At 46.1% G+C, this 72,089-nt stretch overlaps 1 long non-coding RNA gene across 1 annotated transcript; it reads right to left on the bottom strand.

Moving 5' to 3' along the window:
* Window positions 1–23,233: 23,233 nt before the first annotated feature.
* LOC144824983 (uncharacterized) lies at window positions 23,234–60,672 on the bottom strand. Its single transcript, XR_013609223.1, has 3 exons — window positions 60,644–60,672; window positions 25,285–25,317; window positions 23,234–23,266 (listed from the first exon to the last, which is right to left on the bottom strand). It is a non-coding gene; the product is annotated as an uncharacterized LOC144824983 (long non-coding RNA).
* Window positions 60,673–72,089: the final 11,417 nt, after the last annotated feature.

Genomic DNA, 72,089 nt, shown 5'->3' on the forward strand with positions numbered 1-72,089 from the left:
AATGGAACCCGAGGGTTCAGAACATGATCCCTGATTTCATGGTGATCTTGCCACTCGAGTATGACGAAAATGCTCGTATACCTTACACTTGCCATTTTCGGTCTAATGCTACCAAAATCGTCATGATACGACGATCTTTATGAAACGGGTTCAGAATTTCAGTACCTCAGACCCTCCTTTTGCCCTTACATAGGCAATAACCTAAACCCATGTCAGTCTGAGTCCAGGTCTATACTCATCAGGTCATCAAGATGTTGCTGTAGCATCATCCTATTACTTAGCACGTCTCTCGATACAGGTCTCCTTACAAACGATGTAGCACAGAGGCCACATATAGCAGGAGCACACTGTACGCACAGACAGAACAGGAAAAGAATGGTTAAGATCATCACAATGACCATCAGAATCTTCCATCCCCACGTGGATAACAGTTCCCAGAACCATCCCATCAACGACCAACCTCCTTTATCCACATGTATAGATTCGGAGATTTTATGTAGTTTGGAAATGGCCTGGTACACTGTCGGAGCATTATCTGGAATGAAAACACAGCAACTTGATTGGATCACTTTACATACCCCACCTCGATCTGCAAGTATGACGTCTAATGCAACTCTGTTCTGGAGTGTCATAAGACGATCCAACTGGAGCTCAGCAGTCAAGTTACTAAGGGCACCGGTAGTTTCAATTACGGTGGACTCAACCACCCTCGTCAATTGCCGTATGTTCCTGCTGTTAACCATGGGTCCCCAAAACGGCAGAAAACCTTTCAAGAAATCTCCTAATTCTTGTCCTACAGTATCTTCCTCAGTGAAGACACCTCTAACTACCCTTGTCTTGTGGTAATCTGCCAAAGCTGTGTAGGTGGGAGGCAACAGGAACGAGACAAAACATGTGCCTGAGAAATCAGGGGGCAACCATGTGTATGCTCTATCATAACAGATGAAATAGGTACCCTTAGCTGCTAGGAACGATGGGGAAGTCTGGGACGCATAAACATACGTCTCAGTGCAGATACTCTTCCCTAACTGAGCTCTTGGATTCTTGCCATTACCTTGCAGACATAGATGACCCTGATGGGGTACAATCCAGATCGTAGAGGATCTTTTTGCTCGCTGGTTCTCGCTCAGACTCGCTCCATATCCAGTCAGGTTCCATCCAATATATGCTAGTGTCTCATCTTCCGGGATAGTCTCATAGGAACTAGCTCCCTTAATCACATCGACTATTCCCTTAACAAGAGCACTATTCTTTGGATTATCCTTCACAGAACGTAGGGGGTGGACTTCACGAGCATAGATAAACATCGTTCTGTATGCCCACACAGAACCATTGTAACTGAATGGCAGGACCAGATAAGGAATACCTTTCTCAGTAGTATGAGGCATAAGGCCACACACCCAACAGTTAGTCGTGTTCACCGCTAATTGGTGTTGGTGCAGGAGCTGAACGAAAGAGTTATTAACAAACTCCAATCTTCTAACGGTCTCATGTTCAGGCAGAGGATGAAAAGAATGCGAAGAAACAGTAGAAGAAAGTATGGGCTGTGTAGTGGGTGCAAACGTCACTTGAAAAGAGAATATAACATATCCCATTAAAAACATCATTAAGCTAAGCAACATAAAACACACAATATTACAAAACATTTTCTGCTCATAATTTGACACATTTTGGCTCTAAAATTCATTTCTTCAACAGGTCTCTCCACCTCGAAAAACTCCATCCTCTAGCCTTGCTGCTCGCGGAGGTAGGGTGTTCCGTGCTAAGGAATGCGTCTGTCAGTCCAGGGAACGCCCTAGGACCAACCAGAACCGTCGACCTTGTGTGTTCGGCTTGCACTCCAAAGACTTGACGCCGCGACCCTACAGCTGAACCCGGATGGCGGTTCGAAAAACTAAAATCGGTCAAAACAGTTTCTCAGATGGGAAAGCTGAACTTTAAAAAAAGTAGAAATAATTTTTTATTTGTCCATGATTCTCGGTCTCAAATTATAACGGCTTTTTCCAGGTAACGTCTGGTCTTGAAATAGGAGTTCAGGCTCGGTAGTGTCCAATCGAACTGACGGTGGCACAGCCTCTTGCAGAAGATCGCCGCTTTCACGCTCAGAACTTGTCCAAATTAAACGTGCATTGCTAAAAGGCAGAAAACGAGGCATAGTTGCAGTCGCAGAATCAGGAATGCCCTCCTGGACCCACTGCTCGTACGGCAGAGGTAAGGGAACCCTCTTGCAGTGTACGCCGTGGATCCAGTTCTTTTTTCCTTGCACTCGTACTGCAGTTCTCGTGGACAAAAGCACCAGGTAGGGGCCGATCCAGCGGGGCTGATCATTCTTTGTCCGCTGGAAGTTCTTTATTAGTATCCACGATCCAGGATCGATTGCGTGCCCTGGATCTTCAGAGGCCTGAGGCAGTGTATCATGAACCTGTTGGTGTAAGACACGCAATTTAGCCGTCAAATCATACAAGTAATCAAGCAGTATAGGGTGTTCAATCTCACTGAATTTCGTCGGCCTCGGCACTCCCCATATGTTTGCCGGGCGACCAAAAATGATTTCGTATGGACTAAGTCCCACTCGTGAATGCACAGTCATCCTAGTCGACAAGAGTGCTAATGGCAGAGCATCAGGCCATTTAAGACCAGAGCTCGCCTGTATCTTGGCCAACTTCAATTTGAGGGTGCCATTATAGCATTCCACTAGACCAGCCGATTGGGGGTGATTTGCAGCGTGAAACTTTTGGCGGATTCCTAACCCTTCACACACTCTCTTCATCACTTGACCCACAAATTCAATCCCATTATCACTCCAGACCATTCTCGGCAAACCAAACCTAAGGAAGAATTCTTTGACAAGGGCTTTAGCTGTGGACAAGGCAGTATTATCTTTTAGGGGATATGATTCTACCCATCTTGAGAAGGTACAAACAACCACTAGTACGTACTTCAGGTTGTTGCATCTCTCCATGTGAATGAAATCTACCTGCAAAACCTCAAACGGATACGTCGGAGGAGCAAAATGACCAGCTGGAGTTGGAGTTCCCTTACCAGGATTGTATTTCAAACAAATCACACAAATCTTGACCACATTCTCTGCACACTTAGGAATTGCAGCATTTTACCATACTGCAGTCAACAACTTACAGATCCCTTTCACACTGATATGGGCCATTCCATGCGCCATTGTAACCACTGCAAGCACGTACGCATCGGTTAACAACCATCGCTGATGTTCTGACAACTCAACCCAACAACCATTTGCGTCTAATTTACCCATATTCTCTCTCCACACCCTCAATTCTTTCTCTGTAGCTTCAGCTTGAATAGACTTCACACTCTCTATTGTATCTTCACACATTCCAACATCACCAATCCATCTTGCAGGGCCCGCAACATACATTCGACTCATCACATCTCTTGCCGTTTCTTTCGCAACTTCATCAGCAAACGCATTACCGCGACCAACGTCGTCAGTAACCTTCTTATGTGCACTGCATTTCACAATCGCAACTTGCAACGTCAAGGTAAGTGACTCAAGAAGCTCATTCACCAACTGACCATGCTGTATCTTAGTTCCATGAGACGTGAGGAACCCACGTTCCTTCCACAATCGTCCAAAACTGTGAGCCACACCAAATGCATACTGACTGTCAGTATATATGGTCACTTTCTTTCCTTTTGATAATACACACGCTCTCGTAAGTGCAATCAACTCTGCTGCTTGAGCTGAATTATGTGGGATACGTTCAGCTTCAACAATCATATGCAAAGTCGTAACAGCATATGCCGCAGTCGTATCACCATTTGGAAGCTTGAAGCATGAACCATCCACCCATAAGGTACCATCACACTTCACAAGAGGAGTGTCCCTAAGATCTACTCTCCCTTTCGTTTCCTCTTCTGTCCTGAGAAAACAATCATGTTGTTCAGAAACATCTGTTTTTGCTACAATCGGCAACAACGTAGCTGGATTCAGCGTGTTGCATCTCTTTATGTGCACATGACTCGCTAAAAGTGTCAGCTCATAACCTGACAATCGAGCACTAGTTAAGTGCTGTGTCTTGGTTCTGTTTAGCAAAGTATCCACTGCATGTGGAACCATTACAATCAACGTATTATTCATCACCAAACCAGCAGACTGTCGAATAGAAACAGCTGCTGCCGCTGTAGCTCTCAGACAACTCGGCAACGCTCTAGCTACCGGATCCAAAGTCGACGAGAAATACGCACATGGACGCTGCTTGTCCCCAAAAGATTGTGTCAACACTGACAATGCACATCCTTCTCTCTCATGGACATACAGTGTAAAGGGCTTACTGTAGTCGGGGGTACCCAACACAGGAGCCGAACACAATGCATCGCGCAATTCCGAAAAACTTTTCTGACACTCTTCGGACCACGGAAGGGGATTTGGTGTATCTTTACAAGTCAATGCCACCAAAGGTTTGGCTAGTAGGGAAAAATTCGGTATCCATTGTCTGCAATATGACGTGATTCCCAAGAAAGCACGCACTTCTCTTTGTGTAATTGGCACACTCAATGTTGCAATCGCCTGAATTCGTTCTGGGGTCAATTTTCTTCCCTCCTTCGATAAGAGATGACCTAAGTAGGTCACTTCTTGTCGACAGTACTGTAACTTTGAAAGGGACACCTTATGATGTAAATCAGACAAATGACGCAACAACAACAAGGTGGCTTCTTTACAAATCGCCTCAGTATCTGCAGCTACTAACAAATCGTCGACGTACTGAATAAGAGCAGCACCATCGGGTAAAACAATCGTATCAAGCTGTGTTTTCAAAGCCTGACTATATATTGATGGACTCTCACAATAGCCTTGGGGAGCGCGCTAGAACCGGAAGCTTCGACCTCCTAAAGAGAAGCCGAAAATATCCCTACTCTCTTCGGCAATCGGGATGCTGAAAAAAGCATTCTTCAAATCAATCACCGAAAACCACGTGGCTGAAGCTGGAAACATGGTCAGTAAGGCAGTGATATCTGGAACGACAGGAAATTGCGGAACTACAATCGTATTCACCTCGCGAAGATCGATCACAAACCGGTAAACAGGTGGCTGAGAAGAGTCAGTACGTTTTAAGACAGGCAGCACAGGGCTATTGCAAACATTACCTCTCGTTTCTTCAATTACATCTTTCTCAATCAGGTCATGAATGATCACTAGCAACGCCCTTTCACCTTCACTGGAGATCTTGTATTGGGGAATACGTGGCATTTTAACATTCGCTTTCAATGTCACAACATATGGCGGTATCTCCAAAAGACCTACGTCATTAGGACCGTAGCCCAAAGAATATCAGGAAGAGACGACAATTCTGTCGGAAGTTTATCCTTTGATAAATACATCGAGGAGACCACTTTCTTACCCAGTGTAAGTTGTACTCCCGAGGGAGAACAATACAATGTCGCGTACAATCTTTTCAACAGATCCAATCCCAATAAGTTCTCACCACAACCTGTCGTCAGAATAAGGGGTGCTTCGAATTCACAAGGTCCAACAGAAAGAGACATAGGACTAGAGATCGGGTTCCTAACCGGGGTGCCAGAAAAACCTTCTGAAACATTCATCTCGCCAGACAAAGGTGCGCCAGGGAGTTTGGAGTGCATAATAGAACTCTTTGTAGCACCAGAATCCAACAGAAAAGGCTCTGACACACCTGATGTAATCACCTCAACATAAGTTCCACTCTGATCTACTGGAACTGAAACAACTCCCTCTCTTTGTCTATGGCTGTCCTAGCAATCATCACCTTCCATATTTTCACCTTCTGCGTAGTAGTCATTAGCATATTACTGAGTCGTCCTACCATACGCGTTATTCTGCTGATCAAAACTATTCATTGAATTTTGTGGAGGAAAGGGACGTGCGTTCTGGGAGAGTCCTCCACGTCCTCTACCTCTAAGAGCTTGTGGAACACCCCGACCTCTTGTGCTAGAAACACCATTCATACGCTGTAGCAAAACAGGGCAGCTACTTTTAAAATGGCCCTCTTCTTTGCAATATGCACATTGATTAGGGCCTACAGGGAAACGTTGTTGAGAAGGCTCAAACCTTTGCGAGTTTCACTGAAACTGCTGAGGTTGCTGATAATCACGCTGGGTACTACGGGGAGGATACGCTTGCTGTAAAAGAACCTTCGTCTTTAACTCTTTAGTCTTCTTTTCTGCCCTATCCTTCTCATCCTTATCCCTATTTTCATAGTATTGTGCAGTAGCCAATATCTGTGCTGATGAGGAAACAGCCCACGAACTCTCGGAATCCTTCAACTTGGTACATAACTCGGGAAGCAAATTATGCACGAACTTATCAACAAACAACCGTTGACCACCTTCAGTACTCATTTCTTGACCACTGTGGTCGATAAACGTTTCTTCAAACCTAGTGAAGAAATCGGACACAGTTTCAACTTTCTTCTGCTTACACGCAGACAATTTGTCCCAGTTTTCTCGCATAGCAGGCATTAAAGTCTTCATGTAAGTAACAATCCTACCAGGAAGTTCTGCAACTAAAGGCTCAGGTTTAGCACCACAAACTTGTCGTCCATCTGCAGCACTAATATTAACCCAGGTATCACCTAACTCTTGCGCATGATCCGTGTGACGAATCAATCCCCATAAAGGCTGTGGGACCACATTTCCAAACAACATGTCTATATCAGCTAAATTCATAACGCATGAGTCTGCAGTCTGTGATAATTCCTTATAATACCCTGCAGGATTTTTACGGGGGTCAGGTAAGGTCTGTTTAAGAGCCAAAACTTCAGCTCGTTTCCATGGAACATGTACCCAAACACGCTGAAAATGAGGCTGAACAGGTGGATTAGCAGTTAGATCCCCTTCCTTCCAAACTGGGGGAACTTCTCTCATTGGATATTGTCGCGCCTTTCTCCTAACAGAGGGATCAGGTTCAAACAACGACCGAGAGACAGCCTCACTCCTAAATGACAACAATGTCGTAACTGCTCTCTCAACATCGGAACCCACAATCGTGCCTTTCGCGAATTCGAACCGTACACGACACAACTCAGGTGGATTGGGTTCCAAATCATTATCCTCCAATTCTTCACAAAGAAAAATACACATTTTATCAAAAACATATCTCTGCTTCGGTGCTTCCAATTGGCGGAAGACATCCATAACAGACTCTAACTCATATCTTGCAGGGTCGGTAACCCATTTATGCGCCAAATGGTCCAATACTTCCTTCTCTCTAGAATCAGGCAGTTGGCTACGCAACTGTTTATGCTCTGAAACGGGGGTCGTGTTTAATGACCCAAAGAAAGGAGACAAAAGACTAGTAACAGTATCCGTCATTCTCTGTCGTACAGAAGGAGAAGTTGACAGAACAGGAGATAAAGCGGATTGAGAGGAAGCTAATGTAGGAGCAGTAGCAGGGGAGGCAGCAAGAACAGGTGAAAAAGTTGTAGGGGTTTAAAGACGGAACAGGTAGCAAAGTCGGCAGCCTTGAGAAGGCTGCACCAGAGGAGTAGGAGCCAGCTGAAGAGGAGCTGGCGGCTGTGCAATAGCAAGAGGCAAAGCAACCAGAGGTTGCGCCGCTAAAGGTTGCGGAGGTGCTGTAGCACTCTGCGCGTAAGGGGGTGGCGAGCTCAACAAATGTGACATTAAAGGATCTTTCTCAAGTTCCTTTGCTGCATCTTGCTGAAGAGGTGGCAAAACTGGATAGCATTTATCGATCGCCATTTTACGTTGCCTGTGCAACTGCTCACTCGCTTGTTCTTCTTCATTGTCTTTATACTGCATAGCAGCTTGCATTATCGAGATACCCTTTTCCCTTTTATTTTTCTTTGCTAATTTAATTTCTTTCTGTTTGGCTTCCTTTCGCCATAGGCGGAAAGAGTCAAATATCGCCGGCCGGGCTTTCTTCTTAAAAAGTCTAACCTCTAGGTTATCTAAAATTTCCGTGTCATAACTACCATGTCGGGGCCATTGTAGGACACCGTCCTTTTTTGTGTAACTAATCCATACTCCGTTATATGCGATGGGGCCTACGCCATGCTTCACATACAGTTCATAGGTTGGAGTTCCAATCGGAGGAACCGGACACGAGTCCTCCAATCGGGAATCCCTATTATAACCACAACAAAACAAATTTCCAAGTCTGCTAAGGCCAGGCATCTTCGCTCACTAGTCTAGCTTCAAACTTCAAGGAAATATCGAATACGATAGTCTCGTGACTACACGAGTCCCTCAGCTTTGGGACTTGCAAGTTCCAAATCAAAGGTCCCAAGGGGATACCCAAAAACTAAGGACTGGGAGACGCTCCACTCATACTTAACTGAGGTATCGATGTCGGCACCAGAAGACCCGTCTATCGTCTCGCTTTACAAATCATCAAAGGCTCCAAGGCAGGGCGACAGTCAGGGCAGCAGTCCTTCGTAGCCGTCGGAAACCGGGGAACCTCGCAGCAAAGACTTTTGGACCACGACGACATACAGGGGTCGATGAAGTGGTTGGCCTTCCACCAGAATTTCCACACGAAGCTCCTCACGAACCTCTGGCTTGGACCGGTACCGCTGAAGTCGACCAACGTTGGGCGCCAAATGAAGAACTGGGTTATTTAAGACCCAGCGGCGCCAGGGGAAACGCCCTAGTCTCCGGGTCCACCTGTCTTAGAGTACAGAGACACGGGTGATTCTTGGTGACGTCAAAGATCAATTTTATTAGCTGCAGCCTGTAACAGAGATCCTAGAAGTACAACACGGTGTATGTTCTCAGGAGACTGCTCAAATTTACAAGGCTAGTCATCCCTTTTATACCAAAATTTATGCTTCAGGCAAACATTCCTTATTTACAATTGACTATTCACATGTTTTCACGAAAAGAAAAAAGCAGGATCATGATGACAAGTCCATTTTTCAGTTTGTCCAGCCCACAATTAACTATTGGTCAAACCTAACATTCTTCATCAGATCGGTCGATCGAACCCACCATAAAAACGGGCACATCCCCATCGTAAACGGCCCATAAAGAAAGGAGCAGAGACAGGTGTGAGCAAGATAAGACATAGCTGTGCGCAATAAAAGGTTTGATGGTGTTTTGTGTCTTGATCAATAATCTTAGCAGCTACTGGGAAAGGAACTGGTTTAACAAGTTTTGGCTTCAGGCAAGAGGGTCGCTCATTCAGGTCATTCAGAAGTCAGCTAAAGTGCACGTGTGCTTGGAGACTCGTTCGGCCACTGTCATCGGCCTATGTGAGGGCAACCACAAAATGGCTGCCGTATACAAAATGGAACCCGAGGGTTCAGAACGGGATCCCTGATTTCATGGTGATCTTGCCACTCGAGTATGACGAAAATGCTCGTATACCTTACACTTGCCATTTTCGGTCTAATGCTACCAAAATCGTCATGATACGACGATTTTTATGAAACGGGTTCAGAATTTCAGTACCTCATCACTGCCAGTGCATGTCACCTGCACAAGTACATGCTCTACCTTTCACATACACTGCACCCTGCCCAAGGGGGTACCTTGGGCCTTCCATAGGGGTGACCAATGTGCACAGAAAGGGAAGGGTTAGGCCTGGTCAGTGGGGACACTGACCAGGAGGACATGGCAGTTCACAGACTGCACACAGGCACTGCGGTGGCAGGCCTGAGATACCATTTTAGGGCTACTCATGTGGGTGACACAATCAGTGCTGCAGGCCCACTAGTAGCATTTGTCATCACCAGCCCTGGCACACCCAGTGCACTTTACTACGGACTTCATGGTGATACAAATATGCCAATCATGTATATCCAATCACAATAACAATTTACACAGAGAGCATATGCACTTTAGCACTGATCAGCAGTGGTAAAGTGCGCAGAGTCCTATTGCCAACAGCCACGGGTCAGGAAAAATAAGGGAGGAAGAAGCAAAAAGTTTGGGGATTACCCTGCAAAAAGGGCCAGTTCCAACAATGGTTCTTCGATAAGTAACTGTGCCTGTACCACTCTTGCATCACGCATAGGTAACTAGCACCAGGACACCCCTGGGTAATTGCGCGCTTGATAAATATCTATAACATAACATAACATAAGGTCAGAAAACCTCTCAAATGTATGTAGTGCATTCTGCTGGATGGGTACTGCATGCTCCACAGCCACAAGGAAAAATGAAACGGATGCAGCTAAGGGAGTACTATTGGGCAATGTCTTAGAAAAAAAGTGTTCTACAAAAAGAATATATTCTTGGAGGAAGCATTTCTACTCAATTTGATCTTATCCTGGTCACACAGCTTATCCAATGACATCAACACAACATTCATGTACAAAACCAATGCCGTAATGAATACAGATTTATTTACCAAGACATCAAAGTCCATACAATATAAATCACCAAATATGAACTTAGAATGAAAGGCTACAAACACCATGTGGTATTATTCAGGTTGTTAGAGAGGACAAAATGTTGATGTTTCATTCTCAAATGGCACATTAAGACCACAAGAGCGTCCTCATTACCAAGTGTTGCAAAGGAATGAAGCCTGTAAGTACTTGCTGACAAATCAGGTACACCTTTGCATAAAGGACTCCACAGACGCCCTATGCATCATGATTCAAAGTTAAAATGTGATCATTTATATTGTATGGGCTTAGATGCTTTGGACCTTTATGGTTAGGAGGATTATTGCTCTTCCTTATATCCCCAAACGTAATGAATGTGAATATAGAGATCATAAGGTGGAGGTAGTGTTGGTTTGTTAATGTACTGCTGTATCATAAATGTTATTTTTACTGTAATTATAAGCTGATTGAATACTCGCAGATAAGTGGAGGACTCTGCATTCACTAACATTAAGGGAATATAGACCAAGATTACTCAAAGAGGGAGGCAAAAGTGGCAGAATATTGGCCTGGTACGAACAAATAATGCTTCTTTCCCAAGACTCTGACACTATTCTCAGTTGCAAAATAGCATTGACATAGAGGAATTCCTAAGCTAAGTGCCACTTTCAAGATTAGAGATTGTTCTGTTAAACATACTGGGAGCAGATATTACACAGAAAGAACTACTGAAATCCCGTAAAGAGCTCCCACAGTTTCAGTCACTAGGAATGCACGGCTAATGGAAGTGGTGGGGCAATGTTGGCACTAGATATAGAGAAAACCTTTGACACAGTCAATTGGAATAACATGTTTGGAGTATCGCAGTGTATGGGATTTGGACTCAAGTTTATGGGTTGGTTGTGTCTCTTACATACTATGCTCACAGCCCTGGTGAGACTGAGTAACATGGTTCTACCTACTTGCCCCTTTGAAAGGGCCTCTCCTGTTTGAAGTCACAAAGGAGCCATTTGCAATAGCTCTGCACAAGGTTCTGGAGTTCTTTGGGATCTGAGTGACAGACATGCTCCATATAGTATCATTGTATGCAAAGTATACTTTGATATATGTCAATGCCCATTAAAGCTTGTTGCCAATACTATTTGCCGTCCTGTAGGACTGTGGAAATCACACAGCGTTGCAAATAAATATAGTCAATCGGTGGTGTTTCCTTTGGGTTCTCTTCCACAGCCCACGTCCTCCAATGATTGTATTTAATAAGCAGTAGACTGTATAAAATAAACAAAAACAAGGCATGGCTGCTGCTTTTGTCACCTTTTCCCAGTCTTGCCTATTTGTTATATTACTACTCTTTCCACAGCATCTCTGCCTGGTGCAGTTTGATGTAAGGATCACTGGACCTTGCATGGCAACCCCCCATTTTTGTGTATAGTCACACAAATTCCTACTACCACTGAGGCTAAGCTGGGGAGTAATTATTGTAATTATCAATTGCTTGTCTCTCTCTTTCTCTCTCTCACATGCCCCCACCCATCATACCACCAAGCGCTAGAAGACATAACACAATAAGTGTAGTTCAGTGGTAATCCCACATGACAAGACAACACCTCCAATATAGGCATAAAACAAAAACAAAACTCTCCGAACCGTGCACCCCATACAATATGGCTTGCTTTCAATGTGGGTAAGCACTTCAGAGCAGCACATAGGTGGTAGTACGCATCATACATTTACGACCAAATCAAGCAATACTATAGTATATGTTGTTTAAAATTACTTACTTCTGGATTAGATTTGTCCTTCGCAATGGTTTTCTAAAAAGGGAAAAGAAAGTCAGAAATTATAGTCATACAATGAAAACATATATTTCAAATGCTATACTTTAATACCCAATTCAACTTATCTCCTAAATTCTGACAGATTTTTGTGTTGATATGAGTATTAATACCGAATAGCAATCCACATCCAATGAAGACTACAGATACAAAAGTATGATTATAAAGTAATCATGTTTAGAGAGCAACAGGCACAGACATATTGAAAGTATTGATCCGAGTAAAAGGAGTGGAAGGTGTGTTTAACCTTGTACGAAACTTGTGGCAAAATAGGAGAGATAGTCATTATAGTTTGAGGTGGAAAAGATGTGACGTTGCGGAAACTGAAGTGACAAATATTGAGAAAACAACAGAATATTGCCAAGGCAACAGGACTAAGACATTTGAATTTATGCTATACTTTTTGTTTTTCAATGTTTATTCCAAGATTTTCAAATAGAGCAATCGCATTACAAAATGTCAGGTAGTATGGCGTTCAATACAGTATAATTTCCAGATCCTAAACAGACATGTGCACCTCCCAATGCCCACCTCCCCTCAACTGGGTTTACAGCAGATTTCCCTACCCAATACTGGTTACTCAGGGACAGAGTGCCGATGGGCCTGCTGAAGGTGAAATCTTGTATCTGAGTCGGTATCCAAGCCCACCTCTTTGACCAGAGCCATCAACTTGTGCAACATTTCCGTCCTCTCGAAACAGGCCTCCTGCACCTTATCATCCGTCTGAACCTCAAGCATCCGCCGTTCCTCTGGCAGAGCCCACTCATTCACGTCTCTACTTCACTGGTCATATGTATGCCCCCAGCAGACAGCCATAGGATGGCTATTCTTTGATTGGCCAGCACAAGACCCAGCAATGCAAATTTGTCTTGCACTTTGATCACAGTCAGACTTGGTAATAGTTGTAACAAACAGTGGCAGACCATAAGATCTATATGTACATCACTCACCTCTCTGAGTCAATGTGTAACCATGCTCCAATATACCGTCCTCCCCATACACCCTAGGCATATACAAGAAGTTTGCCTCAGCAGCTCCAGACCTAGGGCAAGATCCGTACCAAGTTATATATCTACCCACAACCTTTTCGGCAAAACATAAGCTCAATGTAAGAAGTGTGCCAGTCTGAAGCCTGCATTGAAGAAGACTCCCCTCACTAATGCACAAAAATTCATCCAGTCCTTGTCTGCCAAGGGTTCCTCCAAGTCAACATCCCAGCACAGTCTTGTGACCATCAGCATATCTGGCGTATCCCACTTTAAAACTTCATATAGCCTGTAGACCAGCCCTGTGCAGACCTCATATCCATCAACACCTCTAGCACTACTGAAGCTACTGGGGTCTATGGAAAAGCAGTTCAGATGTCACTAGAAGTCTTCGTAATTTTGGCAAACCTTTAAAAAAAAAACTCGGGACACTCCAAACGGCTTCGGTTCCTCCGTGAATGCAATGCACCTCTCCCCAAGGTACATGTCCCCCAAAGTTTTACAACCTTCCGCATTCCATGCCGCCAGCAGAATAACCTATTTGACCTGCAGAAATGGCTTCAACCACCACAGCGGCAACTGTGTAGAAAACAGGTAACGGCACAGTACCAGTCTAATCACCAACTCCCATGTCCAAGCTGTCTGCCTCAAAATACATGGGTATTATTTATGTAACCAAGCCCTTTCTATGAGACAGAGAAGCAGCTAATCCACACCCTTTGTGCCCACCAATAACCTCCTTTCTCTGTTAGAGATATCTGCTCATCATTGTGCGGCATGCTGTAACTGTGTTGCCACATAGTACAATTCACTGTCCAGTAAGCCCAACCCTCCTTCCTCCATGTCCAGCTTGAGGACCGGATACCCAACCAGCTACACCTACCAGCCCAGACCAGGTCAATCAAGAGATTTTCTACCTTTTTAAATGTCAAGTGGCCTATGGGGCACTGCATGTTCTGCAGAACATATAGGCAATGAAGCAGGGAGACCATCCTGGCGACTGCTAACCTACTGATAATGGTAATTTCCTGTTAATTGCCATAGAGGCCTCTAGGCCTGCCAGTACTTTCCCTATGTTATATACATATAGATGTTTGATCTCATGCTTCACCTTTCTACCAAGATACTGGAATTTGTCCAACTCCCAGCTCAAACCCAAGTCTGGAAGGGGGTCTGAGATATCCCTGTCCCATCATATGATCGGGAATATTAAGGACTCTGCTACACCCACCCTAAGGTAATACCTGGGAGTAATAGTAGATGAGAGACTGAATTTTGGGGACCAAGTTATCTCCTCAACTGCTTATGTCCTTAAAACAGTGAAAAAGATACTTCAGTTTCTACCAGCTGACAGCGGGCAGACGGTGGTTAAAGCACTACTCTTGTCGAGGCTGGATTATTGCAACGGTCTCTATTTAAACATTCAGGAACGCTTTATGAACAGACTTCAAAAGCTACAAAATGTGGCGGCAAGGCTACTCACAGGAACGCCTAAGTTTGCCCCAATCTCTAAAGGAATTAAAAAACTACATTGGCTCCTGGTGAGGAACTGAGTGCGTTTTAAAACCCTGTGCATTGTTTTTAAAGCACTCCAAGGAGTAGGACCTGACTACCTACAAAAACTGTTTAATTGGTACACACCGAAAATAAATTTATGTTCGCTTGGAGCTAAGCTTATCAGTGTCCCAGCTACAAAAAAGGCGACGTGAGGTGATCGAGAAACGTTTTTGGAGCAGCCAAAGAATTGAACGAGCTCCCAGTTCATTTCAGAAATGCAACAGACTTGTTGGCCTTCAGGAAGGGTCTGAAAACATGGTTGTTAGAACTGGGGGTCTCTAGTTGGCAGGGGTAGGTACCACTGTCCAAATAGGGACCCTTGCTTCTAGTCAGGGTAAGGAGGAAACCCTCTAAGATAACCCCTGCTCACCCTCTAGGTAGCTTGGCACGAGCAGTCAGGGCTAACCAAAGGCAATGTGTAAAGTATTTGTACCAACACTCACAGTAACACAGTGAAAACACCACAAACTGACTCCACAACAGTTTAGAAAAATAAAGGTATTTAATCTAAACTACACAAGACCAAAACGATAAAAATCCAACATACACAGTTCAAGAATATGGTTGCGAAAGAGTTCTTAATGTTAGCGATAACTTTATCCACAGTTGCGTCACATTTTAGCCACAGTACCTTTGTTAGCGATAAAAAGTTCCAAGCACAGAAGCTGTAGCGGTGAAAACCAAGCAATGCGTTGCTCCTGAGACCCTGGGGAGGCGTTAGCGACAGCCCCACTGCAGCAGCGGGCGTGTTGCGACAAATACGGTCTGTATGGGTATGAAGGCCACTTGTATGGATTCCGGTGCGTAGGTTCTGTAGGAAGTTTTCTCCCGCAAAGGCACGATGCGACGATTCTCGGGTGTTGCGATGATCTCCGGGGCGACGATGCACGGTCAAGCGGCGATCTTTCTCTCGCAGCTCCTTGCTGCTGTGCCTCTGCGACGATTCTCGCAGCAACGTGATGCGATGGTTTCACCCAGCAGCAGCAGGCTCTGCGACGACGTTTGCAGCGGCGGAAATCTTCCGGCTAACGAAGGATGCAGCGTCTTTGGGCAGCGCGGTAGGCGCTGCGACGATCTCGATCTTCGTAGCGGCGGGAATTTTCACGCTAGGCCGGGTTTGCGATACATTTTCTGTAGCAAAGTCTTTAAAAGCATGATTTCCAGCTCCCCTCCACAGGTCAACTTCCAGAGGCGCCACACATGGGCCAAGCACTGCAGGAAGGACAGAGCTCTCTCAGCAGAGCGCAAGGAAGCTGGGGGTGAAGTCCTTTTGTTCCTGGGACTTCAAAAACAGGGAGCCAGCTCTTTTCAGGCCCTTGGAGATTCCTTCAAGACAGGGGACACAGCACAACAGCAACGTCCTTCCCCTCTCCTTGGCAGCAAAGCAACAGCAGGTCAGTCCAGCAGAGCAACAGCAGGACAGTCTTCCTTCTTCAGATTCAGCTTTCTCCTTGGCAGAGGTTCCTTCTTGATTCCAGGATGAACTAATTTTCTGTTGTCAGGGGTCCTGTTCTTATACCCTTAAAAGTCTTTGTTCTCTTTGTGCAAGTGGGCCCTGAGCCCGGTCTGAACCAGTTCTGGGTGTTCCTTGAGCACTTTGTTTTCCTGGCTTCTCCTTTCCCTTCAGAGTGAGGGGCAGGGTCGTCAGCCACCCAGCAGGAGGTGGAGCCAGCATTGTGGAAGGCAGGCACAGTCCTATTCAGGCCCAGGTGCTATCTCCTCCCACCACTCAAGTTGCAAACGCAGTCATTCAGCCTAGGGCTGACTCAACCAGCCTCCTGGGGATTCCCCAGCCCCTGTCACTCTCAAACCAGACAGTCAATACACAAACAGGCCAAGGCACACAGAAAGGGCAGACAAGAGGACAGCAACTTTCTAAAAGTGCTGTTCTCAAACACAGGATTTAACAAGCATTTACAATGCAAAGGTTTTGCCTTTGCCAAAGTTAGAGCTATTAGCATTGTAAATGACAAATTGTTTATTTATGTGTTGGTTTTGAAAACAGATAAATAAATGGCATTGTCATTTGCAATGTCAATAGCTTAATCTAATAGTCCCTCATACAGAAGATGAAACAAAAATACTCCTGTGGCTGATCCAAGATGTGAATGACACACCCAGAGCACAGCGAGGGGGCAGGGAAGCAAGCACAGCCAGGGGGCAGGGAAGCAAGCACAGCCAGGGGGCAGGGAAGCAAGCACAGCCAGGGGGCAGGGGAACCAGGGGGCGGGGTAAAGGTTTATTGGTCACCTTTCTATTATTTATTACTATATTGTAGAGCGGAGCTTGCATTAATGAGGTGCAACCTATGCTCAGACATTGTTAACAAGTGTAAAAACTTCAAAATAATAAATTAATACTATTATAAGTACGTTTTGCACTTCTCTGCCTCAGGACAGCAGTGCCCAGTAAATGGCGTAGCGCAAGATGACGGCCCCCTCTTACAGAATGTGATGAGAGACCCCTCTGCCCCACAGGGGCTGCAGGGGCCCTTTGTTACGCCCCTGAACACAGAAACAATATTACTAGGCTTGCAAGATTGCGCCTTTGCCATTCCAACGACTGTGACAACGACAGCTAAGTGTATCTCACTAAATCGTTATCATGCTCTATATTTTTGTAATCGTGTACAATATTACATGTGTAAAGCATGACTGTGATGCCATCCACGCGACCATGTAACTAATCCCCATTCCTCTGCCCCCTGGCCGGAGGAAGCAAATGTTTTAAGAATTTATGCTTGACATGTTTGTAATTCGTACGTTCAGAGCAGGTTCTCCTTAAACCTGTCAAGTGGGAACAAATTTAGAGCTCCTTCCTCAGACAGGCTCAAGCTAGGCCACTCGAATTATGCTGCAATAAAGGCCAAAATATGCAGCCGGCTTGTCAAAAGTATATAGCAAGATCAGATGAGGCAAAATGCAGCACAATGTGCCACAGTATTATTTTGTCATTCCAACACCTATTAATGTTGTTTGGACAAAGTTGCACCTCATTAGCACCAGATTAACACGTTAAAACTGAAAGGTTAACAGTAACCCTTCGCTAGTGGTCTGCTTTTGAGAGGAGCCAGGATTAGAAAATCGTTTAATTCACTTTTGATTTGTTTGTGCTAGAAACACCTTTTTGGGGGTAAAATCTGATAATTGTTCAGCAGAAGGAGGATTCAGTGGAAAATGCCACAAGTCCATAATGATGCAAAAAAAAAGCTGCTGCCTAATTCCAGTGCCCCTGGACGATAGGCGTCGCAAAGTGTGCGCTGTGTCAGGGTTTCATCTACAAGAGTGGAAAGAGAAAATCTACATTGTGTACATTTTATTAAAAGAATTTTAAAAAAAAGGAATTTGCTAAGTGGAAGACAGAGTGGAAAGGAAAGAGGACAAACATTTGTATATCTTTTTGCTAACACTATAGCACAGGAGGCAAAGACACAACACTCCAGCAGCTGTGTGGTCGTAGAACAGGCCACGAGAACCATGCACTTCTAACCAGAGGAATAAAACGTGCAACCTGGTGAACATAGGATGGCCTTGACTTTTAATTGGAGGCTTTAAAACCTTTTGCTAAGCTGAATCTTTGATGGGTCTGGGTTTCCAGAAGGTCCAATCTTCCTCTTATGAAACCGACTCTGTATCACCAGAGGAAGCGAATGGGGCTCAGGAGTAGGACTTGGATTGCAGAAGAAAGGAACTGGACAAGGGGACAATGTTTGTATATCCTCTGAGGTGGTGACCCTGCATGCTTTGTACAAGCACTCGACCCTGGCTCTGAAGCTTCCAGCATTAGTGTTGGGTGCCATATAATTTCAAGGCCCATGCCAGCCAATGGTTCGACTCTGGAGTGGTTCACCTTCATTTTACGCCTTTTACAATACACAGCAGAGTAGACCGTGGTGAGGCTCAACAGAACAACGCCTTGTGTCACACGCTCCATCACTCCACTGTAGGTAGTTTACAAGGTACACAATGTATGTAATCACGTGCCTGCCACCCCTCGATTTTTTACAGGATCCTGAATCGTCATTCACCCACTGTCTTGCACAAAAGTCCATCTCTATTAGATGGATTTGCACTTTGTGGACAGCAATGCAGGCACCCAATGTGTTTTTACTCCGACCTGTTGTCGGTTTTGCATGTATGTCCTGCCTTCCGTCCTATTGGAAAGAGCTCTGATATCCCTCGGGATCTTGATCGCGCTATATAAAACTTTATAAATAAATAAATGTCAGCAGCAACGTGGCTCTGCTCAGCCCCTAGAAGGGCAGCGAGAAATATTGGGAGGCCTAGTCACGCCTGCAGTCACAACCGAGGCTTGACAGGTTTCACCGCTGGCGAGCCGTGCATGCACCCAGGATCACCGTGCAATATTCACTTACACAGAAACAGGCAGAGCAGGGAGGAGGGTACATGAAAGAGGCCATTGGGGGCGAGAAGGCAGGGCATGTTCATGGTTCCTGTCAACATACACCTTAGGTCTGCCATCTCCGTACTATACATGGACAATAGAATGCGCAGTTAGCAGGGTCTCGGGGGACAGTCTTGCCCATGTAAAGTCCACATTCAAATTCTGGTCTGTGTGTGAAATCTGCCACAGCAAAATCCCAAAACCCGAATATTACACGTCACAACATGGAATTCCGAAGGGAGGCCGATGCCGGCGCTTAGAGGCGCTTTTCTTTCCAGCTCAGGGCAGGGGCAGCTTGAGTCCGTTGTTAGCGCGAGGGCACCTTCCTTCAGTAAATAGGAGATGGTGCACCCCTCCACCCCACTGTGCACTCTCGAGCCAGAAGGAACAGGGGTCAAAGGGTACTAGAAAAGGCCAGGGGGCGGGCACAGCGCCTAGAACTATGAGATGAGACGCACGCATAGCAATGAGGGCTGTGACAGGCGCTCCCCAGCCTCCGCCTAGTACACAAAGATATGTACACACACATTTCACACTTGTCGTGCTCTAAGCGCTAGCTGTTTAATAATGTAAACGGTGTTTACCTCACTCAATGCCAGGAACACCAGCCCGCCGGTTCTGGTATCACAGAATGAACGCCTGGCAAAGCCTGCGGCCCACACGCTTGTAAAGCTAAACAGGCGAGATTGCACCGGTGCGCACAAGCTATGTGTAAACCCGGCCCCTGCCGCCCGGGGGCATCCCAGTGGGCCGACTTTGAAGCTGGGGAACCGGATCGAGTCTAGCGGGAGGCGGAAGCATCCTGTGATTCTGGGCAAACCACTTCATCTCCCCCTGCCTAGAAATGAATGTGACCGTCTGCAACACAACCGGTGCTCATGTAAAGCGCCCGGATAGCTTCGGGGTGAGTTCGCGCTATAGGGGTAGTGGGGCGGAACGGCACAGACGACATGAGACGCGGGAGGTGGGCGGGGGGGGGGCTCACGGACAGCGGGAGGGGGGAGGGAACGGCAGCACTCACCTCGACTTCCTCCTGCGGCGGTCGGCCGCGTAATGGGAAAAAGAAACAAATAAAAAAAAAAACGAAACTCCGCCCACCGCCGCGATGACGACATCGCAGAGGCGGAGAGGGAAAAAATAGCGGGAACGCCCCCGAATCTGGTCCGGCCTTTGACGGACAGATCCGGCTCCCAATGGCTAGCCTCCATTTTTGGAGCTAGCCAATGGGAGGAGGGGGCGAGGAGGGGGCGGATACCCGACCCAACAGAGAAACATAAGGATTTTGCTAGCGCATGCGTACTTCGTACGCATTGCCAGCAAAACCTAAAAACAACCTTTCCTAAAAGCTGTGTTATTATATTCTGAGTTCAGGGATACTATACTTTTATGTCCTATCTTGTTCCTATGGGGAGATATGCAGGTAGCCACTGTAGCCAGCATCCCCCATGATAGCCTATGGAGCAAGATAGTCTTGCAGCAGTGAAAAACGAAAATGGCTGTAATTCACTGCCAGAGCATGTCACCTGCGCAAGTACATGCTCTACCTTTCACATACACTGCACCCTGCCCAAGGGGGTACCTTGGGCCTTCCATAAGGGTGACCAATGTGCACATAAAGGGAAGGGTTAGGACTGGTCAGTGGGGACACTGACCAGGAGGATATGGCAGTTCACAGACTGCACACAGGCACTGCGGTGGCAGGCCTGAGACACCATTTTAGGGCTATTCATGTGGGTGACACAATCATTGCTGCAGGCCCACTAGTAGCATTTGTCATCACCAGCCCTGGCACACCCAGTGCACTTTACTACGGACTTCATGGTGATACAAATATGCCAATCATGTATATCCAATCACAATAACAATTTACACAGAGAGCATATGCACTTTAGCACTGATCAGCAGTGGTAAAGTGTGCAGAGTCCTATTGCCAACAGCCACGGGTCAGGAAAAATAAGGGAGGAAGAAGCAAAAAGTTTGGGGATAACCCTGAAAAAGGGCCAGTTCCAACAATGGTTCTTTGATAAGTAACTGTGCCTGTGCCACTCTTGCATCACGGATAGGTAACTATCACCAGGACACCCCTGGGTAATTGTGCGCTTGATAAATATCTATAACGTAACATGAGGTCAGAAAACCTCTCAAACGTATGTAGTGCATCCTGCTGGATGGGCACTGCATGCTCCACAGCCACAAGGAAAAATGAAACGGAGGCAGCTAAGGGAGTACTATTGGGCAATGTCTTAGAAAAAAAGTGTTCTACAAAAAGAATATATTCTTGGAGGAATCATTTCTACTCAATTTGATCTTATCCTGGTCACACAGCTTATCCAATGACTTCAACACAACATTCATGTACAACACCAATGACGTAATGAATATAGATATATTTACCAAGACATCAAAGTCCATACAATATAAATCACCACATATGAACTTAGAATGAAGGTATACAAACATATTATTCAGGTTGTTAGAGAGGACAAAATGTTGATGTTTCATTCTCAAATGGCACATTAAGACCACAAGAGCGTCCTCAGAACCAAGTGTTGCAAAAGAATGAAGCCTGTAAGTACTTGCTGACAAATCAGGTACACTTTTGCGTAAAGGACTCCACAGACGCCCTATGCATCATGATTCAAAGTTAAAATGTGATCATTTATATTGTATGGGCTTAGATGCTTTGGACCTTTATGGTTAGGAGGATTATTGCTCTTCCTTATATCCCCAAACGTAATAAATGTGAATATAGAGATCATAAGGTGGAGGTAGTGCTGGTTTGTTAATGTACTGCTGTATCATAAATGTTATTTTTACTGTAATCATAAGCTGATTGAATACTCGCTGATAAGTGGAGGACTCTGCATTCACTCACATTAAGGGAATATAGACCAAGATTACTCAAAGAGGGAGGCAAAAGTGGCAGAATATTGGCCTGGTACGAACAAAGAATGCTTCTTTCCCAAGACTCTGACACTATTCCCAGTTGCATAATAGCATTGACATAGAGGAATTCCTAAGCTAAGTGCAACTTTCAAGATTAGAGATTGTTCTGTTAAACATACTGGTAGCAGATATTACACAGAAAGAACTACTTAAATCCCGTAAAGAGCTCCCACAGTCTAAGTCACTAGGAATGGACGGCTTATGGAAGTGGTGGGGCAATGGTGGCACTAGATATAGAGAAAACCTTTGACACAGTCAATTGGAATAACATGTTTGGAGTATCGCAGTGTATGGGATTTGGACTCAGGTTTATGGGTTGGTTGGGTCTCTTACATACTATGCTCACAGCCCTGGTGAGACTGAGTAACATGGTTCTACCTACTTGCCCCTTTGAAAGGGCCTCTCCTCTTTGAAGTCACAAAGGAGCCGTTTGCAATACCTCTGCACAAGGTTCTGGAGTTCTTTGGGATCTGAGTGACAGACATGCTCCATATAGTATCATTATATGCAAAGTATACTTTGATATATGTCAATGCCCATTAGAGCTCGTTGCCAATACTATTTGCCGTTATTTAGGACTGTGGAAATCACACAGGGTTGCAAATAAATATAGTCAAAATGGTGGTGTTTCCTTTGGGTTCTTTTCCACAGCCCACGTCCTCCAAGGATTGTATTTAATAAGCAGTACACTGTATAAAATAAACAAAAACAATGCATGGCTGCTGCTTTTGTCACCTTTTCCCAGTCTTGCCTATTTGTTATACTACTACTCTTTCCAAAGCATCTCTGCCTGGTGCATTTTGATGTAAGGATCACTGGACCTTGTATGGCAACCCCCCATTTTTGTGTATAGTCACACAAATTCATACTACCACTGAGGCTAAGCTGGAGAGTAAGTATGTAATTATCAATTGCTTGTCTCTCTCTTTCTCTCTCTCACATGCCCCCACCCATCATACCACCAAGCGCTAGATGACATAACACAATAATTGTAGTTCAGTGGTCATCCCACATGACATGACAACACTTCCAATATAGGCATAAAACAAAAACAAAACTCTCCGAACCGTGCACCCCATACAATATGGCTTGCTTTCAATGTGGGTAAGCACTTCAGTGCAGCACATAGGTGGTAGTACGCATCATACATTTACGACCAAATCATGCAATACAATAGTATATGTTGTTTAAAATTACTTACTTCTGGATTAGATGTGTCCTTCACAATGGTTTTCTAAAAAGAGAAAAGAAAGTCAGAAATGATAGTCATACAATGAAAACATATATTTCAAATGCTATATTTTAATACCCAATTCAACTTATCTCCTAAATTCTGACAGATTTTTGTGTTGATATGAGTATTAATACCGAATAGCAATCCACATCCAATGAGTACTACAGATACAAAAGTATGATTATAAAGTAATCATGTTTAGAGAGCAGCAGGCACAGACATATTGAAAGTATTGATCAGAGTAAAAGGAGTGGAAGGTGTGTTTAACATTGTATGAAACTTGTGGCAAAATAGGAGAGATAATCATAATAGTTTGAGGGGGGAAAGATGTGACGTTGCAGAAACTGTGGTGACAAATATTGAGAAAACAACAGAATATTGCCAATGCAACAGGACTAAGACATTTGAATTTATGCTATACTTTTTGTTTTTCAATGTATATTCCAAGATTTTCAAATAGAGCAATCGCATTACAAAATGTCAGGTAGTATGACATTCAATACAGTACATTTTCCAGATCCTAAACAGACATGTGCACCTCCCAATGCCCCCCTCCCCTCAACTGGGTTTACAGCAGATTTCCCTACCCAATACTGGTTACTCAGGGACAGAGTGCCGATGGGCCTGCTAAAGGTGAGAACTTGTATCTGAGTCGGTATCCAAGCCCACCTCTTTGACCGGAGCCATCAACTTGTGCAACATTTCCGTCCTCTCAAAACAGGCCTCCTGCACCTTATCATCCATCTGGACCTCAAGCATCCGCCGTTCCTCTGCCAGAACCCACTCATCCACGTCTCTACTTCATTGGTAATATGTATGCCCCCAGCAGACATCCATAGGATGGCTATTCTTTGATTGGCCAGCACAAGACACAGCAATGCAAATTTGTCATGCACTTTGATCATAGTCAGACTTGGTAATAGTTGTAACAAACAGTGGCAGACCGTAAGATCTATATGTACATCACTCACCTCTCGGAGTCTATGTGTAACCATGCTCCAATATACCGTCATCCCCATACACCCCAGGCATATACAAGAAGTTTGCCTCAGCAGCTCCACACCTGGGGCAAGATCCGGACCTAGTTATATATCTACCCACAACCTTTTCGGAAAAACATAAGCTCAATGTAAGAAGTGTGCCAGTCTGAAGCCTGCATCGCAGGAGACTCCCCTCACTAACGCACACGCCTTCATCCAGTCACTGGCTGCCGAGGGATCATAGAGAGTCTCCATCCTAGCACAGTCTTGTGACCATCAGCTTATCCGGCGTATCCCAATTCAATGCATCATTTAGTCTGTAGACCAGCACAGAGCAGATCTCACATTCAACAACATCTCCAGCATTACTGAAGCTACTGGGGTCTATGGAAAATCAGTACAGATGTCATTGGGCGTCTTGGTCATTTTGGCAAATTGTAAAAAAAATTCCACAAGGCGAGATCTTTTCTTTGGGTTCTCTTCCACAGCCCACGTCCTCCAAGTATTGTATTTAATAAGCAGTATACTGTATAAAATAAACAAAAACAATGCATGGCTGCTGCTTTTGTCACATTTTCTCCGTCTTGCCTATTTTTATACTACTACTCTTTCCACAGCATCTCTGCCTGGTGCAGTTTGATGTAAGGATCACTGGACCTTGTATGGCAACCCCACATTTTTGTGTATAGTCACACAAATTCCTACTACCACTGAGGCTAAGCTGGAGACTAATTATAGTAATTATCAATTGCTTGTCTCTCTCTTTCTCTCTCTCACATGCCCCCACCCATCATACCACCAAGGGCTAGATCACATAACACAATAAGTGTAGTTCAGTGGTCATCCCACATGACAAGACAACACTTCCAATACAGGCATAAAATAAAAACAAAACTCTCCGAACCGTGCACCCCATACAATATGGCTTGCTTTCAATGTGGGTAAGCACTTCAGCGCCGCACATAGGTGGTGGTACGCATCATACATTTACGACCAAATCATGCAATACAATAGTATATGTTGTTTAAAATTACTTACTTCTGGATTAGGTTTGTCCTTCACAATGGTTTTCTAAAAAGAGAAAAGAAAGTCAGAAAGTATAGTCATACAATGAAAACATATATTTCAAATGCTATACTTTAATACCCACTTCAACTTATCTCCTAAATTCTGACCGATTTTTGTGTTGATATGAGTATTAATACCGAATAGCAATCCACATCCAATGAATACTACAGATACAAAAGTATGATTATAAAGTAATCATGTTTAGAGAGCAGCAGGCACAGACATATTGAAAGTATTGATCAGAGTAAAAGGAGTGGAAGGTGTGTTTAACCTTGTACGAAACTTGTGGCAAAATAAGAGAGATAGTCATTATAGTTTGAGGTGGAAAAGATGTGACGTTGCGGAAACTGAAGTGACAAATATTGAGAAAACAACAGAATATTGCCAATGCAACAGGACTAAGAGATTTGAATTTATGCTATACTTTTTGTTTTTCAATGTTTATTCCAAGATTTTCAAATAGAGCAATCGCATTACAAAATGTCAGGTAGTATGGCGTTCAATACAGTACAATTTCCAGATCCTAAACAGACATGTGCACCTCCCAATGCCCACCTCCCCTCAACTGGGTTTACAGCAGATTTCCCTACCCAATACTGGTTACTCAGGGACAGAGTGCCGATGGGCCTGCTGAAGGTGAGATCTTGTATCTGAGTCGGTATCCAAGCCCACCTCTTTGACCAGAGCCATCAACTTGTGCAACATTTCCGTCCTCTCCAAACAGGCCTCCTGCACCTTATCATCCGTCTGAACCTCAAGCATCCGCCGTTCCTCTGGCAGAGCCCACTCATTCACGACTCTACTTCACTGGTCATATGTATGCCCCCAGCAGACAGCCATAGGATGGCTATTCTTTGATTGGCCAGCACAAGACCCAGCAATGCAAATTTGTCTTGCACTTTGATCACAGTCAGACTTGGTAATAGTTGTAACAAACAGTGTCAGAACATAAGATCTATATGTACATCACTCACCTCTCGGAGTCAATGTGTAACCATGCTCCAATATACCGTCATCCCCATACACCCCAGGCATATACAAGAAATTTGCCTCAGCAGCTCCAGAACTGGGGCAAGATCCGTACCAAGTTATATATCTACCCACAACCTTTTCGGCAAAACATAAGCTCAATGTAAGAAGTGTGCCAGTTCGAAGCCTGCATTGAAGAAGACTCCCCTCACTAATGCACAAAAATTCATCCAGTCCTTGTCTGCCAAGGGTACCTCCAAGTCAACATCCCAGCACAGTCTTGTGACCATCAGCATATCTGGCGTATCCCACTTTAAAACTTCATATAGCCTGTAGACCAGCCCTGTGCAGACCTCATATCCATCAACACCTCTAGCACTACTGAAGCTACTGGGGTCTATGGAAAAGCAGTTCAGATGTCACTAGACGTCTTGGTAATTTTGGCAAACCTTTAAAAAAAAACTCGGGACACTCCAAACGGCTTCGGTTCCTCCGTGAATGCAATGCACCTCTCCCCATGGTACATGTCCCCCAAAGTTTTACAACCTTCCGCAATCCATGCCGCCAGCAGAATAACCTATTTGACCTGCAGAAATGGCTTCAACCACCACAGCGGCAACTGTGTAGAAAACAGGTAACAGCACAGTACCAGTCTAATCACCAACTCCCATGTCCAAGCTGTCTGCCTCAAAATACATGGGTAATATTTATGTAACCAAGCCCTTTCTATGAGACAGAGAAGCAGCTAATCCACACCCTTTGTGCCCACCAATAACCTCCTTTCTCTGTTAGAGATATCTGCTCATCATTGTGAGGCATGGTGTAACTGTGAAGCCAAATAGTACAATTCACTATCCAGTAAGCCCAACCCTCCTTCCTCCATGTCCAGCTTGAGGACCGCATACCCAACCAGCTACACCTACCAGCCCAGACCAGGTCAATCAAGAGATTTTCTACCTTTTTAAATGTCAAGTGGCCTATGGGGCACTGCATGTTCTGCAGAACATATAGGCAATGAAGCAGGGAGACCATCCTGGCGACTGCTAACCTACTGATAATGGTAATTTCCTGTTAATTGCCATAGAGGCCTCTAGGCCTGCCAGTACTTTCCCTATGTTATATACATATATGTTGGACTTGGCCCGTCTGGCATGTTCACCCCTGAACTTTTTGCCTTGAATTATAGTGATTTCTGGTCTTTGCGCACTTTGACACTGTGGCGCAGTGTAAAGTGTGTGCGCACTGTGAGTGCATGGAGTGAGATAGGCCTGCCCTCCCATAGGAATGCATGGGGAATGTATGTGTCCCTGGTAGTTCCTGATGCGTGGGGAGTGCAGGCTCGTGTTTGGTATGTGTGAACTTGTGAGAATGAATGCTGCGAGATGGTGTATGCGGCATGTATGTGTCTAGTGGGGAAGTGCTACTTCTAGACCTTGATGTATGTGTGCAGTGAGGGTGCTGGAGCGTGATTGGCTGGAGCTGGCTGGCATGCCAGGCTCCAGGAAGTCTGGATGGGTCTGCCCGGTGCTGAGTGGGAGATTAGTATGCTGATGGCTGGGGAGGAGTGTACCTGTGTCCTGAATGAGGCTGGGTTTTCCCCAGACAATGCTGGCTCCGTCCCCCTGTGGTGTGACTGATGACCCTAGTCCTGCCAGTGAATGAAAAGGGTGATTGGGCCCATCAAGAGTGCTCACCAACCAGCTGCGACTGGTTTCTCCCCTCACCCTGTGCTAGAACAAAGGAATGTGGTGTATAAAAAGTGGGGCTGTGTCCCCACAGAGGTTGTTCTCTTCCAGGATCCTGATAGGAGGGGGCTGCTGCTGGTGGGGCCCAGGAGGGACCGCCATGGGGGCTGTCTCCTGCCCTGTGCGCTGGCCCCTGGGCCCTGCATGCCCCTCCTGATGCCCAGGACCTTCTGCTGTGCCGTTGTCCTTGCCCAAGGGCTGTGGCCGTCCCTAGCACCCCGTGAGCGCTTTAATTTGCCTGCCTGGGCAGAGCGCTGTCGGTTTCCCTCGGAGGGAAGCGCTCCTGCCCTTTTTGTTCCCCAGAGTGCTTCGTTGCACTTTATTTTTTATATAAGGGTGCCACCCCTTTTTATGTGTCTATTAGCGAGTGCCCACCTCGCTTTTATGTTTTATCTTAATCTCGAGGGTGCCCACCCCTCTTTAATGCCCCCGAGATTCACCGCCGCGGCCCTCGCGCCGCAAAACAGGAAGTCAGGCACTACGGTGCCTGACGCGGGGCGGGACTTCCGGTTTGCCGGAGGAAGTCCCGCCCGCTGCCGCGCTGTGATTGGCCAGCGCCGCCAGAAAGAGGAGTTTGGTCCGGAGCCTTGCAGCTCCCCCTTGAGTCCCGGTCCCGAGATGGGGGACCGGGTGAAGACGAGAGAAGGAGCGGGCGGGGCTCCCATGAGGTGAGGGAGCGCCCCGCTCTCTGCCAGAAGATGTCCGCCGAGGCCCCCGTGAGCGAGGGAGAGCCCCGGCAGACTGCTGCCAGAAGACTGTGTCCCCCGCCGCCTCCGGAGAGCAGCCGGTGAGTAGAGCTGCCCCGGGGGGCGGGGGGGTGGTGAGAGTGCGCGAGGGATTCCCTCGCAACGCTGAGCGGCCCCGCTTGGCAGAGGGCCGCTCCCACGGCCCACAGTAGTTGTTCTTTGAGCCTAGAGGGCTCGGTGGGGGCATAGCGTTTTCTTCGGGTCCGTGAGCCCCGCAATGTGAGAGGTGCCTTCAGGGCGGCACCGGATAGTAGAGGGCCGCCCCAACGTTTCCCCAGGGCACGGTATCAAGTTAAAGGGCCCGAGGAGCCCGTGCTGAGCCCCGTGGCTCCAACGATGGGGACATTGATTTCTCTCAGGAGCCAGAGGGCCCCCCCATCCTGCGCATTCTTGTTCCTTTCAGAGCCTAGGGGGCTCCAACAATGGGCAAGTGATGATCTAGAGCCTAGAGGGCTCCCACAGTTGATGCAGTTTTGTTCCTGAGGGGCCAGTGAGGGCCCCTGGCGCAGATTTGTTTTCCAGCTGCCCAGCAAGTAGTGGGCAGCTGCACCGTTTAGGTTTTCCTTCCTAGGGACATATGTTCTATGGACTTATGAGTGAGACGCACTCCTTCATCCCTGGCCTTTTCCCAGCTGCGCAGCACTTAGTGCCAGCTGGACTTTGTGAGTTCTGCGCTAAAGGTGATTTATGCGCTAACTGAGGTTTAGATGCTGTTATGATCTATGTCCTATTGCTTTTGGGTGTTGGGAAATGTACAATGTGTAGTATGTTTTGCGCACCCTGTGTTCTGCACCTCTGAATGTGTTGATGCATCATGCGCCTTGTTCCTTACACCGCTGAACGTGTGTTGATGCGTCATGTGTTTCTCTTACACCTCTGAATGGGTAGATTATTCATCATGTGTTCTCCTGCGCTGCACCTCTGAATGTGTTGATAATGCGTCAGGTGCCTCCTTCCTTACACCTCTGAATGTATGCATTGCATCATGTGTTATGTTCTTACACCCCTACAGGTATTGTGATAGTTAGGTGGTTGTTTTCTTTCTAGTACAGGTGGTGCTAGTGAGGTCCTGGTTACCAGTAGTTACTGGTTGTGTGCTCTATTTTTATATTGTGCTACAGTGATTTTCTGTTATGGTCTAAGTGATATTCCAAGGGCTTGATACTGAGCTCGCCCCCTGACCAGAGTCCCAGGACCAGTGGACTCTATTGTGCCTTCCCTGACAAATTGCTGGGACTTGTCTGATCTCCCTGGGCCCCTGGGGCCTCGCTGAAGTGTGTCTCGCTCACTCCCCTCGACAGCTCGTGCCGGCCGCCCGTCCAAGCCTCGAGCTGCGCCGCTCTCCCCTGAGCCGCGCCGCTTCGCTGGGCCGCCCGATCCTGCCTCCCCCTCCTCTTCTGAGCCGCACACATTGGTCGCCCCAGAGAAACGCTTGTAGCTCGCCGGTCGCCCGCTAAAGCCTACTAAGGAGATCACTCGCATTATCCTGCGCAACCAGGACGGAAGGTACTGTCCGATAGGCTCTATGTTCTAAGTTCTAGGCCTACAAGTATTGTATTGCTAGTTCTAAAAGTGCTGATTCCTGACAGTGGTCCAGGTGGCCCTGTCTTGTAAATATCCCCTGTGAATTCTGCCCGTGCCTCTGACACATTGTAAAGTGTGTGTTTTATCTAATGTGTTTTGGTGTAATACAAAGGCTATTTTTATATAACCTTGTGTGGAGTTTCCTTTGTGGTGGGTCCTGGGTGTTGTTGCTAGGGTGCGTGCGCAAATACTTAACTCACATCGCCTCCGAGTTTAGCCTTGCTGCTCGCGCCACGTTACCTAGAGGGTGAGCAGGGGTTATCTTGGCGTGTAACTCTCTTGCCCTGACTTGGGAGTGGTGGTCTCTGACTGACTTTGGCGAAAGCCCTGGCCAGCCAGGGATCCCATTTTCAACATTGGCCGCAGCGGTGAGGATAAGGATTTGTGTTTGCGTTGTACCAAAGTGGCAACTGGCTGCACTACAAAACTCTACATTTTAGATAACCACATTTTGGGGATTATTGTTTTAAGTTTGCTGAAAATGTCATTTCTGTGGAAATGTGTTTCTTGTGCACTTTGAGTAGGTGTCCCTAGCTCGGGAGGGTAGATCATCCCCCTAAGTGCAGTGTGTTTTCTGGATTCACAAGAAGGGTGGGATCCAGTGGTGGCAGCATAAGTGTGTCCAGTGCGTGTGTCCCCCGTCCCTGTCCTGGAGTAATGGTACCTGTGTCAAGTGTGGTCAGGTTGAGAAGTATGGGGTGGTAGAAACTGCCTTACCAGTTTGGGAAGGGGTGTGTGTGGATGAATGGTGTGTGGCACTGGACGTGTTTGTGAGTTCTCTGGATGGGGAGCTTGCTGAATGCTTGTGTACTCTTGTTTTGTTCAGATACCTAAGTTCCGTGTGTTAAACTTTTCCCAAGAACGTCTGCAGACAGTGGAGCCTGCTTTTGATTTCTGTGGTCTGTTGAGAGACATCATTTTGGAGTTGGTAATGTTCTGGGAGGAGAGAGGCATAGGGGATGGAGTGATTCCAAAAGGAGTGTCTGAGGTGTCTTCCAGCCCAGCGTGGTGGAAGAGGTTCAGTGTTTTGATGTATTCCTATAGGTTCTGAATCGATCCCCCTATTCCTGACCCTATTCTGGTTAACAAACCAACAAGTTTACTAGCAGTCAGCCCATGAGGCAGCAAACCCCTATGATGCAGATACCGTTATCTGACGAAGCCACACTACGGCACAGGAATGTGTTATCTGATTAGGTCATAACGCTTGCGATCTAATTAGACAAGCGATATTCCTCCAGCCCCTGATAAGGCATACGGAGTTCTCATAACAAATCAAACCTATGACAACCTGGGAAAAACCCCTGCGGCCATTGTTTTGATTTCACCAAGAACTTCAGCAAAAGAATGTGCTAACGACCTGGTCGTATGACATCCTTATTGACGTATCTATGTCCATCCTTACGTCAATCTCGGCACCTTAAAGGTATAAATATTACCGATATTGCCCTATGCAAATACACGCGGTGGTGACGAGGACGGAGCAGCCAGACTTGCCGAAGCCCAGAGCAGAGCAGACCCCGCTGGCACAGCCCCGCCTTCCTGACGCGCTGAGAACGAGACGCGCTGCTTTCTCCTGCCGAGAAATCCAGCACCGGCGTTTCCGGGTAGCCCTCGCAGGCAGCCTGGAATATCGAGAGCAGAGAGAGAGATACCATCCCTCATTCATCCTAACTTCCAGGTACAGAACTGAATAACCCCTCACAGAGAATTCTTTAGTCAGTCACTTGGCAAAAACAAACTTAACTTAAACTGTAACTTTCTATTCCCGCCCACGTATTAGGCTCAGGTCAGGTACACGGGGTAGGCGTATCTAGAAACACCAGTTGAGTACGTTTAGTCAAATGTATATGTGTATGTAATATATTTTATTCATTTTAAACCTTCATATGGCTTAGAAACCATATCAATGTTTTTACAGTATTATTTTATACTTCTGCTTTTAATGTATGCACTTTACTTAACTATAAGTATTGCAATAATATCGATCCATTTCTCTTGTACGAGAAAAGAGACTGATCAATAAATAACATCTTTTATTGAACACGCCCGTCTCTTCATTTTCTCTACAATCTGATGAGACTAAGAATGCACGTACTGACTAAGTAAAATAAATTGCCTTTTGTTCACACGACTCTCGAGATACACTCTTGATTAGGGGAGAGCAAAGTTGTCATGTTCTATGGTTGTCAGAAACTAAATCCCTTCTTGTCTAATCAGGGAAGTTTATTCCTTCCTGAACATTCGAGAAAGTTTCTAGTGAACTCTGAGCTAGCTGGCAAACCCAAAACTTTAAGTCTAATATCGACAGTAGTAGACCTAGTTAACGTCTGGTCTAGGCCTATACTATTGAAGGTATTATTCCAATGCGCAGAGCCTATTGGGATAATAGGAACTACACTACATGGCGCCCAACGCGTTTGGAAAGGGCGATAAAACTAACGTAAGACATTTAAAGTAACTCAGTCGTGCTTTCTCACTCAGACCCCTTTTTCCCATAATACTCCAAAGACGTCTGGAGTGGGTGAAAGGTAATATCCGCCAAACCTCGCAGGAGGAAACTCCTATGTATGGTACTTGGTTTAGTCAACGTTGAAGGATAAACCGTTCCAAAATATTGTGCATCTAATCTTTGTTTCCATAAGAAACCTGATCTGCAAACAAACAAAGTAACCATCCTGTCGGTAAAATGGTAGACAGTGATGATGAAAGAGAGGCAGTTAGATTAGCAACTGAACTCGCAGCAGCTGATACTGCACTGCAAGACGCAGACCCGGATATAATACTCATCCCGGTCATTAAAAGGAAATCTATAACTTTAAAACTTATAGAAAATGGACTGACACCTAGAGGTGGTACAGTCATATTCGTAATTGAGGCACACGAATATCGGCAGACAGAGGTATACTATTCATGGATAAATTTTCCTGCAGCAAATGCTGTAACAAAGTACTTCCACTATTACAAAATAGAGGAACCCCCTGAAACGTACACTCCTTTCGAGGAGGTGGAAGTACCACTCAAATTTCAAGAGCACCTGCTCTTATTTGATGGCGCCCTAAAACATAATAATCACATCACCAGGCTCGGTCCCTTAGGTAGACCAGGAGCAACGTGGCCGGTCCTAGCCGGATACACACCACATCCAGACATCGACGGGATGTCTGCAGCAAACCTTTTAACACAGCTAAAACAATTAATAAAAATACATAGACAATTAGTCCAGTATGTGATGCGGACTTCTACAATTCAGCCAGCAATTAAAATTCCACAGCTGACCCCTCACCAGGGGAACACAAATAAAATTACACCACAGAACATACAGTCCTGCCTAGGTAAAGTACCAGCTAAACGGGAACAAATACCATTCTGGTTGGCACAGAAAATAACCCAAATAGAGGCGGTGTTTCCTGACACCACCCCGTTAGAAAAACACAGGATTCTGACTATCTGTCTTCCAATGGGAATCGCACCACACATTGAGGACTGTGACACTTGGGGTACAGTCTTTGCTTCCATTTACACAAAAACGCACGGTGTTCCATCCATTTCGGTAATACCAGATGTGCTAAAACAAATTCAAGACGAATATGGTCCAGAACCCGCTTTAACTCTTGGTATGAAATTACTAAAAGACTTCAAGCAGGTCTCAGCTATATTATTAGCCAACATAAAGGGAGAAGCAGCAAACGTGGCGATCCGCCAGAGGTTAAAGGAGACAGATATAGCAGACCAACCAGCTGAAATTGCCAGAATCATAGAAAAATCCTATGAGGAACTAGGTAGAGATAGTTTAGGTGGAATACCAGTAAAACCACAACTGATTGAAAGTCCTGAAAAAATATTTTTTAATAATAATTCAACATCACAGAAAAAGAGCTGGGATGGAAACAAACAATCCAATCCTAAAGAAAAGAAATTCCAGTCCAGAGGCAGGTCTCCAAGGCGAAGAGAAAAATCTCCGAACCAAAGACACAGGTCACCCCAGAGTGACCCCTCTGGGAAAAGATATAACCTTAGAAATAGGGATAATATAAAAAAGCCTGATAGATATCAAGACATTGATACACGTCCCTCTCAATCTTTTCAGACTTCCTCGCAGAAATCGGAAAGAAGAGGACGATCACAACAAAGAGAAGAGCACGCCAAGTCCAAAGACAAGGAACCTGCTCAGCTAAAAAAGAAATTACAATTTCCAAAAAAGAAGGTAGCCAGTATCAAGGTAGTTAACAATGCCGAGAATACTGAGGACACAACTGAAAAACGGAGAATGGGCTCAGACAATGCTAGACAGCGCAGCATAAGTGAGCATAGCTCGCAAAGTCCTTATGAATCATCTGGAGACAGTGGACACGAATGAATATCTTCAAGTGGAAACTGCAGACACCAGAGTTAGCAAACCTCACAAAATATACAAAATAACATTACGTATAGAGGGAGATAAGACTAGAAAAATAAGGGGACTATTTTGGGATAATCTCTCCAAGGGCTATGACATCCTTCTAGCTGAAAAAGACTGGCCACCAGAATTTGTCAGGGAGTGCCCTCATGGCGAAGAAGTAATTATGCCTGCCTTCTCAAACCACATCCCAATTCATAAAAAATACACACTTGCTAGAAAGTGGGCAGTAGCTCTAGCTCCTGCTTTATATAAAAATCACGTAGGATGGGATGAGGACTCTCCTCCTCACAAAATCCAGTTAAAATCACAACCTACTGCACAAAGGCAGTACCCAATTAAGCAAGAAGCAAAAAAACAGGTAAAAGAAATTCTAGATCAGCTAGAATACCAGGGGGTGATTGAAACTTGCACCTCACAAATGAACAACCCTTTGTTTCCGGTCTCCAAACCAGACAATTCATACCGTCTAGTTTTGGATTACCGACACCTTAACTCATGTTGCAAAACTTTTGCAGTGCAAAACTCACATAGTGCTGCACTAATGAATAACATAAAGCGCAAAAAATACAAAACAACTTTAGACATCTCTAATGGATTCTTTTGTCAAAACATAGCACCAGAGAGCAGATATTTGTCTGCGTTCTCAATAAATGGCACTCAAAAACAATTCTGTCGGTTAGCCCAGGGGTACAAGAACAGCCCGGGAGTATTCTCAGCGAGAGTAACAGAATTACTACAAATATATGACGACGAAGCATTATCATATGTCGACGACATATACTTAACAGATGATGACTTGGAGACTCACTTGAAGAGAGTGAACACCATAATACTTGGGTTCGCAGCAGAGGGTTACAAATTCAACTTTAAAAAATCCAGAATTGCCCATCTGACAGTCCTGTTCTTAGGATATGAATTATCAAGTGAAGGCAAAAGCCTGGCTGACAATTTTCTAGAAAAATGTGCCGTACTCCAAGCACCTAGAACACTAAAAAACCTACAGTCAATTCTAGGCTTCCTAAATTTCGGAAGAACATATATTGCAAATTACGCAGAAAGGGTCAAACCCCTTTATGATCTAATAAAACCAGATTTTAAAAGATCTAATTGGACTCAAATACACACAGAAATATTGAGATCCTTACAAACAGACATGCTAATTAAAACAAAATTAGAAACACGTGATAACACACGCAATCTTGTGATCCGAGTCATCCCAGGGAGATGCGGATTCACATACCTGACCTCTAATGAGGGAGAAAAGGTACCAATTGCATTCAAATCACACTTGTACACTAAGGCTGAAATGAAATTTAGCCCAACGGAAAAAATTCTTACCGCAACACAGACAGCTATAGCAAAAGAACGAGCCCTGGCACAAGGTAAACGAATAATAATCGTGACACCGATACCAGCCCTAGAGGCTGTAACAAAAGCAAGCATTCCAAATGCTAAAGCTCTCCATCCGAGATGGATACAATGGGCTAATTCTCTTGCTGCAACAGACGTGGCGTACGAATTTGATCCTTACTTAAAAACACAAGAATTTCTCCAATATGAATTTGAATGTCCTCAGCCGACCGAAATTCTGCCTCTAGAACACTACGGCTGTATAATATATACAGACGGATCAGCACAACCCGCAGTGGGGGGTAAGCAAGCTTACAGTGCTGCGTGTGCGATCGTTAAAGGTCGCTGGCACGAAGGAAAATTTAAACCAGCAATCACTAAAACACAATCTCTAGGAGATTGTACAGCTCAGCGAGCTGAACTACTGGCGTTCAAGATGGCGCTCGAAAATACCGATCGAGAATTCCCCACACTCATAGTGTGCGATTCGTATTATTGCGTTCAGTCTTACAATGAATACTTGCAGATCTGGCTTCAGAATGGTTTCAAGGATGCGAAAGGTGGCACAATCAAGCATAAAATGCTCTGGGAACAAGTAGTTCTTTTACAAAAAGAACTACCAAAGACTCACGTGATACATACGCTGAGTCATCAACGTGATGGCGTTCACGTTGCAGGGAATTCATTGGCTGATGAGGCCGCGAAGGCAGCTGTGCAAACGGCTTCCGTAGCTGCCATCACCCGGTCAAAAACAAAAATAGACAGCGAAATATTACAAGCTGTCAGCGCTTCAGAAAAGGATTCGATAGAAACACTCCCGAAAGGCTTTCCAGTAAAATATTCATACATAACTGATGCAAACAATGTTCCTTTTGCTCGAATCCCTGGAGTGGGGGATAGGGCAATTCCAAACATGGAACATAGGTTAGGACTAATATTAGCGGCCCACGAAGGGCTTGCTTCTATACATGCTGGCGTCTCAGCCACAGTATCATTATTAAAACAGAGATACTGGTGGCCACAAATGAGAAAACAAACAAGGAACTATGTTCTAGAATGTGAAATATGTCAAAGAATGAAAGTATCAACGGTGAGACGTCCAGCGCAGACGCCCCTTCTAATCTCGGATAAACCATTAGCCTCTGTTTACCTAGACCACTGTGGTCCCTTACAAAGGGATGGTAACTATAAATATATCTTGGTTGCAGTGGACTCATGTACGAGATTCATATGGATGTGGCCCCAGCGAACGGCTGACGCCAGAACTGTTATAAAAGATTTGCGAGTCTTTATCGGCACATACGCGATTGGCATGCTGCATTCGGACCACGGTCCTGCTTTTAGCTCTAGAGCTTATAAGGAGGCCATGGTCAGCATGGGCGTGACATTGCGGTACTCTTGTCCATTTCACCCTGAGGGGAACGGAATTGTTGAAAGAAAAAACCGTGACGTAAAGCAATCTATAACGGCAAAGGTATTAGGTTCGGGAGCTGGGTGGGTCAAACATCTAATAAGTGTCCAACGTAGTCTAAATAACTTGCCAAGAAATTCTCTGAAGGGATTCAGTCCGTACGAATTATTATTTGGAACTAGGATGTTGATCTCTGACCTTGATAGTCAGACTTCAGTGGTAAAAGAAAAAAGCTTTGATATCAAAGACCGTTTGGCTATTTTGCAGGACTTAAACAAAACAAGAAAAGACCTGAGTAACATAAAGTTGAAACAACAGCCAACAACCACTGAAGAACCACCACCTGTCCCAGCAAGACCTGTCTGGATTCCAAAAGTCGGGGATCTGGTCAGAGAAAAGATCGCGGTAAAGAAGGAATTTGGGCCTTCTTACAGAAAAGCAGTTCCTGTCTTGTCTGTCAACGGGACAAGATCAGTTGTACTACCGCCGCTTGCTGGTAAAAAGGAGAACCGAGTTGTATCTATCGACCTGGTAAAACCACAATCATGTGGCCGATAACAAATAGTAGGCCAAGTGGACTCCCAATAAGTAGCAGAACACCAAGGTTTGCTACCAGTACAGAGGTCCTAACTAAGAGGCTTATTACATTCGAAACGCCTACAAAAGAACAACAAGGACTATGCAACAATGCAATGGAACTTAGACCTCTGAAAACCCAAATAAAAACATTTAGCAGAGACACACCAATCTATAATGAAGTACCAAGTGCAAATGCAAGAAACAGTGATCCTGAACCAATTGGAACAATTGACAGAACTGCATCCGGTTACTTCATAAACTTCGATGATTCCTCTGAAGGCTTCAGCGAATCAAAGACACAGCCATCATCAAATACCTTTAAAGATAAAGCTAAAGAACTTTTAAAACAACTGAAAGAAACATATCTGGTTTCTCCATGGCTTGAATTTTGGGTGGGTTTTGGTGCATTTATCCTCATACTTTGGCTCATCATGGTACTAACTTTGGGACGCTTCATTGAGGGAAAATATGCTAAAATGGACACAGCAAGTCAGAAAATCAACTTGATCCTCAAACCACACACATCTTCACACGTCGAGAAAAGAGAACTTTCTTCAGCCAACTTCACAGCCAATCCTATACCGGGTGGGGTAGCATGGGATAACACTGACTATGAAATTTATGGTCCGGTCGAAATCCTGAAATATCCACACCAAATTAAGATCTCATTGAGTGACTTTGTAAAACCAAGCTCATTTGCTGATGATTGGGACTTCGAAAGCATTAATAATATGATGTCTGACTTAGTAATGTCTGCTAAATTTACCAAACATGATTATTTGCAGGGTTCTACAAATTATGATAGTATGTACTGTTATAACCACTATGGTAATCATTTTCTACATAGATCTGCACAACCTAGAAATGTTTTAAATTATAATCAATGGGAACATTGTGCAACCCCTCCAAAAGGAAGCTCAAGAACTGTTTACGACAAATATTCATATTTTTCAGGTTTTAACATAAGTAATGCTGAAACATTTTATTTCAAATTGTCAAATAAGACAGGGATGAAGACCATGATAACCAACACGAAATTGATATATTCAGACTCATTCTTTGAACAAATGAATACTTTTGGTTTTGATTATTGGGACAAAAATGTTGAATTGAAAAGTGTTTGGGGTACAAAAGAATGGCAAGTACAGGGTATAGAATCTTTGTTTAGAGCCTGCATGATCCCAGAACAAATTATATTTTTAAATGACACCGTTCAACAAACCACCTGTCTTGGCCTAGCCAAAATCAAAGACTTAAATAAACCGTCTATTCCAAAACCAACAATGAACAGCAATAGTTCTACAGAAGAAGAGATAGACGTAAATTATGTATTAAACCAAAACAGAACACATCCAGATTGGAAACAGTGGTTGATCTGGCCCACAGATACTAATAACTGTCAAGACAGATTCCTGAACAAAACACAGGGGTTCAAAATGACCAGGCCAGACCCTAGATATCCTCAAAGACATCACCCAGGGATAATAACCACCTACAGTGTGGGCAAATTATGCCTTCAATGGCTACAAACTTCCACACTGGCAGAAATTAAGCAACACCTAACTTTACTTACTGATGGTGCTGACTTGCGTGATTTCACTATGGGACCACGCAAACAGCGTCAAAAGCGTTTCATAGCAGCCTCTGTATATGCAGCATACAATGAGGCCTGGAAGGTTACTCAAATTGAAACAGCAGAGAGAATACGGGAAATTGACCGTATTAATTTGGAAAAATCACTTTCTGTAGTGGACAATGGGTTAATGACTCTGTCCTCCAGAATTTTTTCTTTGGACAGCATTGTGTCTTCAGCAATCGACATATTATCGCAAGACTTACTGTTATTACAACACGGTCAGTCCCAATTGCGTTCTATTGTACAGCTTGGCTGGACGTTACAAAATCTGCGTTCAGGCTATGTGCCTTGGCGTTTAATCAACACAACGTCACTATTCTATATCTTTAACCTTACTGATAGACAAATCAGTATGGCCCAAAAGGGAGCTGATTATACAATCCTGAGCATTGAGAAACTTGAGAGATTACCAGTGACAATGTCAGAACGACCTGTCAGTGAATGGATAATACATGGGATAATAAATATTCCAATTTCAACCTTCAGGTTTCAATACTGCCAAAAATATATACAGGCTGGCATGTACGAGAAATTGGGAAAGGGGTACATTAAAACAACATGGGACCTGCCCTATTCACATGCATGTGTCAGTAATAAAGGACAGAAAGTGTTTCTTAGTGGCAATAATTGTGCAATGTCACTAAGCGGTACACTTCTGTGTAACGGAATTAGTTTGCACGGAGCCTGTGAAGGGAACTCAAATAACCTTTCATGTCACCAGCAAGGCGCACCTGCAACAGAGATAGAACCATTCTTTCAAAGACTCTATAATGGGAGTTACATTCTAATTGTAGATCGCAGATGTTGTAGTCTTATGCCCGGGACTCCTTATCTCGTAACTACGACTGCGAAGGTCAAGTGCTGTGGACACTCATTGTTCCCCAGCTCCTTTCCAGACAGGGAGGCAAGGGCATGGCCCAACTTGAAAATTACTTCTATTCGAATAGATACTTTAAGCAGAATGAAAACAGTGCTTCTTCAGACGCCGACCAGGCTCACGTCATCAAAAGAAACATATCATCTACAAGTCGCAAGGACGACTGCAGAGATACATTCATTGTTATCAACTAATTCCCCCATACATTTCGCAGAAATCCTGAATGAAATCTTAAATATTTCTGATACCAGTGGGGTCTCACAAGTATTTAAGACAGTATTTTCGATGGCATTAACACCATTCAAAGCCATACTGGGTATTTTTCCAGACTTCGTCCATTCGATTTTTGGCGGACTCCCCCTCATTTTAGGACTGATTGCAGGAATCCTATTCCTAGTCCTTATTTTTCGTTATGGCAAACCATGTCACAGACAAAACACCTGCGACAAGGGAAGAAACAATCCTAGCCATTGGATACCGGGACCGGATATCAAGAATCCTGGGACTATCCCGGCTTAGAGACCTGAAAATGACTTGGTTTCTATCCTTTCGACCTATGTGGCAACGATGTGTTTTACCTGTATTAAGGTGCCTGCTATGCGGAGAAGAATGCGTGTTAGACACCTGTCTGACGCTACAATCGGATGCGCCAATGGATGCAGAAACATTGTTGAGTCCGATCAAGGCTCATGCTTTGTGCTGCCCTCAAAGGCTACCAATCCTGATGACGGCATTCGTGGAAGCTTCACCACTACGATTAAGGGGTAGTGAAGTACAAGATGAAAGCAGCATCGATCAGGTACAACCTTCTGTCAGCAATCCAAATCAGAATGTCAATGGAGACAATCATGCACATGAATGCATGGTTACACCTATTTCCGAGTTAATGGAACTCTCCCAGGAAGCTGTTGACAACTTTTTCGAAAGCCTAAAAGATATGATGTTCTCACCAGAACAGAAATAGGGACTTTTGAACAAACTCGTACACGGCGTTCCCTTAATTTGGCCTTCAACTTTAATAACAAAGTCACATGAACAGCTTTCCCTCCAGTTCACGGACAGCAATTTTTTCAGCAGCCCCAAATTATTTTTTACAATTTTTCGGGTCACTTATCTTCTGCTTAAAGTAAGAGACTATTCCTAGAGAACTAAGATTTCTATTTTTAGACAGCTTATAGACATTAGCTGCCCGCTGGTATGTTCATTGTATTATATTCTGTGATGAAGTGGTCTCGAACTTTTTTCTGTATTAAGAGCCATTTCATGTGTAAATCTCATATACCAAATAGCATTAATGTATACAAATGCGTTATTACTTTAGCATTATTCTACAGCTTGAGTGCATACTATACATATGACTGCATTTCTTCCGTATATTTGAAAATTTCAAAATGCATATATGTATTTTGGGGTGGTAAGGTATACACAATACTCTATAAATATATTGTACTATGTTTTACTATGCATAGATTAGTAAATATGACCATAGTTAGCGTGGAGTGGGTGTGATGTATTCCTATAGGTTCTGAATCGATCCCCCTATTCCTGACCCTATTCTGGTTAACAAACCAACAAGTTAACTAGCAGTCAGCCCAAGAGGCAGCAAACCCCCATGATGCAGATACCGTTATCTGACGAAGCCACACTACGGCACAGGAACGTGTTATCTGATTAGGTCATAACGCTTGCGATCTAATTAGACAAGCGATATTCCTCCAGCCCCTGATAAGGCATACGGAGTTCTCATAACAAATCAAACCTATGACAACCTGGGAAAAACCCCTGCGGCCATTGTTTTGATTTCACCAAGAACTTCAGCAAAAGAATGTGCTAACGACCTGGTCGTATGACATCCTTATTGACGTATCTATGTCCATCCTTACGTCAATCTCGGCACCTTAAAGGTATAAATATTACCGATATTGCCCTATGCAAACACACGCGGTGGTGACGAGGACGGAGCAGCCAGACTTGCCGAAGCCCAGAGCAGAGCAGACCCCGCTGGCACAGCCCCGCCTTCCTGACGCGCTGAGAACGAGACGCGCTGCTTTCTCCTGCCGAGAAATCCAGCACCGGCGTTTCCGGGTAGCCCTCGCAGGCAGCCTGGAATATCGAGAGCAGAGAGAGAGATACCATCCCTCATTCATCCTAACTTCCAGGTACAGAACTGAATAACCCCTCACAGAGAATTCTTTAGTCAGTCACTTGGCAAAAACAAACTTAACTTAAACTGTAACTTTCTATTCCCGCCCACGTATTAGGCTCAGGTCAGGTACACGGGGTAGGCGTATCTAGAAACACCAGTTGAGTACGTTTAGTCAAATGTATATGTGTATGTAATATATTTTATTCATTTTAAACCTTCATATGGCTTAGAAACCATATCAATGTTTTTACAGTATTATTTTATACTTCTGCTTTTAATGTATGCACTTTACTTAACTATAAGTATTGCAATAATATCGATCCATTTCTCTTGTACGAGAAAAGAGACTGATCAATAAATAACATCTTTTATTGAACACGCCCATTTCTTCCTTTTCTCTACAATCTGATGAGACTAAGAATGCACGTACTGACTAAGTAAAATAAATTGCCTTTTGTTCACACGACTCTCGAGATACACTCTTGATTAGGGGAGAGCAAAGTTGTCATGTTCTATGGTTGTCAGAAACTAAATCCCTTCTTGTCTAATCAGGGAAGTTAATTCCTTCCTGAACATTCGAGAAAGTTTCTAGTGAACTCTGAGCTAGCTGGCAAACCCAAAACTTTAAGTCTAATATCGACAGTAGTAGACCTAGTTAACGTCTGGTCTAGGCCTATACTATTGAAGGTATTATTCCAATGCGCAGAGCCTATTGGGATAATAGGAACTACACTACAGTGTAGCCCAGCTAGGTCTCGGTGTAGGGGCTCACGTCCTGTCTCAAGAGGAGAAGCAGTGGGTGGGACTGCATGTCTCCAGGTGCCCGAAACCCAGTGTCAGGGCCTGGAATGTTTCTGAAGGGAACGTCAGGTCGGGGACCTAGGCTGTACCAATAGGTCATTTGAGGAGGATCTTCCAGAGTGTCTGGAGAACGTGGAACCTCTGTAACCAGGGTTCCAGTAGTTCTGGTGTCTGGCAGTACCGCTCCAGTTGGGAGGGTGCAGAAGTCCAGATGGAGGGGTGCGAGGGGGATAGGTTCCCCAGTGGAAGAGCCAGTGGGTCAGGGGCCAGCCAGAAGGGTTGTGTCGCCGAGGAGTGACCATGGTGATGCCACTTCTGTCCTGAGTGTCAGGCAGACTTGTACACGACCCATTAGTTGTGTCACCCTCAAGGAAGTCCTGGTGCGCCAGGCATCTGACCAAAGGGGTACGTCCCTCGGTTGGGGAGCCAGTAGCCGGTGTTTCCGGATCTGGACGTAAGGGCAACTGTATGCAGTGTCCTGAAGTTACAAGAAGGAACTCCTGCCTGAAGAGAAGGAACCGGGTAAGCTGTATGAGGATTGACCTGCAGTGGTTGCCTTGCTGCTGAAGGAGGAGAGAAAGTCTTAGATTTTTGTTTTCAACTTGTAGAAGTCCTGGTGCGCCAGGCATCAAACCAAAGGGTAGCGTCCCTAGGTTAGGGAGCCAGGTTCAGGTGGTTGCCTGTCCTGGACGGCAGGGCGACTGTAGCCAGTGTCCTGGCCGGTTTGTCTTCTAGGGGTACCCCTGTGAACACAGGTGGGGCTCATCTTAAGTGAAGAGACCCTGTGTTTCCCAAAAGGGGTGGTACAGGCCTAGCAGGGATGTTTAGGGTTCTTGGCTGAGTGTTGTGGTACTACCCTGAGAGCAGGTGGGGCCTACCTAAAGTGGAGGGACCCTGTTCTACAGTGGGAGGGTGCAGAACTCTGGAAGGGGGTCAGAGGGAGTCTGACCCCTGTGCATCCGGTGAACGTGGACTCCCGGTGGGAGAGTTGTGTTCTGGAGGGTGCTTCAGAAGTAGAGGTAGGGTGGGGCATTCTTGCCCGTGACCTCTGGTCAGCCTGAGGGTGCGGACCCTAGGTTGAAGGATCAGTGGTAGTTTGGAACTACACTGAGAAAGGGAGTGGAGAATGGCTAGTGCAGGCCAGGGGTTACAACCCCCCACTCTGTGGATGGGCATGGACCAGTGGTATCTGGGTGGCCTAGGGCCTGGTCCTAGCCATGGACGGCTAAGGAGTACCAGTGGGGTAGCCTAGTTGGGCCTGGTTTTTTTTAAGGATGTGCTTGGCTTATGGATCAACGTGGCGTAGAACCGGAGGGTGTCCCTGCAGTGCGGGCCCGCGTCCGTGTTCTATCGCCCCAAGCAGGGAAGTCCATCACGGTGGTGATTGGCCTACCCTGCGTTTTGGCTGGAAGGGGGTTGTGTTGGACTTGGCCCGTCTGGCAGGTTCACCCCTGAACTTTTTGCCTTGAATTATAGTGATTTCTGGTCTTTGCGCACTTTGACACTGTGGTGCAGTGTAAAGTGCGTGCGCACTGTGAGTGCATGGAGTGAGATAGGCCTGCCCTCCCATAGGAATGCATGGGGAATGTATGTGTCCCTGGTAGTTCCTGATGCGTGGGGAGTGCAGGCTCGAGTTTGGTATGTGTGAACTCGTGAGAATGAATGCTGCGAGATGGTGTATGCGGCATGTATGTGTCTAGTGGGGAAGTGCTACTTCTAGACCTTGATGTATGTGTGCAGTGAGGGTGCTGGAGCGTGATTGGCTGGAGCTGGCTGGCATGCCAGGCTCCAGGAAGTCTGGATGGGTCTGCCCGGTGGTGAGTGGGAGATTAGCATGCTGATGGCTGGGGAGGAGTGTACCTGTGTCCTGAATGAGGCTGGGCTTTCCCCAGACAATGCTGGCTCCGCCCCCCTGTGGTGTGACTGATGACCCTAGTCCTGCCAGTGAATGAAAAGGGTGATTGGGCCCATCAAGAGTGCTCACCAACCAGCTGCGACTGGTTTCTCCCCTCACCCTGTGCTAGAACAAAGGAATGTGGTGTATAAAAATGGGGCTGTGTCCCCACAGAGGTTGTTCTCTTCCAGGATCCTGATAGGAGGGGGCTGCTGCTGGTGGGGCCCAGGAGGGACCGCCATGGGGGCTGTCTCCTGCCCTGTGCGCTGGCCCCTGGGCCCTGCATGCCCCTCCTGATGCCCAGGACCTTCTGCTGTGCCTTTGTCCTTGCCCAAGGGCTATGGCCGCCCCTAGCACCCCGTGAGCGCTTTAATTTGCCTGCCTGGGCAGAGCGCTGTCGGTTTCCCTCGGAGGGAAGCGCTCCTGCCTTTTTTGTTCCCCAGAGTGCTTCGTTGCACTTTATTTTTTATATAAGGGTGCCCACCCTTTTTATGTGTCTATTAGCGAGTGCCCACCTCGCTTTTATGTTTTATCTTAATCTCGAGGGTGCCCACCCCTCTTTAATGCCCCCGAGATTCACCGCCGCGGCCCTCGCGCCGCAAAACAGGAAGTCAGGCACTACGGTGCCTGACGCGGGGCGGGACTTCCGGTTTGCCGGAGGAAGTCCCGCCCGCCGCCGCGCTGTGATTGGCAAGCGCCGCCAGAAAGAGGAGTTTGGTCCGGAGCCTTGCAGCTCCCCCTTGAGTCCCGGTCCCGAGATGGGGGACCGGGTGAAGACGAGAGAAGGAGCGGGCGGGGCTCCCATGAGGTGAGGGAGCGCCCCGCTCGCTGCCAGAAGATGTCTGCAGAGGCCCCCGTGAGCGAGGGAGAGCCCCGGCAGACTGCTGCCAGAAGACTGTGTCCCCCGCCGCCTCCGGAGAGCAGCCGGTGAGTAGAGCTGCCCCGGGGGCGGGGGGGTGGTGAGAGTGCGCGGCCCCGCTTGCAGAGGGCCGCTCCCACGGCCCACAGTAGTTGTTCTTTGAGCCTAGAGGGCTCGGTGGGGGCATAGCGTTTTCTTTGGGGTCCGTGAGCCCCGCAATGTAAGAGGTGCCTTCAGGGCGGCCCCGGATAGTAGAGGGCCGCCCACACGTTTCCCCAGGGCACGGTATCAAGTTAAAGGGCCTGAGGAGCCCGTGCTGAGCCCCGTGGCTCCAACGATGGGGACATTGATTTCTCTCAGGAGCCAGAGGGCCCCCCGATCCTGCGCATTCTTGTTCCTTTCAGAGCCTAGAGGGCTCCAACGATGGGCAAGTGATGTTCTAGAGCCTAGAGGGCTCCCACAGTTGATGCAGTTTTGTTCCTGAGGGGCCAGTGAGGGCCCCTGGCGCAGATTTGTTTTCCAGCTGCCCAGCAAGTAGTGGGCAGCTGCACCGTTTAGGTTTTCCTTCCTAGGGACATGTGTTCTATGGACTTAAGAGTGAGATGCACTCCTTCATCCCTGGCCTTTTCCCAGCTGCGCAGCACTTAGTGCCAGCTGCAGCGTTTAGGCCCCCCTGTTCTGTCCCTCAGCTGCCCAGCAAGTAGTGGGCAGCAGCTACGTTTAGGTTCTGGCGCAAGTGGCGCAACCTGGACTTTGTGAGTTCTGCGCTAAAGGTGATTTATGCGCTAACTGAGGTTTAGATGCTGTTATGATCTATGTCCTATTGCTTTTGGGTGTTAGGAAATGTACAATGTGTAGTATGTTTTGTGCACCCTGTGTTCTGCACCTCTGAATGTGTTGATGCATCATGTGCCTTGTTCCTTACACCGCTGAACGTGTGTTGATGCGTCATGTGTTTCTCTTACACCTCTGAATGGGTAGATTATTCATCATGTGTTCTCCTGCACTGCACCTCTGAATGTGTTGATAATGCGTCATGTGCCTCCTTCCTTACACCTCTGAATGTATGCATTGCATCATGTGTTATGTTCTTACACCCCTACAGGTATTGTGATACTTAGGTGGTTGTTTTCTTTCTAGTACAGGTGGTGCTAGTGAGGTCCTGGTTACCAGTAGTTACTGGTTGTGTGCTCTATTTTTATATTGTGCTACAGTGATTTTCTGTTATGGTCTAAGTGATATTCCAAGGGCTTGATACTGAGCTCGCCCCCTGACCAGAGTCCCAGGACCAGTGGACTCTATTGTGCCTTCCCTGACAAATTGCTGGGACTTGTCTGATCTCCCTGGGCCCCTGGGGCCTCGCTGAAGTGTGCCTCGCTCACTCCCCTCGGCAGCTCGTGCCGGCCGCCCGTCCAAGCCTCGAGCCGCGCCGCTCTCCCCTGAGCCGCGCCGCTTCGCTGGGCCGCCCGCATCCTGCCTCCCCCTCCTCTTCTGAGCCGCACACATTGGTCGCCCCAGAGAAACGCTTGTAGCTAGCCGGTCGCCCGCTAAAGCCTACTAAGGAGATCACTCGCATTATCCTGCGCAACCAGGACGGAAGGTACTGTCCGATAGGCTCTATGTTCTAAGTTCTAGGCCTACAAGTATTGTATTGCTAGTTCTAAAAGTGCTGATTCCTGACAGTGGTCCAGGTGGCCCTGTCTTGTAAATATCCCCTGTAAATTCTGCCCGTGCCTCTGGCACATTGTAAAGTGTGTGTTTTATCTAATGTGTTTTGGTGTAATACAAAGGCTATTTTTATATAACCTTGTGTGGAGTTTCCTTTGTGGTGGGTCCTGGGTGTTGTTGCTGGGGTGCGTGCGCAAATACTTAACTCACATCGCCTCCGAGTTTAGCCTTGCTGCTCGCGCCACGTTACCTAGAGGGTGAGCAGGGGTTATCTTGGCGTGTAACTCCCTTGCCCTGACTTGGGAGTGGTGGTCTCTGACTGACTTTGGCGAAAGCCCTGGCCAGCCAGGGATCCCATTTCCAACAATATAGATGTTTGATCTCATGCTTCACCTTTCTACCAAGATACTGGAATTTGTCCAACTCCCAGCTCAACCCAAGTCTGGAAGGGGGTCTGAGATATCCCTGTCCCATCATATGATCGGGAATATTAAGGACTCTGCTACACCCACCCTAAGGTAATACCTGGGAGTAATAGTAGATGAGAGACTGAATTTTGGGGACCAAGTTATCTCCTCAACTGCTTATGTCCTTAAAACAGTGAAAAAGATACTTCAGTTTCTTCCAGCTGACAGCGGGCAGACGGTGGTTAAAGCACTACTCTTGTCGAGGCTGGATTATTGCAACGGTCTCTATTTAAACATTCAGGAACGCTTTATGAACAAACTTCAAAAGCTACAAAATGTGGCGGCAAGGCTACTCACAGGAACGCCTAAGTTTGCCCCAATCTCTAAAGGAATTAAAAAACGACATTGGCTCCTGGTGAGGAACTGAGTGCGTTTTAAAACCCTGTGCATTGTTTTTAAAGCACTCCAAGGAGTAGGACCTGACTACCTACAAAAACTGTTTAATTGGTACACACCGAAAATAAATTTATGTTCGCTTGGAGCTAAGCTTGTCAGTGTCCCAGCTACAAAAAAGGCGACGTGAGGTGATCGAGAAACGTTTTTGGAGCAGCCAAAGAATGGAACGAGCTCCCAGTTCATTTCAGAAATGCAACAGACTTGTTGGCCTTCAGGAAGGGTCTGAAAACATGGTTGTTAGAACTGGGGGTCTCTAGTTGGCAGGGGTAGGTACCACTGTCCAAATAGTGACCCTTGCTTCTAGTCAGGGTAAGGAGGAAACCCTCTAAGATAACCCCTGCTCACCCTCTAGGTAGCTTGGCACGAGCAGTCAGGGCTAACCAAAGGCAATGTGTAAAGTATTTGTACCAACACTCACAGTAACACAGTGAAAACACTACAAACTGCCTCCACAACAGTTTAGAAAAATAAAGGTATTTAATCTAAACTACACAAGACCAAAACGATAAAAATCCAACATACACAGTTCAAGAATATGGTTGCAAAAGAGTTCTTAATGTTAGCGATAACTTTATCCACAGTTGCGTCACATTTTAGCCACAGTACCTTTGTTAGCGATAAAAAGTTCCAAGCACAGAAGCTTGAGCGGTGAAAAACAAGCAATGCGTTGCTCCTGAGACCCTAGGGAGGCGTTAGCGACAGCCCCACTGCAGCAGCGGGCGTGTTGCGACAAATCCGGTCTGTATGGGTATGAAGGCCACTTGTATGGATTCCGGTGCGTTGGTTCTGTAGGAAGTTTTCTCCCGCAAAGGCACGATGCGACGATTCTCGGGTGTTGCGATGATCTCCAGGGCGACGATGCACGGTCAAGCGGCGATCTTTCTCTCGCAGCTCCTCGCTGCGGTGGCTCTGCGACGATTCTCGCAGCAACGTGATGCGATGGTTTCACGCAGCAGGCTCTGCGACGACGTTTACAGCGGCGGAAATCTTCTGGCTAACGAAGGATGCAGCGTCTTTGGGCAGCGCGGTAGGCGCTGCCACGATCTCGATCTTCGTAGCGGCGGGAATTTTCACGCTAGGCCGGGTTTGTGATACATTTTCTGTAGCAAAGTCTTTAAAAGCATGATTTCCAGCTCCCCTCCACAGGTCAACTTCCAGAGGCGCCACACATGGGCCAAGCACTCCAGGAAGGACAGAGCTCTCTCAGCAGAGCTCAGGAAGGCTGGGGGTGTAGTCCTTTTGTTCCTGGGACTTCAAAAACAGGGAGCCAGCTCTTTTCAGGCCCTTAGAGATTCCTTCAAGACAGGGGACACAGCACAACAGCAACGTCCTTCCCCTCTCCTTGGCAGCAAAGCAACAGCAGGTCAGTCCAGCAGAGCAACAGCAGGACAGTCTTCCTTCTTCAGATTCAGCTTTCTCCTTGGCAGAGGTTCCTTCTTGATTCCAGGATGATCTAATTTTCTGTTGTCAGGGGTCCTGTTCTTATACCCCTAAAAGTCTTTGTTCTCTTTGTGCAAGTGGGCCCTGAGCCCGGTCTGAACCAGTTCTGGGTGTTCCTTGAGCACTTTGTTTTCCTGGCTTCTCCTTTCCCTTCAGAGTGAGGGGCAGGGTCGTCAGCCACCCAGCAGGAGGTGGAGCCAGCATTGTGGAAGGCAGGCACAGTCCTATTCAGGCCCAGGTGCTATCTCCTCCCACCACTCAAGTTGCAAACACAGTCATTCAGCCTAGGGCTGACTCAACCAGCCTCCTGGGGATTCCCCAGCCCCTGTCACTCTCAAACCAGACAGTCAATACACAAACCGGCAAAGGCACACAGAAAGGGCAGACAAGAGGACAGCAACTTTCTAAAAGTGCTGTTCTCAAACACAGGATTTAAAAACAACCTTTCCTAAAAGCTGTGTTATTAAATTCTGAGTTCAGGGATACTAGACTTTTATGTCCTATCTTGTTCCTATGGGGAGATATGCAGGTAGCCACTGTAGCCAGCATCCCCCATGATAGCCTTTGGAGCAAGATAGTCTTGCAGCAGTAAAAAACGAAAATGGCTGTAATTCACTGCCAGAGCATGTCACCTGCGCAAGTACATGCTCTACCTTTCACATACACTGCACCCTGCCCAAGGGGGTACCTTGGGCCTTCCACAAGGGTGACCAATGTGCACAGAAAGGGAAGGGTTAGGACTGGTCAGTGGGGACACTGACCAGGAGGACATGGCAGTTCACAGACTGCACACAGGCACTGCGGTGGCAGGCCTGAGACACCATTTTAGGGCTATTCATGTGGGTGACACAATCATTGCTGCAGGCCCACTAGTAGCATTTGTCATCACCAGCCCTGGCACACCCAGTGCACTTTACTAGGGACTTCATAGTGATACAAATATGCCAATCATGTATTTCCAATCACAATAACAATTTACACAGAGAGCATATGCACTTTAGCACTGATCAGCAGTGGTAAAGTGTGCAGAGTCCTATTGCCAACAGCCACGGGTCAGGAAAAATAAGGGAGGAAGAAGCAAAAAGTTTGGGGATAACCCTGCAAAAAGGGCCAGTTCCAACACAACCCCCTTCCAGCCTAAAGCCAGGGTAGACCAAACGATACCTCAATGGGATTCCCTGCTTAAGGCGATAGAACACGGAAACTTGCCCAAACAGCAGGGCACAATTCCTGTTCTACGCCGACCTGAACCTAGTTGGACCACTCTACCCATACTCTCAGGGTTCACCATGCCAATCCATGTGGAACCCTTCTCCTCACCTTTGGACACCACCTGTGCAGCACCCAGCTGTAACGTGCTCACAGGTGTGTCCCAACAGATAGACAGCAAGCCACAGTGACCACCGCCAGTTATCAGGGATGAGACCCAGGCCTTATGCCTCTCAGGGCTCTCAAACCTCTGTGGCGTCAGAGGGTGCGGGGCAGTAGCCCCAGGTGCTTGGCACTCTTTTTCCACTCCTTCCCTTGTCAGGCCAGGTCTGTCACTCTGGCACAGACCCACCAGTCCCGGACCTGTATCCGGCGGCTGGGGTGGGCTTCCCCACGCCCAGTCCTCCTCTTCCTTGGGGCTCTGTACCCTCCCACCTGGAGCGATACCCCCTTCTAGAATAGCCAGGGAACCGGGGACAGGTGTCCCACACCATTTAACCACCAGTTCAGGGGTTATATCCTGCAACTGGTATCTCAGGTCAGGGAGGACACCCCGTACCTGGACCTCAAACCTAGGCTCCAAAGCCTCCAGGTTAGACAACATCTGAACGTGGCTTCTCCACCCAGGGACCAACCCCTGCGGTAGAACACTTGCCTGGCCCACCAGGACTTCACTCACTGATGTGCCCATACTGGTAGACAGTACCCACCAGGCCAATACAACGGTGTGGCCCAGTCCACCCCCAGGGTGAGACTCCTGCCCCCCTTCCAGGGGCAACCATGTCCACCCGGACAACCAAGAACACAACTCTCCTATCAGTTCAGGACCTCCCTCAAACAACTAGTCTCCCAACCTAGGGTTTAAACCCTCAGGTTGCACCGGGGTCAGAGGCGAGGACTCCCTCCCTCCCTTCCAGAGCGCTGCACCCCCACTACTGGAGGGGTACTGCTGGGACCATATTGGTCAGGCCACTGGTTACAGATGTCCTTCCTTCCAGGTCAGGCAGATCCTGAACCTGGTCTCCCAACCCAGGGACCAATACCTGCGGTTGTGCACTTGCCTGGCACGCCAGGACTTCTGGGGACTCCCACAGTACCCCCTTGAGGGTGACACATGATTCATGTGACCTGTGACAGTCTGCCTTGCGCATATCTCCGGACCCCTGTCTTCCTGACAGTGCGCGAAGATTGCCCAGGACAGAAGTGGTGTCACCATGGTCACTCCTGGGAGACTCAGCCCTTCTGGCTGGCCCCTGACCCACTGGTTCTCCCACTGGGGACTTCTTCTGCCTCTTACCCAAACAGGGAGCCAGCTCTTCTCAGGCCCTTGGAGATTCCTTCAAGACAGGGGACACAGCACAACAGCAAGGTCCTTCCCCTCTCCTTGGCAGCAAAGCAACAGCAGGTCAGTCCAGCAGAGCAACAGCAATACAGTCTTCCTTCTTCAGATTCAGCTTTCTCCTCGGCAGAGGTTCCTTCTTGATTCCAGGATGATCTCATTTTCTGTTGTCAGGGGTCCTGTACTTATACCCCTAATAGTCTTTGTTCTCTTTGTGCAAGTGGGCCCTGAGCCCGGTTTGAACCAGTTCTGGGTGTTCCTTGAGCACTTTGTTTTCCTGGCTTCTCCTTTCCTTTCAGAGTGAGAGCAGGGTCGTCAGCCACCCAGCAGGAGGTGGAGCCAGCATTGTGGAAGGCAGGCACAGCCCTATTCAGGCCCAGGTGCTATCTCCTCCCACCACTCAAGTTGCAAATGCAGTCATTCAGCCTAGGGCTGACTCAGCCAGTCTCCTGGGGATTCCCCAGCCCCTGTCACTCTCAAACCAGACAGTCAATACACAAACAGGCCAAGGCACACAGAAAGGGCAGACAAGAGAACAGCAACTTTCTAAAAGTGCTGTTCTCAAACACAGGATTTAAAAACAACCTTTCCTAAAAGGTGTGTTATTAAATTCTGAGTTCAGGGATACTAGACTTTTATGTCCTATCTTGTTCCTATGGGAAGATATGCTAGTAGCCACTGTAGCCAGCATCCCCCATGATAGCCTATGGAGCAAGATAGCCTTGCAGCAGTGAAAAACAAAAATGGCTGTAATTCACTGCCAGTGCATGTCACCTGCACAAGTACATGCTCTGCCTTTCACATACACTGCACCCTGCCCAAGTGGGTACCTTGAGACTTCCATAGGGGTGACCAATGTGCACAAAAGGGAAGGGTTAGGCCTGGTCAGTGGGGACACTGACCAGGAGGACATGGCAGTTCACAGACTGCACACAGGCACTGCGGTGGCAGGCCTGAGATACCATTTTAGGGCTACTCATGTGGGTGACACAATCAGTGCTGCAGGCCCACTAGTCGCATTTGTCATCACCAGCCCTGGCACACCCAGTGCACTTTACTAGGGACTTCATGGTGATACAAATATGCCAATCATGTATATCCAATCACAATAACAATTTACACAGAGAGCATATGCACTTTAGCACTGATCAGCAGTGGTAAAGTGTGCAGAGTCCTATTACCAACAGCCACGGGTCAGGAAAAATAAGGGAGGAAGAAGCAAAAAGTTTGGGGATAACCCTGCAAAAAGGGCCAGTTCCAACACAACCCCCTTCCAGCCTAAAGCCAGGGTAGACCAAACGATACCTCAATGGGATTCCCTGCTTAAGGCGATAGAACACGGAAACTTGCCCAAACAGCAGGGCACAATTCCTGTTCTACGCCGACCTGAACCTAGTTGGACCACTCTACCCATACTCTCAGGGTTCACCAGGGTTCACCATGCCAATCCATGTGGAACTCTTCTCCTCACCTGTGGACACCACCTGTGCAGCACCCAGCTGTAACGTGCTCACAGGTGTGTCCTAACAGACAGACAGCAAGCCACAGTGACCACCACCAGTGATCAGGGATGAGACCCAGGCCTTATGCCTCTCAGGGATCTCAAACCTCTGTGGCGTCAGAGGGTGCGGGGCAGTAGCCCCAGGTGCTTGGCACCCTTTTCCCACTCCTTCCCTTGTCAGGTCAGGTCTGTCACTCTGGCACAGACCCACCAGTCCCGGACCTGTATCCGGCGGCTGGGGTGGGCTTCCCCACGCCCAGTCCTCCTCTTCCTTGGGGCTCTGTACCCTCCCACCTGGAGCGATACCCCCTTCTAGAATAGCCAGGGAACCGGGGACAGGTGTTCCACACCATTTACCCACCAGTTCAGGGGTTATATCCTGAAACTGGTATCTCAGGTCAGGGAGGACACCCCGTACCTGGACCTCAAACCTAGGCTCCAAAGCCTCCAGGTTAGACAACATCTGAACGTGGCTTCTCCACCCAGGGACCAACCCCTGCGGTGGAACACTTGCCTGGCCCACCAGGATTTCACTCACTGATGTGCCCATACTGGTAGACAGTACCCACCAGGCCAATACAACGGTGTGGCCCAGTCCACCCCCAGGGTGAGACTCCTGCCCCCCTTCCAGGGGCAACCCTGTCCACCCGGACAACCAAGAACACAACTCTCCTATCAGTTCAGGACCTCCCTCCAACAACTAGTCTCCCAACCTAGGGTTTAAACCCTCAGGTTGCACCGGGGTCAGAGGCGAGGACTCCCTCCCTCCCTTCCAGAGCGCTGCACCCCCACTACTGGAGGGGTACTGCTGGGACCATATTGGTCAGGCCACTGGTTACAGATGTCCTTCCTTCCAGGTCAGGCAGATCCTGAACCTGGTCTCCCAACCCAGGGACCAATACCTGCGGTTGTGCACTTGCCTGGCACGCCAGGACTTCTGGGGACTCCCACAGTACCCCCTTGAGGGTGACACATGATTCATGTGACCTGTGACAGTCTGCCTGGCGCAGATCTCCCGACCCCTGTCTACCTGACAGTGCGCGAAGATTGCCCAGGACAGAAGTGGTGTCATCATGGTCACTCCTGGGAGACTCAGCCCTTCTGGCTGGCCCCTGACCCACTGGTTCTCCCACTGGGGACTTCTTCTTCTTACCCAAACAGGGAGCCAGCTCTTCTCAGGCCCTTGGAGATTCCTTCAAGACAGGGGACACAGCACAACAGCAAGGTCCTTCCCCTCTCCTTGGCAGCAAAGCAACAGCAGGTCAGTCCAGCAGAGCAACAGCAGGGCAGTCTTCCTTCTTCAGATTCAGCTTTCTCCTCGGCAGAGGTTCCTTCTTGATTCCAGGATGATCTCATTTTCTGTTGTCAGGGGTCCTGTACTTATACCCCTAAAAGTCTTTGTTCTCTTTGTGCAAGTGGGCCCTGAGCCCGGTTTGAACCAGTTCTGGATGTTCCTTGAGCACTTTGTTTTCCTGGCTTCTCCTTTCCTTTCAGAGTGAGAGCAGGGTCGTCAGCCACCCAGCAGGAGGTGGAGCCAGCATTGTGGAAGGCAGGCACAGCCCTATTCAGGCCCAGGTGCTATTTCCTCCCACCACTTTAGTTGCAAATGCAGTCATTCAGCCTAGGGCTGACTCAGCCAGTCTCCTGGGGATTCCCCAGCCCCTGTCACTCTCAAACCAGACAGTCAATACACAAACAGGCCAAGGCACACAGAAAGGGCAGACAAGAGAACAGCAACTTTCTAAAAGTGCTGTTCTCAAACACAGGATTTAAAAACAACCTTTCCTAAAAGGTGTGTTATTAAATTCTGAGTTCAGGGATACTAGACTTTTATATCCAATCTTGTTCCTATGGGAAGATATGCTAGTAGCCAGCATCCCCCATGATAGCCTATGGAGCAAGATAGACTTGCAGCAGTGAAAAACGAAAATGGCTGTAATTCACTGCCAGTGCATGTCACCTGCACAAGTACATGCTCTGCCTTTCACATACACTGCACCATGCCCAAGTGGGTACCTTGAGACTTCCATAGGGGTGACCAATGTGCACAAAAGGGAAGGGTTAGGCCTGGTCAGTGGGGACACTGACCAGGAGGACATGGCAGTTCACAGACTGCACACAGGCACTGCGGTGGCAGGCCTGAGATACCATTTTAGGGCTACTCATGTGGGTGACACAATCAGTGCTGCAGGCCCACTAGTAGCATTTGTCATCACCAGCCCTGGTACACAGCCAGTGCACTTTACTAGGGACTTCATGGTGATACAAATATGCCAATCATGTATATCCAATCACAATAACAATTTACACAGAGAGCATATGCACTTTAGCACTGATCAGCAGTGGTAAAGTGCGCAGAGTCCTATTGCCAACAGCACGGGTCAGGAAAAATAAGGGAGGAAGAAGCAAAAAGTTTGGGGATAACCCTGAAAAAGGGCCAGTTCCAACAATCGTTCTTTGATAAGTAACTGTGCCTGTGCCACTCTTGCATCACGGATAGGTAACTATCACCAGGACACCCTTGGGTAATTGTGCGCTTGATAAATATCTATAACATAACATGAGGTCAGAAAACCTCTCAAATGTATGTAGTGCATCCTGCTGGATGGGCACTGCATGCTCCACAGCCACAAGGAAAAATGAAACGGAGGCAGCTAAGGGAGTACTATTGGGCAATGTCTTAGAAAAAAAGTGTTCTACAAAAAGAATATATTCTTGGAGGAATCATTTCTACTCAATTTGATCTTATCCTGGTCACACAGCTTATCCAATTACTTCAACACAACATTCATGTACAACACCAATGCCGTAAGGAATACAGATATATTTACCAAGACATCAAAGTCCATACAATATAAATCACCACATATGAACTTAGAATGAAAGGCTACAAACACCATGTGGTATTATTCAGGTTGTTAGAGAGGACAAAATGTTGATGTTTCATTCTCAAAGGGCACATTAGGACCACAAGAGCGTTCTCAGAACCAAGTGTTGCAAAAGAATGAAGCCTGTAAGTACTTGCTGACAAATCAGGTACACTTTTGCGTAAAGGACTCCACAGACGCCCTATGCATCATGATTCAAAGTTAAAATGTGATCATTTATATTGTATGGGCTTAGATGCTTTGGACCTTTATGGTTAGGAGTATTATTGCTCTTCCTTATATCCCCAAACGTAATAAATGTGAATATAGAGATCATAAGGTGGAGGTAGTGCTGGTTTGTTAATGTACTGCTGTATCATAAATGTTATTTTTACTGTAATCATAAGCTGATTGAATACTCGCTGATAAGTGGAGGACTCTGCTTTCACTCACATTAAGGGAATATAGACCAAGATTACTCAAAGAGGGAGGCAAAAGTGGCAGAATATTGGCCTGGTACGAACAAAGAATGCTTCTTTCCCAAGACTCTGACACTATTCCCAGTTGCATAATAGCATTGAAATAGAGGAATTCCTAAGCTAAGTGCAACTTTCAAGATTAGAGATTGTTCTGTTAAACATACTGGTAGCAGATATTACACAGAAAGAACTACTTAAATCCCGTAAAGAGCTCCCACAATTTAAGTCACTAGGAATGGACGTCTTATGGAAGCGGTGGGGCAATGGTCGCACTAGATATAGAGAAAACCTTTGACACAGTCAATTGGAATAACATGTTTGGAGTATCGCAGTGTATGGGATTTGGACTCAGGTTTATGGGTTGGTTGGGTATCTTACATACTATGCTCACAGCCCTGGTGAGACTGAGTAACATGGTTCTACCTACTTGCCCCTTTGAAAGGGCCTCTCCTGTTTGAAGTCACAAAGGAGCCGTTTGCAATACCTCTGCACAAGGTTCAGGAGTTCTTTGGGATCTGAGTGACAGACATGCTCCATATAGTCTCATTATATGCAAAGTATACTTTGATATATGTCAATGCCCATTAGAGCTCGTTGCCAATACTATTTGCCGTTATTTAGGACTGTGGAAATCACACAGGGATGCAAATAAATATAGTCAAAATGGTGGTGTTTCCTTTGGGTTCTCTTCCACAGCCCACGTCCTCCAAGGATTGTATTAAATAAGCAGTATACTGTATAAAATAAACAAAAACAATGCATGGCTGCTGCTTTTGTCACCTTTTCCCAGTCTTGCCTATTTGTTATACTACTACTCTTTGCAAAGCATCTCTGCGTGGTGCAGTTTGATGTAAGGATCACTGGACCTTGTATGGCAACCCCCCATTTTTGTGTATAGTCACACAAATTCCTACTACCACTGAGGCTAAGCTGGAGAGTAAGTATTGTAATTATCAATTGCTTGTCTCTCTCTTTCTCTCTCTCACATGCCCCCACCCATTATATGCTATATTTTAATACCCAATTCAACTTATCTCCTAAATTCTGACAGATTTTTGTGTTGATATGAGTATTAATACCGAATAGCAATCCACATCCAATGAGTACTACAGATACAAAAGTATGATCATAAAGTAATCATGTTTAGAGAGCAGCAGGCACAGACATATTGAAAGTATTGATCAGAGTAAAAGGAGTGGAAGGTGTGTTTAACATTGTACGAAACTTGTGGCAAAATAGGAGAGATAATCATAATAGTTTGAGGGGGAAAAGATGTGACGTTGCAGAAACTGTAGTGACAAATATTGAGAAAACAACAGAATATTGCCAATGCAACAGGACTAAGACATTTGAATTTATGCTATACGTTTTGTTTTTCAATGTATATTCCAAGATTTTCAAATAGAGCAATCACATTACAAAATGTCAGGTAGTATGACATTCAATACAGTACATTTTCCAGATCCTAAACAGACATGTGCACCTCCCAATGCCCCCCTCCCCTCAACTGGGTTTACAGCAGATTTCCCTACCCAATACTGGTTACTCAGGGACAGAGTGCCGATGGGCCTGCTAAAGGTGAGATCTTGTATCTGAGTCGGTATCCAAGCCCACCTCTTTGACCGGAGCCATCAACTTGTGCAACATTTCCGTCCACTCAAAACAGGCCTCCTGCACCTTATCATCCATCTGGACCTCAAGCATCCGCCGTTCCTCTGCCAGAACCCACTCATCCACGTCTCTACTTCATTGGTAATATGTATGCCCCCAGCAGACATCCATAGGATGGCTATTCTTTGATTGGCCAGCACAAGACACAGCAATGCAAATTTGTCATGCACTTTGATCATAGTCAGACTTGGTAACAGTTGTAACAAACAGTGGCAGACCGTAAGATCTATATGTACATCACTCACCTCTCGGAGTCTATGTGTAACCATGCTCCAATATACCGTCATCCCCATACACCCCAGGCATATACAAGAAGTTTGCCTCAGCAGCTCCACACCTGGGGCAAGATCCGGACCTAGTTATATATCTACCCACAACCTTTTCGGAAAAACATAAGCTCAATGTAAGAAGTGTGCCAGTCTGAAGCCTGCATCGCAGGAGACTCCCCTCACTAACGCACACGCCTTCATCCAGTCACCGGCTGCCGAGGGATCATAGAAAGTCTCCATCCTAGCACAGTCTTGTGACCATCAGCTTATCCGGCGTATCCCAATTCAATGCATCATTTAGTCTGTAGACCAGCCCAGAGCAGATCTCACATTCAACAACATCTCCAGCAATACTGAAGCTACTGGGGTCTATGGAAAATCAGTAGAGATGTCATTGGGCGTCTTGGTCATTTTGGCAAATTGTAAAAAAAAATCCACAAGGTGAGATCTTTTTTTTGGGTTCTCTTCCACAGCCCACGTCCTCCAAGTATTGTATTTAATAAGCAGTATACTGTATAAAATAAACAAAAACAATGCATGGCTGCTGCTTTTGTCACATTTTCTCAGTCTTGCCTATTTGTTATACTACTACTCTTTCCACAGCATCTCTGCCTGGTGCAGTTTGATGTAAGGATCACTGGACCTTGTATGGCAACCCCACATTTTTGTGTATAGTCACACAAATTCCTACTACCACTGAGGCTAAGCTGGAGACTAATTATAGTAATTATCAATTGCTTGTCTCTCTCTTTCTCTCTCTCACATGCCCCCACCCATCATACCACCAAGGGCTAGATCACATAACACAATAAGTGTAGTTCAGTGGTCATCCCACATGACAAGACAACACTTCCAATATAGGCATAAAACAAAAACAAAATTCTCCGAACCGTGCACCCCATACAATATGGCTTGCTTTCAATGTGGGTAAGCACTTCAGTGCAGCACATAGGTGGTAGTACGCATCATACATTTACGACCAAATCATGCAATACAATAGTATATGTTGTTTAAAATTACTTACTTCTGGATTAGGTTTGTCCTTCACAATGGTTTTCTAAAAAGAGAAAAGAAAGTCAGAAATTATAGTCATACAATGAAAACATATATTTCAAATGCTATACTTTAATACCCAATTCAACTTATCTCCTAAATTCTGACAGATTTTTGTGTTGATATGAGTATTAATACCGAATAGCAATCCACATCCAATGAGTACTACAGATACAAAAGTATGATTATAAAGTAATCATGTTTAGAGAGCAGCAGGCACAGACATATTGAAAGTATTGATCAGAGTAAAAGGAGTGGAAGGTGTGTTTATTTATTTATTTATTTTATTTGTTGGTTTATACCGCGCTCGAATCGACTCCCAGAGGAGTATCTCTGCGCCTGTAACTAGAGAGCACTAGCAGTAAGTCCGGAGGAGATGATTTATGACTGAAACAAAAAGGTCTTAAGTTGTTTCCTGAAACTCAAATGTTCTGTACATTTCCTAAGTGGCAGGGGTAATCCATTCCACAAAGTGGGACCGACTACAGACAAAGCCCTGCCACCCTGTCTTACTTTCTTGGTGGCTGGCACTGTTAAAAGCAACTGGTTGCTGGACCTAGGAGATAGCAACGGCGTGTAAGGGACACATTTTTCCGTCCAGTGTGTTGGCCCTAATCCATTCAACTTCTTATGGATAAGGCAACAGGTCTTAAATATCACCCTTTTCCGCACAGGAAGCCAATGTAGCTTATCCAGAAGTGGTTTGGATGGCGTTCTTGGAGGGGCATTTAAAACCAGCCTTGCTGCTGTGATCTGCACAACTTGGAGTTTGGCTATACCCCTTCGTTGGCTGACAACAAAAGCCCATTACAATAGTCTAAGCGACTAAGAATCAGAGCCTGTACCAAGGTATTCCTAGTAACATCTGGCAGCAAGGGGAAGACTTTTCGAAGAAGACTGATCACATGAAAGCAGGTGCCTACCACCACATTGGCATGCTGTTTCAGAGAAAGATCTTGATCCAGGCGTACCCCCAAATTTTTCACCACCAATTTGGGTTCAGGTACTGGCCCAAGATCATGCGGCCACCAATCTGGGGTCCACAAAATCTTTGCTTCTCCAAAAAGCAGAACCTCTGTCTTCCCAACATTGCATTGAAGGCAGTTTGATGACATCCATTTGGCTACTGCCTTCATGCCATCGGAAAAGGAAACCTTCACTTTACCCGTAAGATGTCTAAAAGGATACAGTAGCTGGGTATCATCCGCGTAAGACACGGGGATGAAACCAAACTCTCTCAGGATGTTTGCCAGGGGGGCCACATAGATGTTAAAAAGAGTCGGGCTCAAACAAGAGCCCTGTGGCACCCCCTTGGCAATCTCCATTTCAGCAGAGCGAAATGCGCCCATATTAACCGATTGTGTCCGGTTCGGTAGAAAGCTTTTTAGCCAGGCCAAAGCCGTGTTCTCTAGCCCAATGTCAGCAGATCGTTCGAGTAAAATACTGCGAGACACAGTATCGAACGCTGCTGACAGATCTAGCAGCACCAGAACAATGGAAAAGCCTCTATCTTGATATCTATGGAGATCATCAGTTATTGATAGTAGTGCAGTCTCCGTTCCATGTTTTGTCCTAAAGCCAAACTGGGAGTGATCCAGGCAGTTGGTCTGCTCCAGAAAATTGGATAGGTGTCTATTCACATATTTTTCAACTAATTTTCCCATAAAAGGGAGTAGAGATATCGGTCTTAAATTAGACAGATCAGTCCATGGAATGATAGAATTTTTCCTGATCGGTCTGACCGATGCTCTTTTCCATTCTCTAGGCACCTGCCCACTTGCCAATGAAAGATTCACTATTCTTTGAATGCCTACCTTGCGTTAACCTTGAACGAAACTTGTGGCAAAATAGGAGAGATAGTCATTATAGTTTGAGGTGGAAAAGATGTGACATTGCGGAAACTGAAGTGACGAATATTGAGAAAACAACAGAATATTGCCAATGCAACAGGACTAAGAGATTTGAATTTATGCTATACTTTTTGTTTTTCAATGTTTATTCCAAGATTTTCAAATAGAGCAATTGCATTACAAAATGTCAGGTAGTATGGCATTCAATACAGTACAATTTCCAGATCCTAAACAGACATGTGCACCTCCCAATGCCCCCCTCCCCTCAACTGGTTTACAGCAGATTTCCCTACCCAATACTGGTTACTCAGGGTCTGAGTGCCGATAGGCCTGCTGAAGGTGAGATCTTGTATCTGAGTAGGTATCCAAGCCCACCTCTTTGACCGGAGCCATCAACTTGTGCAACATTTCCGTCCTCTCAAAACAGGCCTCCTACACCTTATCATCCGTCTGAACCTCAAGCATCCGCCATTCCTCTGGCAGAGCCCACTCATTCACGTCTCTACTTCATTGGTCATATGTATGCCCCCAGCAGACATCCGTAGGATGGCTATTCTTTGATTGGCCAGCACAAGACCCAGCAATGCAAATTTGTCATGCACTTTGATCACAGTCAGACTTGGTAATAGTTGTAACAAACAGTGGCAGACCGTAAGATCTATATGTACATCACTCACCTCTCGGAGTCTATGTGTAACCATGCTCCAATATATCGTCATCCCCATACACCCCAGGCATATACAAGAAGTTTGCCTCAGCAGTTCCACACCTGGGGCAAGATCCGGACCTAGTTATATATCTACCCACAACCTTTTCGGAAAAACATAAGCTCAATGTAAGAAGTGTGCCAGTCTGAAGCCTGCATCCCAGGACACTCCCCTCACTAACGCACACGCCTTCATCCAGTCACTGGCTGCAGAGGGATCATAGAAAGTCTCCATCCGAGCACGTCTTGTGCCCATCAGCTTTTCCGGCGTATCCCAATTCAATGCTTCATATAATCTGTAGACCAGCCCAGAGCAGAGCTCACATTCAACAACATCTCCAGCATTACTGAAGCTACTGGGGTCTATGGAAAATCAGTACAGATGTCATTGGACGTCTTGGTCATTTTGGCAAATTGTAAAAAAAATCCCCAAAGCGAGATCTTGTAACCGTGTCGGGATCCAAACCCATCTCTGTGACAGGAGCCATCAACTCGTGCAATATTCCCGTCCACTCAAAACAGGCCTCCTCCACCTTATCATACGTCTGACCTCACTCATCCGGTATTCCTCTGCCAGAGCCCACTCGTCCATGTTTCTACCTCACTGCTCATATGTATGTCGTAAGGAGACATCCATCAGATGGATATTCTTTGATTGGCCAGCACAAGAGCCAGCAGTGCAAATTTGTCAAGCACTTTGCTCACAGTCAGGTTTGGTAATTATTGTAAAAAACTGTTCCAGAACGTAAGATCTATATGTACGTCAGTCATCTCTCGGAGTCTATGTGTAACCATGATCCAATATACCGTTATCCCCATACACCCCAGGCGTATACAAGATGTTTGCCTCAGCAGCTCCACACCTGGGGCAAGATCTGGACCTAGTCCTATATCTACACCGCAACCTTTTCAGCAAAAGATAAGCTTAATGTAAGAAGTGTGCCAGTCTGGAGGGGAACATGGCGGCCGACAGTGGTTGCTGAGCAGTTGTGGTTCTCTCACCGCTCCAAGTCAGACAGGAGTAGCGCACAGACGAGCTTTTCTACGAAGCTAATATGAGGCGCCTTCATTCCAGGATCTAGTTTGAACTCACCCTTGCTCACGGCTTAGTCTCCCTTGAGCCGTCTTTCTCTCTGCCTGTGACTCGGCTGTCTTCGAGAGCCTTCCGGCGCCTTCACCCTTGCTCATGGCTTTGTTTCCCTTGAGCTGCTCTTCCAGAGCGGGCGGACTCTCGGCGGACTCCCGGACTGGATGGGGGCTGCGGCGGTGGCAGTGGCTCCCGGAGCTGCTGATCTGCCTACGCGAGGCGGGATCTGGGCGGAGACGGTGCTGCGGCTTGCGGGGAGGCGCCGGGCAGCGGCCAGGATTGGATTTTCTGCCGCTGGAAGCCCTCTTGCGGTTTTGGCGTCCACAAAGCAGACTGACGATGAGAGCAGAGTGACGGGAGATGAAAGCCTCCCACAGATGCAATCGGTAAGGAGGAAAAAGAAGGGGGCACGGGCGGCGAGAGGAGATTGCAGTGTCATCACGAGTAAGGCTGCAGGTACTAGCTCTGGAGCTCCCACTCCACCCACTCCACCTCAGGCAGCATTAGAAAACTTAGAAATCAGCGTTGGGGGGGGGCAGCTTACCCTTAACAAATAAAACAAATAAAACTGTAAATGTAAATGTTTTTGAGCTTGTAAAGCGCACTGCTACCCGTCCATAGGTCTCCTGGCGCTGTATAACTCTGGGGAACCCATCCTGGCTTTCCCTGTGGGATGGTCCCTTGCTGGGAGTCCCCAAGGTGGAGCCAGGCATCCCCAGAATTGGTAGGGCCGTTGTGGAGATTAGGCAAGCTAATGCCCAGAGTTGCCGAGTGGAACCCCTGATTAGAGTAAGCACCGAAGCGAGAATTATCGAGTCCGCTGACCAAGGTCCACAACCCTGCCGCGTCGGGAATTGAACCCTGGTCCCGGGCCAACTTCTGCTCTCGGGCCTGCCGCCTCTAACCAGTGAGCCACACTGTGAGCCACACTACTCCACAAACAGATACACTCTTCGGAGTATAGGCATCTGGGGACAAGAGCTTTCTCTCTCAGAGAGCATCCAAGGAGGCACTATTCCAAAAACCATACAAGCGGGGAAAGTGACCCCCCGTATACATGCGGAGGGAAGTAAACCTGCTAGAGTAACAAGCAAAAAGCAGGCTAAACATGTCAGCGCAGTGAGCTCCCACGTTACTCCCTCCCTTCGTACCTATTTTAAGGTACAAGCCCAAGTCCAAGCCCAAAAAATTCAAAGTACACAGGCAAATCGAACTACTGAGGAAAGCGAGAATTTATATACAAGGCCCCCTGGAAAAATGAGTGTCAGAGGAGACTTGGAGGTCATGAAGCAGACTGAAAACATGATCTTGGAAAATAGCTTTTCCGTTCTAGCAGGGTTGGAAAATGACGAGGGCATGTTACAAATTGAACAAGATCTAGGAGCGGTGCAGAAGTCCTCCGACACCATAAATCTAGCAGTTAGTATCAGTACCTCCCTCTCTCCAGATACTCCTCAGAGCTCTGACACCATGCTCGATGGCCCACAAACTAGAATACCTGACCAAAGGGGAGGCCTTTCAGAGCAAGAAATGGGGTCTAACACAAAGACAGAGAATCTGATTTTAAACCTGATTACGGAGATGAGAGAAGAGTTTATGATATCAGAAAATAACCAATTAAAGATTCAGGGGACTTGTGAGACATTGGAAACTAAAATAAATGATGTTATGGGTCGAGTTGAAGCAGTTGATGCAACAGTAGAGAGTCTATCGAAACAAGTGGCAGAAAACACGGGGGAGATCAAGAGATTAAAGCTGAAAGATAAACTCTTAGCAGACAAACTGGAGAGTTTGGAGAACAGTGCTAGGAGAAATAACATCCGGATCTTAAATATTCCAGAGGACCTTGAAGGGGGGGATATAAGGACCTTCATAATTGATCTCTTACATGATATCCACCCTGAAATTGAGAAATTGACCCTACAAATTGAAATTCAGAGAATCCACCGAGACCCTTTTAATAGACGGCCAGGAAAGAAAACGCCAAGGAAAATACTAGTGAATTTTAAAACATTTCCTTTAAAAAGAAGCTGTCCTCTCACAGGGACTGAAAAGGGGCGAATATTACAAGGCGAATTGGTCCTGCCGAATCAGATCGGACATTTCACGTACCAATCAGGATAGGCGGTGGCAATTGGGAAAGCAGATACAGGAGCTGTAGAGCCTAGGGGCCACAACAAAACTCCAATTCACTGCCTCCCTGAAGGTTATGTGGAAGAACAAAGTGTTTCATTTTAAAGACCTGGAAGAAGTTAACTCCTGGATATTGCCGATCAAAAGCTCGTCAACTAAGGCATAAATTCTAATTTATACGTATAATCCCTGTTCGACTTGAGAGGGTGAGAGTCCAAAGGAAAGAGGTGTCTAGTATGCCTCTAGAGATGAGGGAGGGTTCCTCAGGGATGGAAGGGGGGAGGGTTTAAGGGTAAGCACCAGAACAAAAATAGAATAGAAGAAAAAAAAATCACTGGGTGGGGGTGCATTTTGGGGAAAAAAAATCCTCACAAAAGTGCTCAGAAAAGATGAGATATTATGGCCAAAGAGTCCATTCACAGAAGTTGTTTCTGTTTTCTGTCAACCATGGGTAGCTCTCAAGTGTTAAGGATTGTATCCTGGAACGTGAATGGGCTCAGGTTCCCTGTCAGAAGAAGAAAAGTTTTGGAATATCTGCGCCTCACTAACCATGATATTATATTTATTGAAGAATCACACCTCTTAAAAGAAGAGTGGGCAGGAATACTTAAAAAACATAAATGGATTGAACATTGCTTCTTTTCAACACAAACGGTCCCGACAAAAGGCGTAGCTATTATTTTTAAGAAGAGCCAGGCCCGGACTGGCCGTCGCGGGCACCGGGCAATCCCCCGGTGTGCCACAAGGGTGGGGGCCGGTTTTGGGCCCATGGGGCCGTTTTTGTGACAGGCTGCAAAATCGGCCCTGTAACAAAATCGGTCGAAAAGCGACCCCGGCAAAGAGCTCGGTCGCACCTCCAGGGGGCCGGCCGAGCACTTTGCCAGGGCCGGTTTTGGTTCTCAGTCCAGCCCTGGGAGGAGCATTTGGGTAACCATTGGAAAAGCTGTGGCAGACCCCCACGGCAGATGGGTAACTGTCAGGGCAAAAATTAGAGCCACTTGAGTAACGTTTGCTAGTTATTATAGCCCGAACACTGACGATCCGTCCCATCTTCAATCCTTCTTTCTTCAACTGGTCGATGTAAACGATCAAATTATAATAGGAGGGGATTTTAATTTAGTATTAAATCCCAATAATGATTCCAAGTCCACAAGAGCTGCAGAGGCAACGCCAAAAACACGTAAAACACTTAAACATCTAATGACAGAGGGGGGACTTATAGACATATGGAGAGAAAAAGGGCATGTGCTAGGGCCGGTAGGGGGAAAATACACGTACCGTAACAAGAAACATGGTCACCACTCAAGTATCGATTTTTTTCTTGGTGGACCGTATTACCTGTAGAGACACGAACAAAATCATCCACCTATCAGAACACTTATCTGATCATTCGGCCATCTCATTGGAAATTACAATATCACAGCATCCTACCCCCCGTAGATGGACTCTGAATCGGGTTATACTCCTTGAACCCATAATTATAGATAACTTAAAAATGGCCACAAAAGAGTTTTTTATATTTAATAAAAACTCAGCAGCTCTTCCCATTATTTAGGATTCATATAAAGCCTTTTTAAGGGGACAACTAATTTCCCACTCTGTTCTACATAATAAAAAATCAAAAGAAGATATTGGAAAAATAGAAACCGAAATTGCTCAAAAATCCTTAATAGCAGAACAAGTACCAACTGACCCTGCCATTTGCCAACAATTATCTCTGGCTAAAAATGAGTTAACAAACTACTTAGAGGCTTTAAATAAAAAAAAATGGGAGGCAAGTAGATTCGCCCATCACGAATATGGAGAGGGGTGTGGAACATTTCTGGCGTGGAAAACAAAATCGGACATGGTCAGAAATATCGTGAAGAGCCCTAAATGCTCCAACACTGGGAGGGTCTTAGAAGAAGACATAGATATTGAAGAAGAATTCGTCAACTTCTTCTCAGACCTATACTCTGAAGGCCTAATTCCATCTCAAGAGATGATGAAAACCTTTTTCCAAGATGTGAAACTTCCCGCTGTATCTGTAAAGGACAGGGAAAAATTGAGCGACCAGATTACGATAGAAGAAGTGACACAAGTAATCAAAACATTAAAAAAAGGGAAAGCTGCAGGCCCAGATGCTATCCCTAATGAAGTATATATTGCTTTGAAAGACGAACTGGCACCTTTTTTTATGTCAACTCTTTAACTCATTGTTTCAGGAGGCGCAGGAAGTACCAACATCATGGAACGAGGCAACAATTAATATAATTTTGAAGTCAAATAAAAACTCACAAAACTGCGAATCTTATAGGCCCATCTCGCTTTTAAATAGTGATCACAAAATCTATACCCAGATCCTCACTAAAAGACTTGATAAAGTTGCATGCTTAATAATACATCCTGATCAAAGGGGTTTTGTGAAAGGAAGGCAATTGAAAGAGCTAACACAAGACCTTATAGGGGCGATAGATTTGGTAAATGTATATCAGACTCTACTGGCAGTATTACCTTTCGACGCTGCCAAAGCATTTGATAGGGTCAGTTGGCCCTTTCTAATAGAAGTAATTAATCCCTTCAATTTGGGAGGAAGTTTTGTAGCAGTAGTAAAAGCCCTATATAAAGATCCCTTGGCAAGGATACTTGCCAACGGGAACTTAACACGGCAATTTAAAATCTTCCAAGGGACTAGACAAGGCTGCCCCCTCTAGCCTCTCCTATTCAATCTTTACATTGAGCCCCTGGCATGCAAATTAAGATCATGTCAAACTATTCCACCTTTCATCTGTATGGGTTGGGAGAAAAAGATAGGGCTCTACGTAGATGATCTTATGATCCTGACAGGGGACCTGGAACAAGCACTTCCTGAAATCTGGGCTCAGTTAGAAAACTTCGGGAAGGTATCTGGCTATTCTATAAAACAACAGAAAACAGAGCTGATGTTGTGGAATTCCCCCTATAAGAGCACGCTCCTAAAAACACAAATAAGATATCTCGGGGTTCAAATTACAAAGGAAATTGATAAGATAGCCCAACTAAACTTTGAGAAAACTTTGACCAGTGTAAAACAGCAATTGCAGGTATGGGAGAAACTCCCTCTGTCCATTATAGGCAGATCTAACTTATTAAAAATGTTGATCTTACCCAGGTTCACTTTTCTATTTGATACCATCCCCCTAGAATTCCCTAAAGTGTGGTTTAAGAAAGCACACGGACTTTTCTCCTCATTTATTTGGGGAAGCAATAATCCCAGAATTTCTCAGAGAAAACGTAGGAGGAAAAACATCTAATGGCGGCGTAGCTACACCGGATCTATACTTCTATTACTGTGCTTTCCAACTAAAAAACTTTCGCCAACTTCTCTACAACTCCCAGGCATACTTAAATATTTTTTAGCCTTAACAAAGCTGTATAATCCTCAAGCCGACTCATTTCTTTTAAAATTTGGCCACCCCAAATTCGACAAAAAGGTCAGGCTGAAGATTCTTACTGCTGCCCTTAGAGTCTGGGTTCAAGTGAGGACACTATCAGGTATTCTGTACTACCACCAGGAATCACCAATTTGGGACTCTCCGGGTACCCCGGCATGCCTGCAAGATACTCTGGCCCTACCTTTGCATAGAGCCGGGATAGTAAAATGGGGAGAGCTAATAGTAGAGAAAGACCTAATTCCATGGCAGTGTTTCTCTGCTTTAACAAAGCAAAGTCATAAACTTTATTCGACAATTAAGTCATAAAAGCATACTTAAAACATGTTTTCAATATGAAAAAACCAATACAAACAATGCAATAAATATTAAAATATTTAAAATAGGATTAAACTACTATAGGCTAATGTAGAATCTCAATCTTAACGATTTCATAAAATTCTAAAATCAATAGGAAATCCGTCATTTTTATACAGAACAGGGAAAATTGCACATAGCTCAAAAAAAAAAAAAAAATTAAAAAAACGTACCACGTATTTACACATAGTTAATGCTGGTGTATACCTAATAATCAGAGCCCTTCCACCATTGATCGCATACGGATGACCCAGCCCCATTAAAAAAATTTAGCCATAGCAATTGCAATTGGAGGGCTAGGGTCGGTACATAGGATTCTTAGGGCCTCTGCATGCCTACGTGTGCCAAGCAATTTACAAATTGGCTTAACCCACTTGGATCTAGGGGCTGTATACAAGGGACAGAAAAAGAGGAGATGACTTATTGTCTCTCGTTCCTCCTCACACTTAGGACATTTATCCATGCCATTTTCGCCGGCCCATTTAGCTGTAAAAGACCTTACTGGGAGGGAGCCTACTCTAAGTTGAAAATAGAGTTTTCTATCCTGCTGTTTCTCTATGGCATCCCAATATATTTCCAGTTTCGGTTGGGCCTTGAACTCCAGAAAGCGACCTGTTAAGTGTGAGGAGAGACCATTTGTACAGACATCTGCATTTACCATCTTCCAATAATTTTCTCTCAAGTTTTTCTTGGAAGGGAATGCAGCATTTCCTGGGTTATCTCATAGTTCCCTCAGAACCCATCTTAAATAGTAGTGACCGAATGGACCTCAGCCAGTGTATTTTTTGGCAACCATCCTTACTCATTATCTCCCTTGCTCCCTGGGCATAGTGCTGGAGCTCATCTGTAGTCCACAAGCGGCGCCAATATAACAAGGGCCGCAAAGATGCAAGGTCTTGAACCGTCTTTTTTCCCAAGTCCCACATGAGAGGTGTTAGAGGAGTACTTATAGGGATGCTAGTTACCTTTCGCAGAAATTCATTTTCTGCTAGCGTCAGATTTTTTAAGTTCTGAAATCCCCAAAGTTCGGCACCATATAGTGACGAACTCAACACCTTCATTCCATAGACTTCAGTAGTGGGCTAATGGGCTTTGTTAAAGACGAGCTAAACCTTTTTAGAAGAATGTCAGCCTGCTGACGATGTTTTAACACCGCAATATCTAATTGGCTGGTCCACCCCATATCTCTCTGGAGTGTGACCCCCAGATAGGTAAAAGCGTCAACCCGCTCCAACGGGGCTATGTTCATATATATACCATCCCTCTAAAAGGCTTAGCTATCCCACTCGATGTACAGCCGTTAAGTACCATAAACTTTGTTTTCGCCGTATTTATTTCAAGACCCCTCTCCAGACAAAAGTCTTCAAAGCACCTAAGGGCACGTTGGAGCCCACTTGGCGTTTTTGACATTATCAATGTATCGTCCGCGAACATGAGGATCGGGACCCACTCACCACACATCGCCGGAGCATCAGTCGGGGTCAGGGAAAGGAACTCCACCACCCCGTTCACGAAGAGCGAGAACAAGGTAGGCGCCATGACGCAACCTTGCCTCACTCCCTGCTCAACCGGGAAGGTTTCTGTAACCTCTCCCTGATGTCCCCACCGAACCCGGGCAAACGTATCCTCGTGCAAGCGGACGATTAGGCTCAACAGCTCGGGTGCCATCCCTAGCCCTGCCAGGACTTTCCACAGGATGTTGCGTGGAACAAGGTCGAATGCCGCCCTTAGATCTACAAAGACGGCATACAGGGTGACTTTTTCCAGTACCACCGTCCGCCAATATAGCATAGTGAACCGGAAAACCTGGTCTATAGTGATTGTTTTCGGGCGAAAACCATCCTGGAGGTGACTCAGAATATTATCGTCCTCCA

The sequence above is a fragment of the Lissotriton helveticus genome, chromosome 3_1 (assembly GCF_964261635.1).
Source record: "Lissotriton helveticus chromosome 3_1, aLisHel1.1, whole genome shotgun sequence".
In the NCBI taxonomy this organism is placed as follows: domain Eukaryota; kingdom Metazoa; phylum Chordata; class Amphibia; order Caudata; family Salamandridae; genus Lissotriton; species Lissotriton helveticus.